Here is a 59,350-nt window from a genome sequence, read left to right on the forward strand (position 1 = left end):
CTACCCAGCAAGGATCTCATTCAGATTTAATGGAGAAATTAAAACCTTTACAGACAAGCAAAAGTTCAGAGAATTCAGCACTACCAAACCAGCTTTACAACAAATGGTAAAGGAACTTCTCTACACAGGAAACACAAGAGAAGGAAAAGACCTACAAAAACAACTCCAAAACAATTAAGAAAATGGTAATAGGAACATATATATCAATAACTACCTTAAATGTAAATGGATTAATAGCTCCAACCAAAAGACATAGGCTGTCTGGATACAAAAACAAGACCCATATATATGCTCTCTACAAAAGAGCAACTTCAGTCCTAGGGACACATACAGACTGAAAGTAAGGGGATGGAAAAAGATATTCCATGCAAATGGAAACCAAAAGAAAGCTGGAGTAGCCATTCTCATATCAGACAAAATAGACTTTAAAAAAAGGACTATTAAAAGGGACAAAGAAGGACACTACATAATGATCAAGGGATCGAAATAGACTTTAAAATAAGGACTATTAAAAGGGACAAAGAAGGACACTACATAATGATCAAGGGATCAATCCAAGAAGAAGATATAACAATTGTGTATATTTATGCACCCAACATAGGAGCACCTCAGTACATAAGCCAAATGCTAACAGCCATAAAAGGGGAAATCAACAGTAACACAATCATAGTAAGGGACTTTAACACCCCATTTTCACCAATGGACAGATCATCCAAAGTGAATAAAAATAAGGAAACACAATATTTAAATGACACATTAAACAAGATGGACTTAAATGATATTTATAGGACATTACACCCACAAACAACAGAATATACTTTCTTTTCAAGTGCTCATGGAACAGTCTCCAGGATAGATCATACCTTGGGACACAAATCAAGCCTTGGTAAATTTAAGAAATTTGAAATAACATCAAGTAACTTTTCCAACCACAATGCTATGAGAGTAGATATCAATTACAGGAAACAAAAACTGTAAAAAATAGAAACGCATGGAGGCTAAAGAATATGCTACTAAACAACCAAGAGATCACTGAAGAACTCAAGGAGGAAATCAAAAAATACTTAGAAACAAATGACAATGAAAACACAACGACCCAAAACCTATGGAATGCAGCAAAAGCAGTTATAAAGGGGAAGTTTATAGCAATAGAGTCCTCCCTCAAGAAACAAGAAACATCTCAAATAAAAAATCTAACCTTATGCCTAAAGCAATCAGATAAGAACAAAAAAACCCCCAAAGTTAGCAGAAGGAAAGACATCATAAATATCAGATCAGAAATAAATGAAAAAGAAATGAAGGAAATGATAACAAAGATTAATAAAACTAAAAGCTGGTTCTTTGAGAAGATAAACAAAATTGATAAACGATGAGCCAGACTTATCAAGAAAAAAATGGAGAAGACTCAAATCAATATAATTAGAAATGAAAACAGAGAAGTAACAACTGACACTGCAGAAATACAAAGGATAATGAGAGCTTACTACAAGAAACTATATACTAATAAAATGAACAACCTGGAAGAAATGGACAAATTCTTAGAAAAGCACAACCTTCCAAGACTGAACCAGGAAGACATAAAAAATATAAACAGACCAATCACAAGCACTAAATTTTAATCTGTGATTAAAAATCTTCAACAAACAGAAGGCCAGGACCAGATGGCTTCACAGGTGAATTCTATCAAACATTCAGAGAAGAGCTAACACCTATCTTTTTCAAACTCTTCCAAAATATAGCAGAGGGAGGAACACTCCCTAACTCATTCTATGAGGCCACCATCACCCTGATCAGCTCAATGCTTTGTGACTGCCAAAGGGGTGGGACAGGGAGCGAGACATAAGAAGGAGGGGATATGGTTATATATGTATATGTGTAGCTGATTCACTTTGTTGTACGGCAGAAACGAACTCAATATTGTAAAGCAATTATACTCCAATGAAGATGTTAAAAGAAAAAGAATATAGCAAGTATCTTGGCTGAACGTTTAAGACCCTAAATTCTCCAACTTTGTCACTGTAGTCCCATGGGATCACCAGTATGCTGGTTTCTTTTTTCCAAAGAGTAGTCCACTGCCTTAGCCACACCAAGATTTTCAATTCTGTGCCATAATGAGATTTTTCAAATTTCACAGATAAGAGGCAGCTGGAGATTCTTTGCTTCTAAAGGTTTTCTCCTTTCTGAAATGGTATTCCATATAGTTCTTTTTGCTTCTGTAGCTCTCTGATGCCTTAAAAAATTTATATTTTCTGGTTGTTTCCAGTGATATTATTGTCCTATTTCAAACTATACCATCCCATTTAAAAGAAGAAACTCATTCGTCTATTTTTAGTATCCATAGCAGTACCTCCTGAAGGGTATTTTTTATCTTTTGGCAATCTGGTTTAGGAGGAAGAAACCTACAGGTCTTTCTGAGAGAATCTTGGAAGGTGGTTTCTATCAGATATTATCCACCTGACCTGCATGGAAATAAGGATACAGCCACTTACTACTAATGATCAATGTTGATCATTCTGCATATTCTACATTAATACATTTACTTGAGAACCTGCATAGTACTAATATCAATAACTAACCTCAAAGCTGATGTAATATTTGGTGTTGCCTCTGAAGCTAGGTGATAAATCAATTTTAAATTTCATGCCTTCTATTTAAGTACACTGTTTTCCTGTCTTTAGCCAATCATTCTCTGATAATCCATACTAAGCCTACTCCTTCATTCTCCATTGTTTACCCATTTTCTTTCTTAAGCTCTGCAGATATGCACAGCACACATATTTGTCTTTATGTACCCTGTGCCCATGCTTATTGCATTTATTTCACAACATAGAACAGTAACTTTTAATGTCCTATATTTCATATATAAGACCCCTGATATTCTAATCATCACCACTACTCTATTCTTATAGTTCCCCACCCCTACTCCAAAATCATATAATATATGCCTACAGTGTTAAAGGCACTGTGACGAACATTATAATTTATATAGAACAGCTAATACATAGTTTATGACATTGACTATTAAAAAATTGTAAAGAGATAATAACTGAATAAAAGTAACAATAATGAATAAAGTAAGGCATATGTCAAAAGAAAGGTATGTGGTTTTAAGCAGAATTGAAAGAAGGAAGAAAACACATTTAATTTGGGAATCAGAAAAGGCTCCATGGAAGTAATATTATTTAGGCTGGACCTTGAAGGTTGTATAATCTTGTGGTCAGAAGTAAGCAGGATGAAAGCATTCCAACTGGAAAGTTTACATCTTTATCATCTTACTGTACTTGCTTTTTCATCTCTTTTCATTGACATTCATTTCATTGCATTGAGGCATTAGTTTAAAATGCCTCAGATTTTCAGATCGCTTCATTTAAACTTGTTAAAGCTTAGAGTTGTTTTTTTAAGCACGGGGAGTTTAGTAAAATTTGGAAGTCACATAGGTGTTATGTATGGGGCTAGAAGAAAGGAGAACTAACATTTATTGAAGACATATTATGTTTTAAAACCTCACATGCTTCCTTGTATTTCCCTATCTTCAATCCTGTGAGGTTAAACTCCTACTTCTATTTTTAAAACGAGGATAATTGAGGCCCAGTGGAGTTGAATAATTTGATCAAAGACTACTGATGTCAGGGTTGTGATTTTAATCCATCTGCTTTTTGCTAAACACATGCACTTTGGCCACATGATGCTGTTTCCTTACTACAGTTTGGTACATAAGTCTTGAAAAGCTGGTTTGAGTTATATTGCGTAGGAAGTTAAATGTCAATCTTTTAGAAGTCAAAACCATAATAGAGGTTTAAATGAAGTGATCTGAGGATTCAGAAGATTGGCATTTCAAACCAGTCAAGGAAAAGTGATGAAAAGTAAGTGCAGGATAGAGTTGGTAAAAATGCAAAACACTGAATGCTATCATAGTTGACACAATGTTCTGAAAAGGGAAGTCAAGAAGAATAACAGTCCCAAGAACATATTCAAAATGTGTCCTCCAGCAAAATGTAGATAAAACTGTCCTTGGAAATTTTTTTGATTCATTTTCTGAATTAAAAAAATAATATAATTTTAATTTAATGGTAATCAATTGCTTTACAATTTTGCTGATTTTTCATGTGTTTTACACGAGTAATAAATCTCTCTGTAGAAAAAATCTAAACATACAGAAATCAAAATGAAAAGCAATTGCAGTAGTCTGAATTTCTAACCTCCAAGAATAATCACAATTGCCAAAATTTTTGTGTATATTCTTTCAGGCTTGTGATGAAAATATATTTATGAAGTATGTTTTCTACACACATGCGTACACACACGTACACAAAATATGGAATTATGCTATAATGGTATTTGACCATTTAAAAACATTTATAATGAAAATGTTGAATGCTTGCAAAAGTAAAGATTATTATGAACCCCACCCCCTGTACCTTCGCCTTGCTTCAGCAATTATCTACATATGACAAATCTTCTTTCGTTTTCATATCCACTTACTACCTCCCCCTTAGGATTATTTTAAAACAAATCTCAGATACTGTAAAACATTATAAAAATCTACAAAATATATTTACAGTAGATAAAGTGCTTGTTTTTTAAATAATACCTCAATGAAATGATAATTTTTAACACAATTAATAATAGTTCCTTAATATCATCAACTAATCAGGGACTGTTTGACTTTCTCCAATAGTCTAAAAAAGTGTCTTTTAGAATTTATTTGTTTAGATCAGGATCTAAATTCCAAACAGTGCATAACAAAGATATATTTTTATAGTATAACATTATTTTTACCTTTAAAATCAGATTTATTGAATTGTCATTTATATGCAATAAAATGCACCCAAGAGCAGAGATTGGTGAGTTTTGATAAATGTGGATGCCTGTTTAATCAGCCCCACAAAGAGGCATTAGGATGCTTCCATTACTCAACAAAATTCCATCATGCCCCTTTGCAGATAACCCTCATTATGTCCTGCTAGTGGAAACACTGATTGGCTTTCTGTCACTATAGAATATTTTTCTTATCTTAGAATTTCATATAAATTGAATCACATAGTATGCACTCCTTTACTTTTGGATATTTTTTTCCTAAAATATATTTTTGAGATTATTTCACATTGTTGAGTATATCGTGTGTTTACTCTTTTCTTGCTAAATGGTTTCTCACTGTATGGTTATACCACAATTTGTTTTCCATTATCAATTGATAGATATTTAGCTGTTTCCAAATAACTTTGACAATTATAAAGTTGTTCTGAACACAGTACTGCAAGTGACTTTGTGCACTATGCTTTCATTTTTCCTGGATAAATACCTAGGAATAGAATTGCCAAGTCATACAGAAAGTGATTTTTTACTTTATAAATAACTGCCAGTTTTACACAATGGCGGTACCATATTACATTACCATGTAATGTATATGAGTGTTCCTGTTGCTCTACATCCTTACTAACACTTGATATTATCAGGCTTTTTAAGTTTAACAATGATATTAGGTGTGTAATTTTATCTCATTTCAGTTTGAATTTGCATTTCCATAATGACTAATGATGTTCTATAACTTTTTATGTGCTTACTGTCTATTTATGTATGCTATCTTGTTTAAATATTTTCCAATTAAAAAAACCTGTGGATTTGTTTTAAATTATTTAGTTGAATGACTTCTTTATATATTTCGTTTAAAAGTTCTTTGACAGATATAGGTAGATAGATAGATAGATCTAGATCTGTACTCTCCCAGTCTTTGGTTTGCATTTTCATTTTCTTAACAATGTATTTCAAGGAACTCTGTTTTTTTTAATTTTGATTATATCAAATGTATAAGTGTTCTTTTTTATTTTGTTTTGGTTAGATTTTTCTTTAATCCCCATATGGAGATATCCTTGACTCCCCAGATGTTGCAACGTTTTTCTCCTATGTTATCTTCCAGAAGTTTTACAATTTCAGATGTCAAATTTAATTTTCTAATTCATTTAGAGATAAATTTTGTGTATGATATGAGGTAAAAGTCAAGTTTTTTTTCCCCATAAAGATTTCCAATCATTTTAAATTTATTGAGGATACTGTCCTTTATCTACTGAATCACATTGACACCTCTGTCAAATATCAATTGATCACATAAGTGTGAGTGTATTTTGATGTATCTTCTATTCCATTCACATATATGATTTCCTTTGTGCTCTCTTGATGATGGTAACCACCCTTACCTCTGGCAACTACCAGAGGCAAGGGTACTACCTTAGTAGTAGGTAGTACAAGGTACAAGATTGTACTACCAACTATAATCTGTTCTCTGTATCTATGAATTCAGTTTTTGTTTTTTGGTTTTGTTTTTCTTTTTTTGATTCCACATGTATGTGAGATCTAATTTTTGAATAACAACTGAAGATTCTTATTTATATACATTATTTAATAGATGTTGCCAAAAGGACTAGATTCCTCACACCTAAACTATTTAGCTACTTTTCCAAATTATTGCTACTAAAGCTAAATATTCCCTTGATATTTTTCTGGTCACTTTGATTTTCTAGTTGGGAAATATTTTGATCCATTCGATATGCCATTTTTGACGATGTACATTTTGTTATTTGTATAACTTTAAATTTTATATTATCCTATTTTATGTCATTTTCTTCTGGTGCATGTTCCACTTTCTTCTGAATGTTATAGCTTTTCAAGATATTTATATATAGTAAAGAAATTCCTGTTAAATACTCTGTTTTATATACTTTCCTGGATATTCTCATATTTGTTTTCACAGAGGTTTAGAATAATTTTGATCATTTTGTTAAGGTAAAAAAATCACATTGCCCAAAATTTATATATTATTTCAGTAAGCACTGACATAGTTACAATATTGAACCTACTCTTTCAATTGCATTCTTTCTAAAAATAAAGAGCTGGAGGTTAATGTCTGTACTTTGTATTAAGAACAAATGAATGGTAAATGGGAGCGTTTCCATAATCTTTCTTTCAGATATTTCATCATTTGTGTATAGGAATGCAAGAGATTTCTTTGCATTAATCTTGTATCCTGCTACTTTACCAAATTCACTGATTAGCTCTAGTAGTTTTCTGGTAGCACATTTAGGATTCTCTGTGTATAGTATCATGTCACCTGCAAACAGTGACAATTTTACTTCTTCTTTTCCAATTTGGATTCATTTTATTTATTTTTCTTCTCTGATTGCTGTGGCTAAAACTTCCAAAACTATGTTGAATAATAGTGGTGAGACTGGACAACCTTGTCTCGTTTCTGATCTTAGAGGAAATGGTTTCAGTGGAAATAAAAACAAAAATAAACAAATGGGACCTAATGAAACTTCAAAGCTTTTGCAGAGCAAAGGAAAATATACAAGACAAAAAGTTAACGCTCAGAATGGGAGAAAATATTGGCAAATGAGGTAACTGACAAAGGATTAATTTCCAAATTTTACAAGCAGCTCAATATCAAAAAATGTACAAGCCAATACAAAAATGGGCAGAAGACCTAAATAGACATTTCTCCAAAGAAGATATACAGATTGCCAGCAAACACATGAAAGGATGGTCAACATCACTAATCATTAGAAAAATGCAAATCAAAACTACAATGAGATATCACCTCACACTGGTCAGAATAGCCACCATCAAAATTCTACAAACAATAAATGCTGGAGAGGGTGTGAAGAAAATGGAATCCTCTTGCACTTTTGTTGGGAATGTAAATTGATACAGCCACTATGGAGAACAGTATGGAGGTTCCTTAAAAAAATACAAATAGAATTACCATATGACCCAGCAATCCCACTATTGGGCATATACCCTGAGAAAACCATAATTCAAAAAGTGTCATGTACTACAATGTTCATTACAGCTCTGTTTACAATAGCCAGGACATGGAAGAAACCTAAGTGTCCATTGACAGATGAATGGATAAAGAAGATATGGCACATATATACAATGGAATATTACTCAGCCATGAAAAGAAACGAAATTGAGTTATTTGTAGTGAGATTGATAGACCTAGAATCTGTCTTACAGAGTGAAGTAAGTCAGAAAGAGAAAAACAAATACTGTATGCTAACACATATATATGGAATCTAAAAAAATAAAAAAGGCTCTGAAGAACCTAGGGGTACACAGGAATAAAGAGGCTGATGTAGAGAATGGACTTGAGGACACAAGGAGGGGGAATGGTAAGCTGGGACGAAGTGAGAGAGTGACATGGACATATACACACTACCAAATGTAAAACAAATAGCTAGTGGGAAGCAGCCAGATAGCACAGGGAGATCAGCTCGTTGCTTTGTGACCATCTAGAGCAGTGAGATAGGGAGGGTAGGAGGGAGGTGCAAGAGGGAGGAGATATGGGGACATAAGTATACGTGAAGCTGATTCACTTTGCTATAAAGCAGAAACTAACACACAATTATAAAGCAATTATACTCCAATAAAGGTGTTAAGAAAAAGAAAGAGAAGAAATGAAACAAGGCTTTTTTGTAAGTGAATTTGGCTTGTGTATTCTTTAAAAACTGTGGAAGGTAATGAAGTGTGGATGGAAGTGCAGCTGCATAATAATGTACAGGAAGAAAATGAAATTAAAACCCATTAAGGCTGGGAGCACCAAGGTGTCCATGGACCACACACCATTTAAAACAATAAATGACAATAGAAACCAGGATGCAGAGCAAATCCTATTTATCTGTCACTAGCAGAAGAATATTGAATTATGTGGTGTGTTTCTTTAGCATGTTTTAAGTATGTTGGTGAAAAAATTGGTTCATAATTTTTGTTTAGAAATGTATACCCATTCTTCAAAAACAATTTTTCCCAGAGTTCCAAGTGGGAAAGAAAATGAGTGATCTCGGATTATATGTAAAAATAATATGTAAAGTGCTTAGAGCACAGATTATTCAGCATCACACCAGGAGAAGAACTTTTAAATCATTTTGATGATATCTTTTTTTTTTTTAACATTTTTATTGGGGTATAATTGCTTTACAATGGTGTGTTAGTTTCTGCTTTATAACAAAGTGAATCAGCTATAGATATACATATGTTCCCATATGTCTTCCCTCTTGCGTCTCCCTCCCTCCCACTCTCCCCATCCCACCCCTCCAGGCTGTCACAAAGCCCCGAGCTAATATCCCTGTGCCTTGGGGCTGCTTCCCCCTAGCTATCTACCTTACTACGTTTGTTAGTGTGTATATGTCCATGACTCTCTCTCTCCCTGTCAAAACTCACCCTTCCCCCTCCTCATATCCTCAAGTCCGTTCTCCAGTAGGTCTGCGATCTTGATGATATCTTGAAATATTACAATGCAAGTCTAAAATGTAAATCATATGCTTAATAAAGGAATACGCATTTTGTTTGTAAATTCCACCAATTTTCATAGCAATCTTACTGATTTAGAATTCTTACAATGTAGGTTTCTAAAAGCATACTCTATAAAGGTAAAATTGTATGATTCTGACCCCCAAAATCTATTTATATATACATTTTGTATTAGGAACAAACTAAATGAGGCTTGGCTAGGGAATTTTATATCTATCTAAATCTATCTATCTATCTATCTATCTACCTGTCTATCTTTCTATCTATCTATGTATCCATCATCTATCTGTCTATTGAGAGAAAAACTTATGCAACTGCTTATACACATTACTTACATGTTAAATCCAAAGGTCAGATGGAAGCCTCTAAGTTGCAGACATAACCTTTGATTTCCCACTTCATCCATTTTCTCTAGATTATGTCCGATCAGTCATTTGGGACAGTGTCAATTTGGAGGCAGACGCTTATTGACATATTGAAAAGAATATCTGAAAAATATGTGAAGGGAAAGGAAAATTTTATAAGCCTGAAGTAATAATAAGAAAAAGGGTGTTGACATTGTAATGATTATTTTTAAAAATCTGAGAAGTACTTTAAGAAAAAAGAATGTAGAAGAATCTATAGAGATCACTAAGAAGAGAAATTTTCAGAAAAAATTTTGGAAATAAAAATATTCTTCAATTTAAACTCTTTAATACAGTGTTTGCTATTTCTATTATTAATTGAAAATATCTGATATATATGTGAACAAATAAACATAATTTACTAACTTGAAGGAGCAAAAAATCTATTAACCCTATTCAATATCTCAAAAATCCTTACTCAAATAATCACACATATAATGTTTGGCATGAAGTTGACTCATCTCTCATATCAAACCTGCATACCAGCCTGGGATTCTTCTACTGTGGTTGCCCTAGTCAATCTGTTTTGATTATTTTTGCCTTGGTAACTTATACTACAAATAATGTGATGTGCTTGAGATGTTCATTGACATAGACATGGAGTAGGCTCCCACCATCTTCCCTGAAATATATGAAATAGGATATATCAATTTTTATTTTCTAACACTGAAGGCAATCTATAGTGCTTAACAAAATCTAATATGAAATGAGCCTTTCATGAACTGGTCCTGAAAATGTGAGTTATTGCAAGATTCAACAAGAAGCAAATCCATGGTTTAGAAAAATTATAAGAACCTGTCTTACTCAGACTATAGAACCAAACCATAGAGAGAAGTTCAAAATGATAATGTAGGGAGACTGTGATCTCACCTCCTTCCATGAACGCACTGAATCCAAAACTTGCATATAGAGCATATTCTCTTAAAAAAGATCTGAAGGCTGATTGTGTAGATGCTGCACATAAAGGTACCACATAGAAATGGGTAGGAAAAACAGACACAATATCCATGGGAACCACAGCCCTGACTCTGCAGTAAGAAGGGATATTGCTGAGGAACCTGAGTGCAGACTTGCTTATCCTGAGACACAGCAAAAGAACCCAGCAGTTTAAAGGGCACCTATATTATATGGGAAGAAAATCTTTTTAATAACACTAGAGACTTGCCAATCAGGCTGGGGACTTCTGGAACCCTCTTTGGAGTCAGAGTCTTTGGTGAGCAGCATGGATTGAGTTCCTCATGGGCTCCCCACAGCCCATACCTGCTCCAGCTCCATCTACCACACCAGGGCAGCCTCAGGTACAGTGTTTCTCAGAAACTACCTCTGGCTCATGCCTGCTCCAGCTTAAGCTGGCCTGCCAAAGCTGCCAGGCATAAGCAATATACACAGTGGATGTTCCCACACAAGGGAACTCTTTCAATACCAGGAAAAGTAGATGTTTCACCTAACTCATAAAAACAAAAACTGAAAGTAAAACAAAATGAGGAGATAGAAGAATATGTTTCAAAAGGAAGAGCAGAAAAAATCCAGAAAAAAATCCCTAATAACATAAAGATAAGTAATTTACCTAATAAAGTGTTCAAAGAAATGGTCATAAGAATGATCACCAGGCTTCCCTTGTGGTGCAGTGGTTGAGAGTCCTCCTGCCGATGCAGGGGGCATGAGTTCGTGCCTCAGTCCAGGAAGTTCCCACATGCCATGGAGCGGCTGGGCCTGTGAGCCATGGCCACTGAGCCTGGGCATCTGGAGCCTGTGCTCCACAACGGGAGAGGTCACAATAGTGAGAGGCCCACATACCACAAAAAAAAAAAAGAATGCTCACCAAACATGGGAGAAGAATGGAGGTACTGAGAAGAAATTCAACAAACTCTTAAAATATATAAGAACCAATCAGACCTGAGTACTATAATAACTGAAATAAAAAATACACTAGAGGGAATCAATATTAAATTAGATGATACAGAAGAACAGATAAGTAATCTGGAAGATAGAATAATAAATATAACCCAATCAGAACAGCAAGAAGGAAGAATTATTTTTAATGAGGAGATCTTAAGAGACCTCTAAGACAACATCAAATGTACTAACATTTGTATTATAAGGGTCCCAGATAGAGAAGAGAGAGAGAGGGAGAGAAAACTTATTTGAAGAAATAATCGCTGCAAAATTCTCTAACCTGAGGAAGGAAACAGACATACAGGTACAGGAAGCACAGACATTCCCAAACAAGATAAGCCCAAAGAAATTCACACTAAGACATATAATTAAAATAGTAGAAATTAATGATAGAGAGAACCAAAGTCAACAAGAGAAAAACAACTAGTTACATACAAAGGAAACCCTGTAAGACTATAAGCTGATTTTTCAGCAGAAAATTTATAGGCCAGAAGGAATTGGCAACATATATTTAAAGTGTTGAAAAAAAAACTTACAACCTATAATATTCTATCTGGCAAAGTTATCATTCAGAATTAAAGGAAAAATAGTTTCCCAGACAATAAAATCTAAAGAAGTTCATCACCACTAAACTAGCTGTACAATAAATGTAAAGAAGGTCCTTTTAAGTGGAAAAGAAAAGGCCATAACTAGAAACAAGAAAATATATGAAAAGAAAAATCTCATCAGTAAAGGCAAATATATAGTATAGGCACAGTGAACCAATCACTTAAAAGCTAGTATGAAGGTTTAAAAACAAGAAATTGTACAATCAACTATAACAACAGTAATTAGTTAAGGGATATACATAATAAAGAGGTATAAACTGTGACATCAAAAACAAAACTTGCCTGAGGGGAGTAAAAATGTAGTACTTTTAGAATGGCTTCAAACCTAAGCACCTATAGTTTAAAATAGACAGCTATACATGCAGGTCGATATATATGAACCTCATGGTGACCACAAACCACAAACCTACAATGGATATACAAAAAACTAAAGAGAAAGGAATCCAAACATAACACTAAAGGAATCTACCAAACCACATGGGAAGAAACGAAAAGAAGGCAGGAACAGATAAAAACAACCAGAAAACAATTAACAAAATGTAAATAAGTACATACCCACCAATAACTACTATGATGTAAGTGGACTAAATGCTCAAATCAAAAGACATAGAGTAATAGACATTCTGACAGGTGTGAGGTGATATCTCACTGTGATTTCAACTTGCATCTTCCTGATGATTAGTCACATGTGTCTGTTGGCCATCTGCATGTCCTCTTAGGAAAAATGTCTATTCAGGTCTTCTGCCCATTTTAAAATCAAGTTGTTGTTTTTTGTTTGATTGTTTTGTTTTGTTTTGTTTTTGATATTGAGTTTTATGAGTTGTTTATATAGTTTGGATATTAACCCCTTATTGGCCATATCACTTGCAAATATTTTCTCCAATTCTGTAGGTTGTATTTTCATTTTGTTGATGGTTTCCTTTGCTATACAAAAGCTTTTAAGTTTAAATAGGCCCCATTTGTTTACTTTTGTTATTATTTCCTTTGTTTAGTAGATGGATCCAAAAAAATATTACTATGATTTATGTCAAAGAGTGTTCTGTTTTTGCCTATACAAAAGCTTTTTTGCTATACAAAAGCTTTTAAGTTTAATTAGGCCCCATTTGTTTACTTTTGTTTTTATTTCCATTTCTCTAGGAGGTGGATCCTATATCAAAGATAAGGTACATGTAGAAGTATGAGATTAGATCACTCTATAACACCATACACACAAATAAGCTCAAAATGGATTAAAGACCTAAATGTAAGGCCAGAAACTACCAAACTCTTAGAGGAAAACATAGGCAGAACACTCTATGACATAAATCACAGCAAGATCCTTTTTGACCCACCTCCTAGAGAAATGGAAAGAAAAACAAAAATAAACAAATGGGACCTAATGAAACTTCAAAGCTTTTGCACAGCAAAGGAACCCTTAAACAAGACCAAAAGACAACCCTCAGAATGGGAGAAAATATTTGCAAATGAAGCAACTGACAAAGGATTAATTTCCAAAATTTACAAGCAGTTAATTCAGCTCAATAACAAAAAAACAAACAACCTAATCCGAAAGTCGGCAGAAGACATAGACATTTCTCCAAAGAAGATATACAGACTTCCAACAAACACATGAAAGAATGCTCAACATCATTAATTATTAGAGAAATGCAAATAAAAACTACAGTGTGATATCTCGCACCAGTAAGAATGGCCATCATCAAAAAATCTAGAAACAATAAATGCTGGAGTGGTTGTGGAGTAAAGGGAGCACTGCTGCACTGCTCATGGGAATGTGAATTGGTTCAGCCACTATGAAGAACAATATGGAGGTTCCTTAAAAAACTACAAATAGAAAGCTTTGTAGTATTGTCTGAAGTCAGGGAGCCTGATTCCTCCAGCTCCACTTTTCGTTCTCAAGATTTCTTTGGTTATTCGGGGTCTTTTGTATTTCCCTATAAATTGTGACATTTTTTGTTCTAGTTCTGTGAAAATTGCCAGTGGTAGTTTGATAGGGATTTCATTGGATCTGTAGATTGCTTTGGGTAGTAGAGTCATTTTCACAATGCTGATTTTTCCAATCTAAGAACATGGTATATCTCTCCATCTATTTATATCATCCTTAATTTCTTTCATCAGTATTTTATAATGTTCTGCATACAGGTTTTTGTCTCCTTAGGTAGGGTTATTCCTACATATTTTGTTATTTTTGTTGCAATGGTAAATGGGAGTGTTAATTTCACTTTCAGATTTTTCATCATTAGTGTATTGGAATGCCAGAGATTCCTGTGCATTAATTTTGAATCCTGCTACATTACAAAATTCATTGATTAGCTCTAGTAGTTTTCTGGTAGCATCTTTAGGATTCTCTATGTATAGTCTCATGTCATCTGCAAACAGTGACAGCTTTACTTCTTCTTTTCCGATTTGGATTCATTTTGTTTCCTTTTCTTCTCTGATTGCTGTGGTTAAAACTTCCAAAACTATGTTGAATAAGAGTGGTGAGAGTGGGCAACCTTGTCTTGTTCCTGATCTTAGTGGGAATGATTTCAGTTTCTCACTACTGAGGACGATGTTGACTGTGGGTTTCTCATATATGGCCCTTATTATGTTGAGGAAAGTTCCCTCTATGCCTGCTTTCTGCAGGGTTTTTATGATAAATGGGTGTTGAATTTTGTCGAAAGTTTTCTCTGCATATATTGAGATGATCTCATCGGTTTTCTTCTTCAATTTGTTAATATGGTGTATCACATTGATAGATTTGCGTATATTTAAGAATCCTTGCATTCCAGGAATAAAGCCCACTTGATCATTGTGTATGATCCTTTTAATGTGCTGTTGGATTCTGTTTGCTAGTATTTTGTTGAGGATTTTTGCATCTATGTTCATCAGTGATATTGGCCTGTAGTTTTCTTTCTTTGTGACATCCTTGTCTGGTTTTGGTATCAAGGTGATGGTTGCCTCGTAGAAGGAGTTTGTCACTGTTTCTCCCTCTGCTATATTTTGGAAGAGTTTGAGAAGGATAGGTGCTAGCTCTTCTCTAAATGTTTGATAGAATACGTCTGTGAAGCCATAGGGTCCTGGGCTTTTGTTTGTTGGAAGATTTTTAAGCACAGTTTCTGATCTCTTCATATTTTCTATTTCTTCCTGATTCGGTCTTGGCAGGTTGTGCATTTCTAAGAATTTGTGCATTTCTTCCAGGTTGTCCATTTTATTCGCATAGAGTTGCTTGTAGTAATCTCTCATAATCTTCTGTATTTCTGCAGTGTCAGTTGTTAACTTCTTTTTCATTTCTAATTCTATTGATTTGAGTCTTCTCCCTTTTTTTCTTGATGAGTCTCGCTAATGGTTTATCAATTTTGTTTATCTTCTCAAAGAGCCAGCATTTAATTTTATTGATCTTTTCTGTCATTTCCTTCATTTCTTTTTCATTTATTTCTGATTTGATCTTTATGATTTCTTTCCTTATGCTAACTTCGGCTTTCTTTTTTTTTTTTTTCTTCTTCTTTCTCTAATTGCTTTAGGTGCGAGGTTAGGTTGTTTATTCGAGATGTTTTCTCCTTCTTAAGGTAGGATTTTATTGCTATGAACTTCCCACTTAGAACTGCTTTTGCTTCATCCCATAGGTTTTGCACCATTGTGTCTCCATTTTAATTTGTTTCTAGGTATTTTTTGATTTCCTCTTTGATTTCTTCAGTGATCACTTAGTTATTAAGTCGTGTATAGTTTAGCCTCCATGTGTTTGTGTTTTTCACAGACCTTTTCCTGTAATTGATATCTAGTTTCACAGTGTTGTGGTCGGAGAAGATACTTGATATAATTTCAGTTTTCTTAAATTTACCAAAGCTTGATTTTTGACCCAAGTTATGATCTACCCTGGAGAATATTCCATGAGCACTTGAGAAAAATGTGTATTCTATTGTTTTTGCATGGAATGTCCTATAAATCTCAATTAAGTCCGTCTTGCTTAATGTATCATTTAAAGTTTGTGTTTCCTCATTTATATTCATTTTGGATGATCTGTCCATTGGTGAAAGTGGGGTGTTAAAGTTCCCTACTCTGAATGTGTTACTGTCGATTTCCTCTTTTATGGCTCTTAATATTTGCCTTATGTATTGTGGTGCTCCTATCTTCGGTGCATAAATATTTACAATTGTTACATCTTCTTGGATCGATCCCTTGATAATTATGTAGTGTCCTTCTTTACCTGTTCTAATAGTCTTTATTGTAAAGTCTACTTTGTCTGATATGAGAATTGCTACTCCAGGTTTCTTTTGGTTTCCATTTGCATCAAATAACTTTTTCCATCCCCTTACTTTCAGTCTGTATGTGTCTGTAGGTCTGAAGTAGTTCTCTCGTAGACAGCATAAATATGGGTCTTGTTTTTGTATCCATTCAGCCAGTCTGTGTCTTTTGGTGGGAGCACTTAGTCCATTCACATTTAAGGTAATTATCGATATGTATGTTTCTATTCCCATTTTCTTAATTGTTTTGGGTTTGTTATTGTAGGCCTTTTCCTTCTCTTGTGTTTCTTACCTAGAGAAGTTAGGGTGTTAAAGTTCCCTACTCTGAATGTGTTACTGTCGATTTCCTCTTTTATGGCTCTTAATATTTGCCTTATGTATTGTGGTGCTCCTATCTTCGGTGCATAAATATTTACAATTGTTACATCTTCTTGGATCGATCCCTTGATAATTATGTAGTGTCCTTCTTTACCTGTTCTAATAGTCTTTATTGTAAAGTCTACTTTGTCTGATATGAGAATTGCTACTCCAGGTTTCTTTTGGTTTTCATTTGCATGGAATATCTTTTTCCATCCCCTTACTTTCAGTCTGTATGTGTCTGTAGGTCTGAAGTAGTTCTCTCGTAGACAGCATAAATATGGGTCTTGTTTTTGTATCCATTCAGCCAGTCTGTGTCTTTTGGTGGGAGCACTTAGTCCATTCACATTTAAGGTAATTATCGATATGTATGTTTCTATTCCCATTTTCTTAATTGTTTTGGGTTTGTTATTGTAGGCCTTTTCCTTCTCTTGTGTTTCTTACCTAGAGAAGTTCCTTTAGCATTTGTTGTAAAGCTGGTTTTGTGGTGCTGAACTCTCTCAGCTTTTGCTTATCTGTAAAGGTTTTAATTTCTCCATCAAATGTGAATGAGATCCTTGCTGGGTAGAGTAATCTTGGTTGTAGGTTTTTCCCTTTCATCACTTTAAATATGTCCTGCCAGTCCCTTCTGGCTTGCAGGGTTTCTGCTGAAAGGTCAGCTGTTAACCTTATGGGGATTCCTTTGTGTGCTATTTGTTGTTTTTTGCTTGCTGCTTTTAATCTGTTTTCTTTGTATTTAATTATTGACAGTTTGATGAATGTGTCTTGGTGTTTTTCTCCTTGGCTTTATCCTGTATGGGATTCACTGTGCTTCCTGGACTTGATTAACTATTTCCTTTCCCATATTAGGGAAGTTTTCAACTGTAATCTCTTCAACTATTTTCTCAGTCCCTTTCTTTTTCTCTTCTTCTTCTTGGTACCCTATAATTCGAATGTTGGTGCATTTAAGTTTGTCACAGAGATCTCTGAGACTGTCCTCAATTCTTTTCATTCTTCTTTTGTTATTCTGCTGTGCAGTAGTTATTTCCACTATTTTATCTTCCAGGTCACTTCTCCGTTCTTCTGCCTCTGTTATTCTGCTATTGATCCCTTCTAGAGTATTTTTAATTTTATTTATTGTGTTGTTCATCATTGCTTGTTTCCCCTTTAGTCCTTCTAGGTCCTTGTTAAATGTTTCTTGCATTTTGTCTATTCTATTTCCAAGGTTTTGGATCACCTTTGCTATCATTTTTCTGAATTCTTTTTCAGGTAGACTGCCTATTTCTTCTTAATTTGTTAGGTCTGCTGGGTTTTTATCTTGCTCCTTCATCTGCTGTGTGTTTTTCTGCTTCTCATTTTGCTTATCTTACTGTGTTTGGGGTCTCGTTTTTGCAGGCTGCAAGTCCATAGTTCCCGTTGTTTTTGGTGTCTGTCTCCAGTGGCTAAAGTTGGTTCAGTGGGTTGTGTAGGCTTCCTTGTGGAGGCGACTAGTGCCTGTGTTCTGGTGGATGAGGCTGGATCTTGTCTTTCTGGTGGGCAGGTCCACGTCTGGTGGTGTGTTTTGAGGTGTCTTTGCCCTTATTATGATTTTAGGCAGCCTCTCTTCTAATGGTTGGGGTTGTGGTCCTCTCTTGCTAGTCGTTTGGCGTAGGATGTCTAGCATTGTAACTTGCTGGTCGTTGAGTGAAGCTGGGTGTTGGTGTTGAGATGGAGATCTCTGGGAGATTTTTGCCATTTGATATTACGTGGAGCTGGGAGGTCTCTTGTGGACCAGTGTCCTGAAGTTGGCTCTCCCACCTCAGAGGCACAGCACTGACTCCTGGCTGCAGCACCAAGAGCCTTTTTTCCACATGGCTTAGAATAAAAGGGAGAAAAAGTAGAAAGAAAGAGGATAAACTAAAATAAAATAAAGTTTTTTAAATAAAAATAACAAATAATTATTAAGAAAAAATATTTTAAAAGTTAAACACAAACAAACAAACAAAAAAAACGGATGGGGCTTCCCTGGTGGCGCAGTGGTTGAGAGTCCGCCTACCAATGCAGGGGACACGGGTTCGTGCCCCGGTCTGGGAGGATCCCACATGCCGCGGAGCCACTGGGCCCATGAGCCGTGGCTGCTGAGCCTGCGTGTCCGGAGCCTGTGCAGATTTAATCTGCTGCTCCTGAGGCTGCTGGGAGAAATATCCCTTTCTCTACTTTGTTCGCACAGCTCCTGGGGCACAGCTTTTGATTTGGCCCTGCCTCTGCATGTCGGTTACCGGAGAGCATCTGTTCTTCACTCAGACCAGACGGGGTTAAATGAGCAGTTGATTCGGGGTCTCTGGCTCACTCAGGCTGGGGGGAGGGAGGGGCATGGAGCACAGGGCTAGCTTGTGGCAGCAGAGGCCAGCTGCACTTTGCACCAGCCTGAGGCATGCCGTGCATTCTCCTGGGGAAATTGTCCCTGGATCCCAGGACCCTGGCAGTTGTGGGTTGCACAGGCTCGCTGGAAGACAGGTGTGGATAGTGACCTGTGCTTCCACACAGGCTTCTTGGTGGCGGAAGCAGCAGCCTTAGTGTCTTGTACCCATCTCTGTTGTCCGCACTGACAGCCACAGCTTGCGCCCATCTCTGGAGCTCCTTTAAGCAGTGCTCTTAATCCCCTCTCCTCTCGCACCAAGAAACAAAGAGGGACGAAAACGTCTCTTGCCTATTCGGCAGCTCCAGACCTTTCCCTGGATTTCCTCCCTGCTAGCCGTTGTGTACTAACGCCTTCAGGCTGTGTTCATGCTGCCTGTCCTCTCCCTGTGATCCGACCAAAGCCAGAGCCTCAGTTCCCAGCCCACGCCCACCCCGGAGAGTGAGCAGACAAGCCTCTCGGGCTGTTGAGTGCTGGTCGGCACCGATCCTCTGTGCGGGAATCTCTCCGCTTTGCCCTCTGCACCCCTGTTGCTGCAATCTCCTCTGAGGCTCCAAAACACCCCCCCTCTGCCACCCACAGTCTCCAACTGCGAGGGGGCTTCCTAGTGTGTGGAAACATTTCCTCCTTCACAGCTTCCTCCCACTGGTGCAGATCTCTGTTTTTTCTTTTGCCCTGCCCAGGTACATGGGGAGTTTCTTGCCTTTTGGGAGGTCTGAGGTCTTCTGCCAGCATTCAGTAAGTTTTCTGTAGGGGTTGTTCCATGTGTAGATGTTTTCTGATGTATCTGTGGGGAGGTAGGTGATCTCCGTGTCTTACTCTTCCACCTTTCCCTCCCTCCCTCCTATTTCATTCTTTTTAATGTCTGAGTAATATTCCATTGTATATGCATAACACACCTTCTTTATCCATTGCTCTGTCGAAGGACATTTAAGATACTTACATATCATGACTATTGTAAATAGTGATAAAATGAACATTAAGGTGCATGTGTATTTTCGAATTATGCTTTTCTCCAGGTATATGCCTAGGAATGGAATTGCTGGATCATATGATAGCTCTATTTTTATTTTTTTTAAAGAATCTTCATATTGTTCTCCATAGTGTTTGCACCAATTTACAGTCCCAATATCAGTGTAAGAGGGTTCCTTTTTCTCCACACCCTCTCCAGCATTTATTACTTGTAGACTTTTTGATGATGGCCATTATGACTGGATCAGGTGATACCTCATTGTAGTTTTGATTTGCATTTCTCTGATAATTAGCAATGTTGAGCAACTTCTCATGTGCCTGTTGGCCATCTCTGTGTCTTTGGAGAAATGCCTATTTAGATCTTCCACCCATTTTTGATTGGTTTGTTTGTTTCTTTGGTTTTTTTTTTTTTGTTTGTTTGTTTCTTTTTTTGGTATTGTACTGCATGAGCCGTTTGTATATTTTGGAGGTTAATTCCTTGTTGGTTGCTTCATTTGCAAACATATTCTCCCATTCTGTGGTTTGCCTTTTCATTTTATTTATGGTTTCCTTTGGTGTGCAAAGGATTTTAAGTTTACTTAGGTCCCATTTGTTTATCTTCATTTTTATTTTCATTACTCTAATAAGTGGATACAAAAACATCTTGCTGCAATGTATGTCAAAGAGCGTTCTGCCTATCTTTTCCTCTAAGAGTTTTAGAGTAACTGGTCTTACATTTAGATACTTAATCCATTTTGAGTTTACTGTTGTATATGGTGTTAGAGAATATTCTAATTTCATTCTTTTTCATGTATCTGTCCAATTTCCCCAGCACCACTTGTTGAAGAGACTGTCATCTCTCTGCTGTATATATTCTTGCATCCTTTGTTGTAAATTAATTAACCATAGATTCCTGGGTTTATTTCTGGGCTTTCTAACCTCTTCCATTGATCAATATTTCTGTATTTGTGGCAGTACTATACTGTTTTGATTACTCTAGCTTTGTATTGTATATAATAGTATAGCTAGAAGTCAGAGAGCCTGATTCCTCCAGCTTCGTTTTTCTTTCTCAGGACTGATTTGGCTATTTGGGATTTTTTTATGTTTCCATACAAATTTAAAGATTTTTTTATTCTAGTTCTGAGAAAATGTAAGGCCTGTGTTTCCTTACTGATCTACTGTCTGGATGATCTGTCCATTGATGTAAGTGGTGTATTAATGTCCCCCACTATTAATGTGTTACTGTTGATTTCTCCTTTTATGGCTGTTAGTATTTGCCTTATATATTGAAGTGCTCCTATGTTGGGTACATATATGTTTACGATTGTCATATCTTCTTGGTTTGATTCCTTGATCATTATGTAGTGTCCTTCTTTGTCTCTTATAACACTTTATTTTGAAGTTTAGTTTGTCTGATATAAGTATTTTTACTCCAGCTTGCTTTTGATTTCCATTTGCATGAAATACCTTTCTCCATGTGCTCACTTTCAGTCTGTGTGTGTCCCTAGATCTGAAGTAGTCTCTTGAAGACAGTATATATACCAGTCTTTTTTGTATCCATTCAGTCAGTCTATGTCTTTTGGTTGGAGCATTTAGTCCATTTACATTTAAGTCAATTATCAGTATGCATGTTCTTATTGCCATTTTTTTAAGTGTTTAGGATTTGATTTTGTAGGGCTTTTTTCCTCCTTTCCTCTTTTGTTCTCTTCTCTTGTGATTTGATGACTATCTTTAGAGTTGTGTTTGAATTGCTTTTTCTTTTTTGTATGTGTATCTATTGTAGATTTTTGGTTTGTGGTTACCATGAGGTTTTTATATAGCAGTCTGTATATATCCAAGATTGTTTTAAGTTGATGGTCTCTTAATTTCAAATGCATTTCCAATATCCTGCATTTGTACTCTCCTCTTTTTATGATTGCTGATTTTGATATGATATTTCAGTGTGGATAATTTCCTACTTTTACTGTATGTTTGCCTTTACTGGTGAGCATTCCCATTCATAATTTTCCTGTTTCTAGTTGTGGGGTTTTCTTTTCTGCCTAGAGATTTCCTTTAGCATTTGTTGTAAAGCTGGTTTTCTGGTGCTGAATTCTCTTAGATTTTGCTTGTCTATAAAGCTTTAGATTTCTCTGTCAAAACTGAATGAAAGCCTTGCTGTGTAGAGTATTCTTGGTTGTAGGTTTTTCCCTTTCATCACTTTAAATATATCGTACCACTTCCTTCTGGCCTACAGAGTTTCTTCTGAAAAATTAGCTGATAACTGTATGGATTTCCCTTGTTTGTTATTTTTCCCTTGTTGTTTTTAATATCTTCTCTTTGTCTTCAATTTTTGTGAATTTGATTACTGTGTGTCTTGTCATGTTTCTTCTTAGGTTTAGCCTATATGGAACTCTGTACTTCCTGGAAGTGAGTGTTTCCTTTCCCATATTAGGAATTTTTGTCTATTACCTCCTCAAATATTTTCTCAGGCCCTTTCTCCCTCTTCTCCTTCTGGGACCCCTATAATGTGAATGTTGGTGTGTTTAATGTTATTCCAGAGGTCTCTTAGACCATCATTTCTTTTCATGCTTTTTTCTTTATTCTCTTCTGCAGCAGTGATTTCCACTGCTCTGTCTTCCAGATCACTTATTTGCTCTTCTGCATTGTTAATCTCTGTTCTTTAAATCTTCTAGCTCTTTGTTAAATATTTCTTGCATCTTATCAGTCTGCATCTCCATTCTTTTTCTGAGATCTTGGATAATCTTTACTATTATTACTCTGAATTATTTTTCAGGCAGATTTCTTGTCTCTGCTTCACTTAGTTGTTTTTCTGGGGTTTTATCTTGTTCCTTCATCTGAGATATATTTCTCTGTCATCTCATTTTGTCTAACTTTCTGTGTTTGTGGTCTCCGTTTCTCAGGCTACAGCTTTGTAGTTCCTCTTGCTTCTGGTGTCTGCCTCTGGCAGGTGAGATTGGTCCAGGAGCTTGTGCAGACTTCCTGGTGGGAGGAACTAGTGCCTGCTCACAGATGAGTGGAGCTGGGTCTTGTCCCTCTGATGGTCAGCGCCATGTCAAGGAGTATGTTTAGAGGTGGCTGTGCCCTCAGAACAACTTTAAGCAGCCTGTCTTCTGGGATAAGTAGGAGCAGACCCATTCCTGAGCAATATTATTCACAGAGTTTTTAGCTCCAGAAGAGTAGCATAAGCAAATAGTGCGATCCAAAATCATATTTTTAACTGAGCTGTCTTATTTCTCTTACTCCCCTTTCCATTCTTGTGCCATGAGTGATGAAGTCTTTTGTCTCTGACAAAGGAGTTTCATGTCTTCTGCCAGTATCTGATTTTAAGACCTTACCTAATGGCACAGTAATACAGAAAGCATGGATGACAGAGGTAGATCCATGCTGCACTCCAGCCTGCTTTTCCCTCCATGGTTTCTCTCTGCCCCTTTAAATGATTTTTATCTACTACATATACCTCTCAGAATTCTCTAATGAGAAATTACCATAAATGCAAAAATTTCTCCTTTAAAGCTAAAATGTATTACCTCAGTATCTTTCTTCACAAGTGGGCAAAAAAAAGCTCATTTACTTTTTTTAATTTTTCAAATTGTACTTGTAAATATATGTGTCTTAAAATTTACAATGGTTTAAAGGGGTATAAGAAATTAAACAACACTGTTAAACTAAAATACTTATAAAAAGAAATTCTAAGCAGCTTGGATATATGCCTTTGATGATTTTACACTGTTCACTCTTGTGAGCACTAATCTAAGGCTCTATTTGAGACTAAGCTACAAATATGTTGCTTCCCATAACTGTTTACAATTGGGCTTTGCTCTGTGCTACATCCCTTCTTATGTACTCTTACTACACTGGTGTTTTAATTCTCAGAAGTATACATGAAGGCAGAAATGTATAGACCTTTCAATTTACTAAATTACTGTACTCAGCCTCAGTATATAAGTGAGGGTATTGATGCATAGAAACTTATTGATGTAGCAAAAATATTTTCCCCCTGTATGTGCTGAACATTTGAAACTACTCCAAATTACAGTTAAATAGAAAAACAAAGAAATGCAAAAAAAATGATCGAGTCCCAACACTACTTCATCTTCAGTGCTGCACCTCTAAACCCAGTTCCCATTATGCTCTAAAATCCGAGTGGTTTATAGAAAAATTTATAGTTAAAAATAGTGAAGGTAACTTGGCATTTTCTCTCTTTCTCCTCATAAATCACTGTAAAAAATGAGAAGAGTGAGAAACAGAAGGAAAAGAAAAACTTTTTCTACAATGGTACTAAGAGATACCTCAAGCTCCAAATGACATAACAAGAGAAAGACTGCCCAAATAATGGTGGTCAAGTAGAACTGAGGGGCTACAAGGAGACAGACTACCTGTGGCTCAGTAAAACCTGGCAAGTAAGTGGTATAGCCTGAAATACAAAACCAGTGATGACTTGTTTGATACAACAGAAAAAGTGTTCAAGTGTACTAGCTGAAGCTTTCTTAGACTCCATTAAGCATAAAGTCTTAAGAAGCTATGGAGATGAGGCTGAATCAGAATTAATGTAAACTTGTAACATTTAGAAGAAATTAACTATCAGTTGGTCAGGGAAAAAATAAAGACTCCACCTGTCCTGATTCTAGTTTCCTGAGTCTAAAAAAAACACACTCTCATAATAGCCTTTTGACATTAGGAGAATATCTGACAGTTTAGAACATCTTTTTATTCCCTTCCTCATATAAGTTTCCTAAATAGAGCCATTCCACGAATAATGCAACACATAAAGAGTTGAATAAAATAAGTACGTAATGATCAAATACATTGCCATTAATTGTAAAGAAAATACTTTTCTAAGTTAGGAGCACATACAGATATAAAAGAACACACTGAGGATCTTCAAGATGGCAGATGAGTAAGACGTGGAGATCCCCTTCTCATAAATACATCAAAAATACATCTACATGTGGAACAACTCATACAGAACACCAACTGAATGCTGGCAGAAAACGTCATACTTCCCAAAAGGCAAGAAAATCCACACATACCTGAGTAGGGAAAAAGAAAAAAAAAAAACAGAGACAAAAAATAGGGATGGAACTGCACCGCTGAGAGGAAGATGTGAAGGAGGGAAAGATTCCACACACTAAGAATCCCCTTCACTTGTGGAAATGAGGGGTGGGTGGGGAGAAAGCTTTGGAGCAAAGGAGGAGAGTGCAGCAACAGAGGTGCAGAGGGCAAAGTGGAGAGATTCCCACACAGAAGATTGGTACCAACCAGCACTCACCAGCCTGAGAGGCTTCCCTGCTCTCCCACCAGGGTGCGTGGGGGCTTGGAGCTGAATCTCAAGCTTTGAAGGTCAGACCAGAGGGAAAGGACTGGGGTTGGCTTCATGAAGACAGCCTGAGGGGGCCTAGCACACCACAGCTAGACTGCAGGGAACCCGGGAAAAAGTCTGGAAATTCCAAAGAGTCAAGAGACCATTGTTTTGGGGTGCATGAGGAAAGATTCAGAACACCACCTAAACGAGCTTCAGAGCCCAGCGCGATACGCAGCTGTCAGTGTAGACTCCAGAGACAGGCATGAAATGTTAAAGCTGCTGTTGCAGCCACAAATAATCCTGTGTGCAAGCATAGGTCACTATCCACACCACCCCTCCCAGGAGCCTCTGCAGCTCACCACTTCCAGGGTCCTGGGAAAAAGGGACAAAATCCCCTCAAGAATACATGGCATGCTTCAGGCAGTTGCAATGTCATGATGGCTTCCGCCGCCTCAGGCTCACCCTGGATTCCATACCCATCCGTGCCCCTGGCCTGAGTGAGCTAGAGCTCCCTAATCAGCGGCTCCTTCAACCCTCTCCTGTCTGGGCAAAGAACAGACACCACAGGGTGACCTACATGCTGTGGCACGGTCAGATCCAAAGCTGAACCCCGGGAGCTGTGCGAACAAGGAAGAGAAAGGGAAATTTCTCTGTGCAGCCTCAGGAGAAGTGGATTAAGTCCCCACAGTCAACTTGATGTACCCTGCATTGGTGGAATACCTGAATAAACAACGAATCATCCCAAGCTGAGGTAGTGGAATTTAGGAGCAACTGTAGACTTGGGGTTTGCTGCCTGCCACTGAATAGATTCTGATTTTTATGTTTATCTTAGTATAGGTTTTAGTGCTTGCTATCATTGTTGGATTTCTTTATTGGGTTGGTTGCTCTCTTCTTTTTTATTTATTACTTTTTAATTTTTTAATTTAATAATATTTTAAAATTTCTTATTTTAATAAATTTATTTTACTTTATTTATGTTTTCTTTCTTTTTTTATCTCTCTTTTCTTCTGAGCCGTGTGGCTGATGGGATCTTGGTGTGCTGACTCAGTGCCAGGCCTGAGCCTCTGAGTTGGGAGAGCCAAGTTCAAGACATTGGATCACCAGAGACCTTCTGGCCACAGGTAATATCAATCAGGAATGGTTCTCCCAGAGACCTCCGTCTCAATGCTAAGACCCAGCGTCACTCAACAGTCAGCAAACTCCAGTGCTGGAAACCCCATACCAAACAACTAGCAAGAAAGGAACACAACCCCACCCATAAGCAGACAGGCTACCTAAAACCATAAGTTCAGAGACACCCCAAAACACACCACTGGACGCAGCCCTGCTTACAAGAAAGAAAAAATCAAGCTTCATCCTCCAGAACACAGGCACCAGCCTCCTCCAACAAGAAGCTTACACATCCCTCTGAACCAACCTTATCCACTGGGGGCAGACATCAAAAACAATGGGAACTACTAACCTGCAGCTTGTGTAAAGGAGACCACAAACACAATAAGTTAAGATAAATGAGAAGACAGAGAAATATGCAGCACATGAAGGAGCAAAATAAAAACACACCAGACCAAATGAAGAGGAAATAACCAGTCTACCTGAAAAACAATTCAGAGTAATGATAGTAAACATGATCAAAACTCTTGGAAATAAAATGGAGGAAATATAAGAAACGTTTAAAAAGGACCTAGAAGAACTAAAGAGCAAGCAAACAATGGTGAACAACATAATAAATGAAACTTAAAATTCTCTAGAAAGAATCAATAGCAGAATAACTAAGGCAGAAGATGGATAAGTGACCTGGAAGATAAAATAGAGGAAATAACTACTGCAGAGCAGAATAAAGAAAAAAGAATGAAATGAACTGAGGACAGTCTCAGAGACCTTGGGGACAATATTAAATGCACTAACTTTCTAATTACAAGGGTCCAAGAAGAAGAAGAGAAAAAGAAAGGGACTGAGAAAACATTTGAAGAGATTATGGTTGAAAAATTCCCCAGTGTGGGAAAGAAAATAGTCAGTCAAGTCCAGGAAGCACAGAGAGTCCCATACAGGAAAAATCCAAGGAGAAACTTGCCAAGACACATATGAATCAAGCTATCAAATATTAAATACAAAGAAAAAATATTAAAAGCAGCAAAGGAAAAGCAACAAATAATGTAAAAGGGAATTCCCATAAGGTTAACAGCAGATATTAGAGCAGAAACACTGCAAGCCAGAAGGATGTGCCAGGACTTATTTAAAATGATGAAATGGAAAAACCTACAACCAAAATTACTGTACCCAGCAAAGATCTCCTTCACATTTGATGGAGAAATTAAAACATTTACAGACAAGCAAAAGCTAAGAGAATTCAGCACCACAAAAGCAGTTTTACAACAAATGCTAAAGGAAGTTCTCTAGGCAGGAAACACAAGAAAAGGAACAGACTTACAATAACAAATGCAAAATAATTAAGAAAATAGTAATAGGAACAAACGTATTGATAATTACCTTAAATGCAAATGGATGAAATGTTCCAATCAAAAGACATAAACTTGCTGAATGGATACAAAAAAAAAAAAAAAAAAAAAAAAACCTTAAAATGTGCTGTCTATAAAAAAACTACATAATGTTCAAAGGATCAATCCAAGAAGCAGATATAACAATTGTAAATATCTCTGCACCCAAAAAAGGAACACCTCAATACATAAAGCAAATGGTAGCAGCCTAAAAAGGGGAAATTGAGAGTAACACAATCATAGTAGGGGACTTTAACACACCACTTTCACTAATGGACAGATCATCCAAAATGAAAATAAGGAAGCACAACCTTTAAATGACACATTGAACAAGATGGACATAATTGATATTTACAGGATATTCCATCCAAAAACAAGAGAATACTCTTTCTTTTCAAGTGCTCATGAACATTCTTTGGGATATATCACATCTTGGGACACAAATCAAGCCTCGGTAAGTTTATGAAAATTAAAATCCTATCATGTACCTTCTCCGACCACAACACTAGGAGAGTAGATATCAATTATGGGAAATATAACTGTAAAAAATAAAAACACATGGATGCTAAACAATACACTACTAAATAACCAAGAAATTACTGAAGAGATCAAAGAGGAAATAAAATAATACCTGGAAACAAATGACAATGAAAACAAGATAATCTAAAACCTATGGGAGGGCTTCCCTGGTGGCGCAGTGGTTGAGAGTCCACCTGCTGATGCAGGGGACACGGGTTCGTGTCCTGGTCTGGGAAGATCCCACATGCCGTGGAGTGGCTAGGCCCGTGAGCCATGGCCACTGAGCCTGCGCGTCCGGAGCCTGTGCTTCACAACAGGAGAGGCCACAACAGTGAGAGGCCCGTGTACTGCAAAAAAAAAAAAAAACAAACAACAACAAAAAAAAACCCTATGGGATTCAGCAAAAGCAGTTCTAAGAGGGAATTTTATAGCAATATAATCCTACCTCAAGAAACAAGAATAATCTCAAATAACCAACCTAACCTTACACCTAAGCAATTAGAGAAAGAAGAGCAAACAAAACCCAAAGTTAGCAGATGGAAAGAAATCATAAAAATTAGATCAGAAATATATGAAAAAGAAATGAAGGATACAGTAACAAAGATCAATAAAACTAAAACCTGGTTCTTTGAGACTTGATAAACCATGAGCCAGACTCATCAAGAAAAAAATGAAGAAGACTCAGATCAACAGAATTAGAAATGAAAAAGGAGAAGCAACAATGGACACTGCCGAATTACAAAGGATCATGACAGATTACTACAAACAACTATATGGCAATAAAATGGACCAACTGGAAGAAAAGGGCAAATTCTTAGAAAAGCACAACCTTCCGAGACTGAATCAGGAAGACATAGAAAATATGAACAGACCAATCACATGCACTGAAATTGAAAATGTGGTTAAAAATCTTCCAACAAACAAAAGCCCAGGACCAGATGTCTTCTCAGGAGAATTCTATCAAAAATTTAGAGAAGAGCTAACACCTATCCTTCTCAAAACCTTCTAAATTACAGCAGAGGGAGGAACACTCCCAAACTAATTCTACGAGGCCACCATCACCCTGATAGCGAAACTAGACAAAGATGTCACAAAGGAAGAAAGCTACAGGCCAATATCACATATAAACATAGATGTCAAAATCCTCAACAAAATAATAGCAAACAGAATCCAACAGCACATTAAAAGGATCATACACCATGATCAAGTGGTGTCTAACCCAGGAATGCAAGGATTCTACAATATACACAAATCAATCAATGTGATACACCATATTAACAAACTGAATGATACAAAACATATGTTAATCTCAGTAGATGCAGAAAAAGCTTTTGACAACATTCAACACTCATTTATGATAAAAACCCTCAGAAAGTAGGCATAGAGGGAACTTACATCAACATAATAATGGCCATATATGACAAAGCTACAGCCAACATTTTTCTCAATGGTGAAAAACAGAAACCATTTTCACTAAGATCAGGAGCAAGACAAGGTTACTCACCCTCACCACTATTATTCAACATAGTTTTGGAAGTTTTAGCCACACCAAGCAGAGAAGAAAAGGAAATAAAAGGAATCCAAATTGAAAAAGAAGAAGTAAAACTGTCACTGTTTGTAGAGGATATGATACTATACATAGAGAAACCTAACGATGCTACCAGAAAACTACTAGAGCTTATCAATGAATTTGGTAAAGTAGCAGGATACAAAATAAATGCACAGAAATGTCTTACGTTCCTACACAGTAATGATGAAAATTCTGAAAGAGATAAAGGAAACACTCCCATTTACCATTGCATAACCTTCCTAAGGAGACAAAAGACCTGTATGCAGAAAACTATAAGACACTGATTAAATAAATTATATGTCATCCAAACAGATGGAGAGATATACCATGTTCTTGCATTAGAAGAATCAACATTGTGAAAATGACTATACTACCCAAAGCAATCTATAGGTACAAATCAATCCCTGTCAAACTACCAAGGGCATTTTTCACAGAACTAGAAGAAATAAATTTAAAATTTGTATGGAAACACAGTAGACCCCAAATAGCCAAAGCAATCTTGAGAAAGAAAAACGGAGTTGGAGGAATCAGGCTCCCTGACTTCAGACTATATTACTAAGCTTCAGTAATCAAGACAGTGTGGTACTGGCACAAAACAGAAATATAGATCAATGGAACAGAATAGGAAGCCCAGAGATAAACCCACACACATATGGTCACCTTATAATTGATAAAGGAGGCAAGAATATACAATGGAGTTCAGACAGCCTCTTCAATAATTGGTGCTTCGAAAACTGAACAGCTACATGCAAAAGAATGAAATTAGAACACTTCTTAACACCATACACAAAAATAAACTCAAAATGCATCAAAGACCTAAATGTAAGGCCAGACACTATAAACGTCTTAGAGGAAAACATAGCCAGAACACGCTTTGACATAAATCACAGCAAGGTCCTTTTTGACCCACCTCCTAAAGAAAGGGAAATGAAAACAAAAATAAACCAATTGGACCTAATGAAACTTTTAAGCTTTTCCACACAAAGTAAACCATAAACAAGATGAAAAGACAACCCTCAGAATGAGAGAACATATTTGCAAATGAAGCAACTGACAAAGGATTAATCTCCAAAACATACAAGCAGCTCATGCACCTCAATATCAAAAACACAAACAACCTAATCCAAAAACGGGCCAAAGACCTAAATAGAAATTTCTTCAAAGAAAATATACAGATTGACAACAAACATATTAAAGCATGGTCAGCATCACTAATCATTAGAGAAATGCAAATCAAAACTACAATGAGTTATCACCTCACACTACTAAGAATGGCCATCATTAAAAAGTCTACAAACAATAAATGCTGGAGACGGTGTGGAGAAAATGGTATCCTCTTGCACTGTTGGTTGGAATATATATTTATACAGCCACTATGGAGAACAGTCTGCAGGTTCCTTAAAAAGTTAAAAATAGAACTATCATATGACCAAGCAATCCCACTACTGGGCATATACCCTGAGAAAACCGTAATTCAAAAAGAGTCATGTGCCACAATGTTCATTGCAGCTCTATTTACAATAGTCAGGACATGGAAGCAACCGAAGTGTCCATCAACAGATGCATGGTTAAAAATATGTGGCACATATGTACAGTGGAATATTACTTAGCCATAAAAAGAAACAAAATTGAGTTATTTGTAGTGAGGTGGATGGACCTAGAGACTGTCATATAGAGTGAAGTAAGTCAGAAGGAGAAAAACAAATACTGTATGCTAACAGATATATACAGAATCTAAAAAAAATATTTCTGAAGAACCTAGGGGCAGGCAGGAGAGTAATAAAGACGTATATGTAGAGAATGGACTTGAGCACACAGCGAGAAGGATGGATAATTTGGGAGGAAGTGAGAGAGTGGCATTGACATATATACACTACCAAATGCAAAATAGATAGCTAGTGGGAAGTAGCTGCATAGAACAGGGAGATCAGCTCCATCCTTTGTGACCACTTATAGGGGTGGGATAGGGAGGGTAGGAGGGAGATTCAAGAGGGAGTGGATATGTGGATATATGTATATGTATAGCCGATTCCCTTTGTTATATTGTGGAAACTAACACAACAGCTTAAGGCAATTATACTCCAATAAAGATGTTAAAAAAAGAATAAAATAACACACTTAGGTGGCTTCCATATCTTAGCAACTGTGAATAATGCTACTCTGAACATTGGGATTCATGTATCTTTTCAAATTAGTGTGTTTTTTCGAGTTTTGTGGTTTTATTAACACAAACACAATGTGCACCATGAGATGTCTATTCATTTTCTTCACTGTTCAGCCTGTTATTGGGATTGGTGACTCTGATGGACAGCTGGGGTGCTCTTTCTGCAATGGTTTTGTGGTTCTTGGATAAGATATTGTGAATAATTTCAGCACAGTAAGATTTGTTGCACATCAACAGCACTTCATGCTCCTTGATGCTGTGGACCAGGAACTTCCAGAAGCTGCTGGGCAGCATGTGTTTGTTTTCTTGTTGCTCCCATAACTGATGTTGGGCATCAAGATCTGGCCCTTGAATCTGCTTCACACTCTGTTGTCAATGCCTCTCGCTTTCTGCTGGTTCCACTTTATTTTGATATATCAGTCTGACTGGTGCTGGATGAACTTCTTGGTCCTCCTTTTGATGATCTTGGGCTTCACGAGGGATCTGAGAGCAGCCATGATGCTGAGTAGAAGATGGCTTCCACCCCCGTAGGGAGTTCCAAGGAAGAGAGGGGCTCAAATTAGTGTTTTTGTTTCTTTCAGATATAAACCAGAGTGTGATTGCTGGGTGATATGGCAGTTCTATTTATAATTTTTTGAGAAACCTCTGTACTGTTTTACACAGTGGTTATACCAACTTACATTCCCAGCAACAGTGTACAAATGTTCCCTTTTCTCCACATATTCTCCAACATTTGTTATTTGTGTTCTTTTTGATAATAGCCATTCTGGCAGGTGTGATGTGATATCTCATTGTGGTTTTGATTTGCATTTCCCTGATGATTAATGATGTTGAGCATATTTTCATCTGCCTGTTGAACATCTTCATGTTCTCTTTACAAATATATTTATTCAGGTCTTCTTATTATTAGTCAGGTTGTTTGTTCTTTTGATGTTGAGTTATATGCACTGTTCAGATATTTTGGTTATTAACCCCTTATCAGTCACATTACTTGCAAATATTTTCTTCCATTCGGCAGGTTATCTTTTTATTTTGTTGTTATATTCCTTTGCTGTGCAAAAGATTTTATGATTTATTAGGTTCCATTTGTTTGTTTTTGCTTTTATTTCCTTTTTTTAGAAGATAAATTCAAAAATATTTCTATAATTTATGTCAAAGACTGTCAGCAACTGATCATACACAATGATCAAGTGGGCTTTATCCCAGGGATACAAGAATTTTCAATATCCACAAATCAATTAATGTGATATATCACATTAACAAATTGAAGAATAAAAATCATATGATCATTTCAATAGATGCAGGAAAAGCTTTTGACAAAATTCAACATCTATTCATAATTAAAATCTCTCCAGAAAGTGGGCATAGAGTGAACATACTTCAACACAATAAAGGTCAAATATGACAAACTCACAGCTAACATTATACTCAACAGTGAAAAGCTGAAAGCATTTTCTCTAAGATCAAGAACAAGAAAATTATCTTAAGAAATTAGAACAGAATTGGAGGAATCATGCTCCCTGACTTCAGACTATACTACAAAGCTACAGTAATTAAAACAGTGTGGTACTGGCACAGAAACAGACACGTAGATCAGTAGAACAGAATAGACAGCCCAGAAATAAACCCATGTTCCCATGGTCAATTAATCTATGACAAAGGAGCCAAGAATATACAATGGAAAAAATACAGTCTTTTCAATAAGTGGTGCTGGGAAAACTGGATAGTTACATGTAAAAGAATGAAATTAGAACATTCTCTAATGCCATATACAACAATAAACTCAAAATTGATTAAAATTCTAAATGTAAGGCTGGAAACCATAAAACTAGAGGAAAACATAGGCCGAACACTCTTTGGTTTCTTCAGATTTAGTGGCTAGGAAAGGCCTCTTTGAGGTGATATCTAAGCTGAGATATGAAGAAAAAAGATCTAGCTGTAGTAGCATTGGAGATAAAGAATGGAAGGTTGTTGGTACATTCTAAGCAGAAGTAAACAACTAACACCAAGTCCTTCATTTATTCAAATAATAAAACAAGGCCAGTGTGGCTGGACCATGGTGAGTGAAGGTGAGAATGATATGAGATCAGTTCATGGACTTGGGCAGAGAAAAGATCATAGAGGACATTGTAAACCAAAAGAAAGTCTTTGGTTTCTATTTTGTTTCACAGCAAGTCCTTAGAAACAATTGATCTAGAGAGTTATGTGGATACAGGACAGACATGGGCATTCCTGTTGTACTGACAGACAGTTTTTGGGAGAAGAGGTAAAATGCTGTATCCCACTTTCATGTGAGAAAGAAGTTTAAAACTCAATACAAAAACAAAAAAAAAAAAGAAAAAAAACCTCAATACTGTTCACAGAATAGAACCTGAGATAGACAAATGTGACAGAGATAGAAAAGAGTTCCCCCACACAAGTGACCCTACCTACAACCTAACCTCTTAAATATATTCCCCACATTGCTGACAGAGTAAAGTTTCTAAAATACTAATCTGAACATATCATTTCTCTACTTTAGTTTCTTTTTTGCTTTAATGATTTTCAAGGTCCATAATGATCTTTCTGGAGCATGCCTTTCTAGCATCTGTTCTCAATCTCCTACTCCCTTTTCACTCCAGGTGCCCTGGCCTACTTTCAATTTCCTGTTTTCTTAGACGCTGATGACCCATAGTATATCACTTCCTTTGCTTGAAACACTTTTCAGTACTCCCTCCCTTAATTCAGCACAGATAAAAGCTTTCTCTGACCACTCCTGTTACCAAGGATGATAGTCACTATATTTAACAAGTAGTGTGGCACAAGCAGCAACCAATCAGAATAGATGCTGGTTACAGATGCTGGTTATACAGAACATATTTTTAAAGCTATTAGAATATGGCAGACACATGATAAATACTATATCATTATTTGCTGTTGTTATTATGTAAAGAAAAGACAAGTGAACATATCTGATTGCTATGAGCTTGTGGGCAGTTTTGTCTTGAATTTTTTGTTATATTAACATAATATTCATTTTACAATATAAATTAATAGCTGAATCATATAAATGTGTCATGACTTTTGTGGGGAGTGTGAATGGGTTGAGAAGAGATGTGACCTAACCAGAACTGAAGGTCAGTATCACTGGCTAGTGAGAGGGAGTGTTGTATTAGATTATGGGATTTGAGCTGTCAAATGATGAGTTTGGATTTGATCCAGTAGACAGCAGGATACCTTTGTAGGAATGTGGACAAAAAGGATTACAAATTGTAAGTGGTGCTTGAAAGAGATAAATTTGGCAGTGGTATGAAGAGTGGATTAGAGGACAAAAATACTTGAGACAAGAAATTTAGTTTGGAGATTGTTGTGGTCTTGCAAATAATCCAGAGTAGTGGAAGCCAGAATAGAAATAAAGGGCTAAATCTGATTGCTATTACAAACCACGCTTCCATACTAGAGAATGAGAACTGAAAAAAAGTTCAAAGGTAAGTAAGGGTGCAGTTAACCAAATAGGATGTGCAATTTTTACATGTCCATCTCTACTAAATTGTTAAGCACTCAGAAGCCTTATTTTCCTTGCCCAGAGCCAAATAATTGTATAGAGAATGAGGTTAAAATTAACAGGAAAGAGCTGACATAATCATCTAAACAAAGCTACAAGGATCATCATCGAGGAAAGAAGTATAGTTTTCCATATGAATATCTATAGGATAGAGTGTAATAACCTTTGATCACACATACACAAAGCAGTAATATCTACAAGATACATGTTGTGCTTTAGATGAGTTCTGTAGGTGAGAAGGTGAACCTGTGTTTCATAAGAACTAGAAATATATCATTTTTTGATAAGTACTGTAGACTCCTGAATATTGTTAGAACTAATCTTTAAAAATGTTATGTGCTAGTTGTAAAACCCTAAGTGCTTTGGGTTAATAACTCCAACCAGGTTTCCAGTTTTATAAGTTGATAGTTTCTCTGGAAAGACAGGTGCTGGAATTTCTCAATGCCAAATGAAATTGTCTAAGCCAGTGTATATACATTACCTAAACCATATGCCATTAGGCATATCCCTAAATATATCTGTATGTTCTAAATGAAGTTTACTCAGCCACCAGGAAGCAGAAGCCTGTTTAAAAATGTTGGGATGTTCAGATAATGTCACCAAATGAATACATAAAATAGTCTATTTGGACAAGGTTCATAAAGGAGTGAACAAACTTAGTGAACCAATCCTTCAAAATTTGTCAAGGCTAAAAGATAGATTGACACATGGTGGACTTGTTTACAAAGTTACCAGAATCTCAGCTGCCAGCATTCCTTAGATTTGAGGTGGTTTAAATTTAATCTCAGTTGCAAATAAATAAATAAATACATTAATTAATTAATTAATTAGAGGCAACTTGAGGAGTATTTGGCTTCTCCATGAGTTTATCAAATACTGGATGTTTATTGTCTATTCCTTTTTTTCAATTTTTTAAATTATTTTTTTTTGGAGTATGTTTGATTTACAATGTTGTGTTAGTTTCTGCTGTACAGCAAAGTGAATCAGTTATACATATACATATATCCACTCTTTTTTAGATTCTTTTCCCATATAGGTCATTACAGAGTATTGAGTAGAGTTCCCTGTGCTATACAGTAGGTTCTTATTAGTTATCTATTTTATATACAGTAACGTGTATATGTCAATCCAGTTTCCAATTTATCCCTCCCCCCCACATTTTCCCCCCCAGTAACCATAAGTTTCTTTTCTACATCTGTGACTCTATTTCTGTTTTGTAAATGAGTTCATTTGTACCTTTCTTTTAGATTCCACATATAAGCGATATCATATGATATTTGTTGTTCTCTGTCTGACTTACTTCACTCAGTATGACAATCTCTAGGTCCATCCATGTCACAGCAAATGGCATTATTTCATTCGTTTTTATGGCTGAGTAGTATTACGTTGTACTGTTGATGGGTATTTTGGTTGCTTTCATGGTCTGGCTATTGTAACTAGTGCAGTGATGAACATTGGGGTGCATGTATATCTTTTTTTTTTTCAGGAAGAAAGTGATTTTTTAACACCTTTATTGGAGTATAATTGCTTTACAATGGTGTGTTAGTGTCTGCTTTATCACAAAGTGAATCAGTTATACATATACATATGTCCCCATACCTCTTGAGTACCAAAATGTTCATTGCAGCTCTATTCACAATAGCCCAGAGATGAAAACCACCTAAGTGCCCGTCATCGGATGAATGGATAAAGAAGATGTGGCACATATATACAATGGAATATTACTCAGCCATAAAAAGAAACGAAATTGAGCTATTTGTAATGAGGTCGATGGACCTAGAGTCTGTCATACAGAGTGAAGTATGTATATTCCTTTTTGTGTTCCTTTTAAAAGCTGATTTTCTTCCTAGTAAGTACTTTCGGCCAGTTGGTGGTTAAATGATGCCACTGTGTATGTGTTGTTTTACATTTTCTTTGGGAAACAACTTGGGAATGAAGCAATATAATTATCAGCCATTATATCTTGATGAATATTCTATTTCTAAACAATCTGTGTTTCCTTCCAGGCCCCCTGTGTTTAACAGTGAACATTGGCAGTAACCAGGAAACAGTGCTCTTTGATATACTTAAACATTCTGAATGAAGTGTTTTTCTTTATTTTTAAGGCCTGGAAAGACATTTTCATATGGTGGAATTAAGCGTCTGAAATATGTGTCTGGATTTAGCATTGGCAGTTCAGTTTTACCCCCATTGTAGGCATTTCTATGCTTCTGGGAAGGATTCCAGAATTACCAATTATGTTAAAATATGTTTTACTAAGATACAGTGAGGCATATACTACAGAATCCCATGATGTGTATTAAATCCTTGTCCTCTTTCCTTCTAAGTGCTTCTTCAAATAAATCAACTTTAATGTCTAAAAGCTGGAAAGTGAGAAAACAGATTTTCCAGGTTTGGGGTGGTGACATGGCCTCCTTGCTTATGATGGCAAGGCATCAGGACAGTGAAGTGTTGTCTTGATGAGGTTTGATTACTGGTCAGACTAGAAAGCTCAACAGATTCTTCTTCCACAGGAAAAAACAAAACCAAAAATCAACACATAAACTCATTATATTAGAAATGTTTGACATGAAGTAACAAATGATTGGCACCTACATGTTGAAGTCGACCTTTGGAAAGGAAATGAGAGGAGATATGGGCCGTGAATATTCATATGAAAAAGAAAAGCATCTGAAATTTTAAATGAAAAGTCAAATGTCATTTTGAGTGGAATTTTTTAAGTCTGTTAATATTCTGAAGATATTTCTTGAACTGATGGTAAAACCTATAAAAAGTAGGATGAGAAGTCATTTATAATAAGTGGGTGTCTAAGGACTGTGTTTTTATGCGACTGAATTTGTTCCAAGGCATATGAAACAGAGAGAGAAGTTCAAGCTAGAATCAAATAATAAAAAGAACAATGGCCATTGATCTATCCTTCCAAATAGACAAAGGCAATACAAAGAATCACATCCCAGTGCCAAGAATTCCAGGGAACTAATATCCTATAAAAGCTGAAAACTTATATTTTACTGTGGGAGGAAATATTCTAAGTTTTTACCTTGGAATTTGCATTTCAACTTTAAATGATGTAAAATAATCTGTATAGAAATAAATAGGAACCAATTGTCTTGGTTTAAGTTTTTGATTTAGAAAATAATTTTCCAATCATGGGAAGAAAGCATAGTGCATAATGAAATATAAAATTAAGGTTTGCTTTTAATCAGAAGCTCACCTTTTCCTTTTGTTTTTATTTGCCTTAAAATATTCAAAAGGGGAGGGGGAGAAAGAAGACAGTAAAAGTGCTAGTAAACTGTAATTCAGTGTTGTTGCAGTACCACATTTATTATTCTAAAATTCTTGTATTATTTTATTAAGCTACCATGTTTGTTGAATTTAGGTGGAAATGTGTAAAACAAATATTGAGGGAGAAAAAAGAAGATTTATGTTAATTAGTGATGTTTGAAATTTAAATTAGATTGATCTGAAAGCCCTGGTAACTTTAGCCATTGTTGCCTACACTTAGAGTTTTACTTACACTACTGAGATAAAACTGCATTTATTAATTTACACATAATGCATTCAAAAGGAACCATAAAAATGTGATATTCCTTTCCTCTCCATAGTGTTCCATTTGTGAACATTGTTTGGTGTGCACAGTAGGTGGAATATGCCACAAGAGAAATATAAAATTTTGGTCAAGTGTTTCTGTGATGCTGACTCTGAGGCATCTAACCATAGGAACACTACTTGATAATCCATCTTTACAAAAATTTTATTAGAAGAGAACAGGAACAAACTCCATATCCAGGTTCCCTGTAATTGGAATTTCATTAGGTATGGAACATAAAAGTGCTAGCTGAGAGACTTCAGTTTCTACTGGTAAGGTAACCAACTGTACCAGTTTTCCTGTGACCAAGTGTTTTCCCTGGGGATGTGGGACTTTCAGTGCTACAACCAGGAAAGATCTTGGAAAAAAAAGATATGGTTGGTGTGGCAGGCTGAATTCTAAGATGATCCTTAAGACTTCAATGTACACACCCTATATGATTCCCACTCCTTGAGTATAGGCGGGAACTGTGAATGGGATATCACTCTCACGATTAGATTACTAACTAGTTGATTTTTAATACTTAATCACAAGGGAGATCATCATGGGTGGGTGTGGCCTGATCAGGTTGACCATTATAAAAGGGACTGAACCATTCCTGTAAAGAGAGTTCTGCTGACCTTGAAGAAGCCAACCACCATGAGTTCTACAGCCACAGCCCCAAATAACTGAACTCTTGAGATTGGAGGAAGAACTTGAGCCCCAGATGAGATCACAGCTGCAGCTAACACCTTGATTTCATCCTGGTGAGACCTTGAGCAGATGATCTAACTAACCTGTTCCTCCATATCTGACCTGTGGAACCTGTTGTTTCAAGCCACTAAATTTGTGGTAATTTGTTACACAACAATAGAAAGCTAATAGTATTGGGTTTTTTCTGCTCCAGAATGAAATAAATTTTATGAACTTGTCGCCAGTTCTTGGACCTAAAAGTGTCATTTTTCTTGAGTCATAACCTGATTGGCTGTAAGAATCATATGCTTGAAGAAAATGTGACAGAGTCGATTTCCATGTGTAGGCAACCAACTGTAAGAGGAGGATGTAGAATGAGTGGAGGATGCTGGGATGGAAGTAGATGGGAATGGTCTCTCAGCACTCAAGGAATGAGTGGCCTTTCATGTGGAGAGTGATGCTCAACTAGAATATACAGCAGGGAGGGGTAGCAAAATGAGGCACATTTTTATTAAGCAGTGTAAAGAGCAGTGATTTTCAAACCCTGATTAGCAACCAGTCAATGGGTTGTAAAATCAATTCAGTAGGTTGCAACCAGCAATGCAAAATGTTATAGACTAGACTAGAATAGAAAATAAACAAATGCTTGCAGGTAGTAAGCATAAATATTATTTTGTGAATTTTTGTTTCAGTTTTATATCTATCTACTGAGTTATAATGTAAAATAAGTCTCTTACTGGAGAGTTAAAACAATTTTGGAAAACACTGATATAGTGTAATGGCTTAGAACAGGGCTTCTCAACTCTGGCTGCACATTAGAATAATTTGGGGAAGTTAGTTTTGTTTTATGATTGATACCTCGGCCCAACCACAAATTTAATTGAAATCTCTGGGAATTGGACCAGTTATATATATATATATATATATATATATTTAAAGTGATTTTGATTGCAGTGGAATTTGAGAACTACTAGATTAGAGCATGGGATTTTGTATACTTTGGTAAAGTGCATACTCTTTAAAATGCCCCAGTTTCCACATTTGTAAAATCGGGTAAATATAGTGCCTACCTCATAGAGGTGTTATAGAGTGAAATGGAGAACATAGCCCAATTTGTAGCACAGAGTAACAGTGCAGTAAGCAAGTACTTGTGTTTAATCTATACAGTGATTTTAGAACCATTACAGATTGGTTGGGAAGACAGCATAGGACCACACATACATAGTTTCAGATTCAAGTTCTCCGTACTCCAGGACTTTAGATAATGGGGCTCAGGACCTGTATAGATGAATCCAGGACTATGCCCTCTGTGGAAGTAACAGTGTTTCCAACACAGAGGTTCTGCTCAATATGGAAAACCAAAGATGAGGTCAAGAACTGAGTGCCACCCAGCAGGTCTGTGACCTTCCCCCACCTCACCACCCCCCCAACCAGGGTTGGGAGCTCCTCATCCTCCCTTTTCTCCATCCAAGACTTCCTCAGTGAAGTACCAAGGTCCCCAAAGCCAATGAACATTGTGCCCCTGTCCTCACTTTGGCAGCCAGCTCCGCTGGTGACCCAACATTCCACCCTGAGGCTCGATCAAGGTGAACATGCAGTCTGCCCTGACCACCCACCATTAATGCAGGGAAATATCAGCATTGTCTCTTTGTCTCCCTGTGTGTTAGAGTCTGGATATTTTTGCCTTTCTGTGAAGGTTTTGGCTCACTGGAGAAATAATATATGATTTTTTTTTAATTTCCACAATATCAAAAGAGGTTTTGTCAAAGCAGGAAACCTCATGTTCTGTTCTGTTTTGTTTTATATGCTCTTTTACAAAATAAACTGAGCAGGTGTCTTGGGGACATTTTCATGGGGGAAAAAGAACCCCATGAATGCCATCTGAGAAAATAATGATATATAAAATTAAGATACAGAAACTTGTCAGAAGCATGGCTCCAGTTCCCTAAGGTAATATTGTACATTAAAATTGCATTGTCCTCACATGACGGAGCTCTGCTAGATCTGGAAAAATAGTGAAAATTTTCCCGTACTCCAAAGTTTTTATCTTTGGGACCTGCCTTAACTTTCTGAAATAATTTATACTGACAATCAATGCAGTTTGCCCTTTTAATTCTTGAACAAAATAAAGAACTGCAAACATCCATATTCTCATCTGGGGAAAAAGTGACTCCTGTTTTCAGGTACTCCATAAAGCTCATATCCTGAGTGCTTCTTAGTTCCCAAATCACCTACTAGGCACAGTATAGACTTTAACTCACTTGATTCTTACAATAAGCAAGTGAGGAAGGCATTGTTATTTCCATTTTGGAGATGAAAAAATGAGGCTCAGAGTGATGACAAAATTTGTATAAGATCACAGAGGCAGTGAGTTGCAGAGCTGAGACATTGTATTAGTGAGAGTACGCTAGAGAAACAGAGCCAATAATATGTGCTTATTAATAGAAAGAGATTTATTATAAGGAATTGGCTCAGATAATTATGATGGCTGGCTAGTCCAAGTCTGCATTGTGGACCAGCAGGCTTGAGACTCAGGAGAGCTAATGATGCAGATGAAGTCCAAAGACAGGCTGCTGGATAATTCTCCCTTGCTCTGGGAGGGTTTGCTTTTTTTTGTTCTATTCAGGCCTTCAACTGATTAAATGAGGCCCATCCACATTATGAAGGATTATGTGCATACTCAAAGGCCACTGATCTAAATGTTACTCTCATCCAGAAACACCCTCCAGGTTCACACATAAAAATAACCAGCACAGATATGAACCCAGGAAGTCTGATGACAGAGCTTTTCGTATTTTTGAGCATTTAACATGCAAATGTCTATTATTAAGTATTTCCTATGTGTTATTTAAGCTTCATAACAATCTTATGAGGTCAGTACTATTATTTGTTTGTTTGTTTGCGGTACGCGGGCCCCTCACTGTTGTGGCCTCTCCCGTTGTGGAGCACAAGCTCCAGACGTGCAGGCTCAGCGGCCATGGCTCACGGGCATAGCCGCTCCATGGCCTGTGGGATCTTCCTGGACCCAGGCACGATCCCGTGTCCCCTGCATCAGCAGGCGGACTCTCAACCACTGCGCCACCAGGAAAGCCCACTCAGTACTATTATTATCCTTATTTTACAAATAAAGAGAGTGAGGCTTAGAGAGACTAAGAAATTTGCATATAGTTACACAGCAAGTAAATGTTAAAACTGGAATTTGAATGCAGGTTTTCTAAATAAAAATGGTGTTCTTCCTCTTTTACCATACTGCCTCCAAGGTAGTTTGAAGTGATTGGAATATTTTTTAAGAAGTAGTTGAGTAAATACCAGTTATATAAACAATCTATAGGTGGTTTTATTAAAATTCAATTATATATATATTATAACTGCTTTCCTTTGAGAAACCCCATGCTCTTTGTTGCACTGTGGAGATACCAATAAAAAGTTAATATATCGTGACCATGTATGTATGTATGTAGATACCAATAAAAAGTGAATATATAGTGGCCATGTATATATGTATGTATCTAAAGGTTTTACATGTGCTATGATTGTCCTCATTTTACAGATAAAAGAGAATTGAGACATAGAGATGTGAGTGGCAGAGCCGGAACTTAAACCCAGGCAGTCTGATTCTGGAGCCTGGTCTTTTCACCTCTACAATATGCTCCCTCTGTTAGTGGCACACAATTTTGCAGAATTACTACTAATAGTAAGCATGAAAAGTCAGGACACAGTATTTCCAGTACACCTGTGAAAGTTATAGAGCCATAAAAAAAAGAAAAATAAAAACAGGGAGGCTTCAAAAATGTAACTAAGGAGGTAAGAGAGAAAGTAGGGAAAGAAGAAAGCTGATAAGGAGTGTTATAGCAAATGAGGTGAGGAGAGCTTCATAGTTTTCTTTATTTTTGTAAATTGAAGGGTTTTTTGTTTGTTTTGTTGTTGTTCTTTTTTCTTTTTCTTTTTTTACAAAGGTATGCTACCCATAAAATTTTGCATATTTGGAGAACTATTATTAATGAGACTGTAAAAGTATTCCTTCCATAGGAAAAGTCATTAAGCTTTACAAGGGAGTACATTTCTTCTTTTACCCCTTTCCTCACCCAAGAAAGCAGCAATATTTCTTTTTCATTATTTTATCTCTAATTACAGAGGTAATTGCTAAAACTTAATATTTTGCATTGGCTCTAGGTGTATTTTATCCTAGGTATCCTGCAGAGGATATCTCTACAGGGTGTCCTTTAGTTAGGACACATATGAGGGAGACATATGCTATGGTTTAAGTTATGAACTGTTCCATAAATTCTAATGCAAATTACAGTAATCACAGAGGATTTACTATAGAAGTAACTAACTCTAGCAGAGGTCTAAGCTAAAGAAGAACCCCTATTTCTTTTCTGCCATATTGAGCAGTTAGCTCTCTTCATGGGATATTGGTACCTGTCCTTTTTCTTTGGCAAAACAGAGAGTATCTGGTAATAAACAGGCTCCCACAGTCTGAATTCATGGCTTCACCCTTGTTTCCAGCTCCCTCTATGGGCTTCTCAGCAAGCTGTTTCTCACATCTGGCACTATTGCCTCAAGCATTTGTACCACACTACTGGAGGCTACTAATTACTCTTAAGATTTGACCCTTGAAGGCTGAGGGAAAAGGGACAGGTAATTGAATTCCTCCCATGCTCCCAAATCTAGTGCAAAGTTCTCATACATTATTTTAGAAAAGCATGTCTAGTTGATCAACCAACACAATCTCAACTACTACTCGTATCTTCCACACCATTTTAAGAAATATATAAATATATTATTAACTATACAAAATAACAGTGGTTGCAAGCCCAGGATCATAATGAAATTTACTGAAGTCTAAGTAATAGACAAGCCTAATACAAAGGAAAATTTTAGTTCATATTCTCATTCTCTTTGTCTATATACTGTGGACTCATAAAATTTGTGTAACATTTGAAAATATTTGAACAGTTACAGAAGATTTGGCCAGCCACTAGAGAGGTATGTATATTAAAGGGAAATCACCTGTGAGAGAAAGAGACACACTGATAGAAGCAGAACTCCAGTGTCACGAAGAGAAAGATAAGATGAAAAAAAGTTAAAAATTAATTCCAAAGAGACCAAAGACCATAGCTCACTCCTTCCTATCCTCCTCCACCATTCCTAAATGTATTGTCTGGGAAATCACACTATGTTTGATTTTGAAAACATAGAAAGTGAAAGTGAGAACAATTGAGAACCTTCTAAGAGCTCCCAACACTCTTAAAAGTAAAGTTTATATTTCTGATACAATCAGAGTCAAAAACACTGCAGTATTCTATACAGCTGGATGAAGGAGAAACATGGCGGTTTCATTACACACATCCTGCATGAAAAATAAACCCATTAATTAAGACATTAGAGAAATTATTTCACAGCCTGTGTGGAGGCCACATACTGTAGTGCTGTCAAAAATGATAATTTTTATTCTTTTACCAAAAGGGAGATAGGTTAAATTCAACATAAAATTGGAAGTTTATGCTTGGTTGAAAATACATCTATTTGTGAGAATGTCACTGAGCTCTGATGAACACACAAAAAACAATCTTTTCTGTAGAGTATTTACTCGGCTGGGGAATGAAAGGCTGGAATCTGGGCTAGGTTACAAAAATGAACACCTGAGACTCCACTTCAGGAAAACTTTAATCTTCTCGAGATTTCAGGGAGATAAAGATATTAGTAAGTGGCCAGATGCTGGTATTGAAAGCCAGATTGCCTTCGCTATCCAAGTAATCTGTCTTTATTTAAATAGCTGGCAAATACTTTTCTAACAACTATCAGGGCACTTCTGGAAGCGTTTATGAGTGACACATTTTATTCATCAAGAACTTAGTGGATGTTACTGCGATTGCCAAACTAAGATTATACACAGAAAACCACAATGAAGGAGAGGGAATTTTTTTCCTCTGTAAACATTTTCTTTTCTCTTCTTCCTTTTTTTTTTCTCGCACGGCTTTCTTTTGTTGTGGTAATGAAAAACTCAACATGCCTTGTAAAAAGAGCTGTGAAGGGGATTGGGGATTAGTTCTCATAAAGAAGAAAATAGTGTAGAGAATCCTACAGGTGACAAAATAAGTAATGAGACAAGTTAGTCTGCATTATTACTCCTTCTTCAAAATCCTTCAACTGTATATTGTGCACACAATTTTAAATCTAGTTTAGAGGAAACAGACAATCCCTTTTATTTGAAAAAATAACTTTTGAATGGTATATGTATTCTTTGCTGAGTAGAGACTCACATATTTCTGGAGTTTTGGAAGAAGAAACAATATGATTGACCAATTAGTCCAAAATAATTGGATCCTAGAATATTGTTTAAAATTTTGTTCTAATGTAAAGGAAATATTTGAGAAATATTGAGAATAGTACTATGAATTGTTAAATAATTGGTCATTTGGCCAAAGTCCTTTATATACCAGTTGCTACAGGGATGTGTGGGCATTTCTGATAGTAGTAATGGATGTCTTAGATTTTAAATACAATTCTTCACTACACAGAAACAGGGTTCCTTAGAGAAATGGCTGATTCCAGGATTGGGTCACTGAAAGTACTAATGAGCCTAGAACATTTAGCTATATAAGAAAGTATGGAAATGCTCAAAAATTAATGGGAACTTGTCTAAAAGACACAGGAGCCAAGTTGAAGGATCTTCTAATGTCCAATGTATTAAAGCAATAAAATGAATAATTAAAACAATGGAATGTAACTTGTGAATAGAGGATATATCTTGGAGTCCACATTGATAAATGTGAATAATTTAATAAAAATAAATGGGAAAAAAGAAAACTTTTTCTTAATATAGTATTCTAATTGATAAATGAAAAATAATTGATGGAACTGGAAAACTGTCATTTGGTATGCAATAATTGCCATAGACAAGGATCATCAGTGGATGCTGAAATTAGTAGACAAAAATATGCATACTATAGGGATGTTTATACAAGATAGTTACTTATTAAAGGAAGATGGAGTAATTTTACAGTGAATAGATCTGACAGACACCACCTTAACTAAGTAATCAAAGTTAAAAGTACCATAATATGATATATCAATATCATATACCTTCTGATATGATGCACTGAAAAGGGCAGTTTTCAGTTCTGGGGTGTTATTGTCAAAAACATGTAACCTGGCTATAAACATAAGGGGATATTAGACAAACTGAATAAATATTTTATAAAATAGCTAGTCAGTATTCTTCAAAAATGTCAAAGTCATTGTTATAGGCTGAATTTTGACCCCCCCCGGCAAAGTTCATTGTTGAAGTTCTAACCCCTAGTACCTTAGAATTTGACTATGTTTGGAGATAGGACCTGTACAGAGGTAATTAAGGGAAAATTAAATCTTATGAGTGGGCTTTAATTTAAATGATTGGTGTTCTTAAAAGAAAAGATTATGACACAGAGAGGGCACAGAAGGAAGACTACGTGAGGACACTGGAGGAGGATGGTAATCTACAAGCCTAGGAGAGATATCTCAGAAGAAAGCAACCCTGATAACACCTTGATCTCAGACTTCTAGGCTCCAGAACTGTGAGAAAATATTTCTCTTATATAAGCCACCATCTCTGTTGTATTTTTTTATGGCAGCCCTAGCAAATTAATATAGTCATGAAACACAAAATTAGATTGAGAAATTGTCCTATATTGGAGAATACTAAAAAGACATGAACTAAATGCAATGTGAAATACTGGATTGGATCCTGGAAAATTAAAAGGATATTAGTGGCCCAATTGGCGATATTTAAATGAAGTCTGTGGATTAATTAAAGGTATTGTATTGTATCAGCATTAATGTCTTGATTTGGATAAGTGTATTAAGGTTATGTAAGATGGTAAAGTTTGGGGAAGATGGGTGGAGAGTATACAAGGATCCTTGTACCATTTTGCAAATTTTACAAATCTGAAAATATTATAAAATTAAAAGTTAAAAATTGTTTAATAAGAAGTATATTCTAAAAGCAGGATATTACTTTCACATATTGCTTGAAAGATGTTTGTTGGAAGAATTTATTTTTGTGATTTTGGACACTTGAGTTTTGTCATGATTCTGAGAAGGAAATAATTACCTGTTTTCCTTTTTCACTTCCTCCTTGAAGTGTCTATATTTTCCAGAACTGAATGAGTATTTTGTAATACCTCTACAGAAGAAGAATCTCCATGTCTCACATTTCATTGTACATTTCATTAAATTCATTTAAGCTGCTTTAGTTGATGTCCAGGAAGTACAGTCACATAAGTACAAGTTTATTATAAAATAATTTATAATTAATGAGTATTAAGTATGCTTTCGCACCGTTTAATTCAGTAAATATTTATTGAGCGTTTAATATGTGCAAGACCTTGTGGACAGAGAGAAAAACAAAAGATAATTCTTGCCCTACAGGAATTTACAATCTAGGCGGAGAGAGAGAGAAGAGAATGGAGGGAAGATAAATTAACTTCTACTGCATATCTACGAAGGGAACCTATTTTGGATAGACACTATTAACTTCAATTTTACAAGTATGGAAACTAAAATTCAGGGAAATCTTTCTGGTGGTAATAAAATATTAGTTGACACCTAAAGGAAGAGATAGAATTGGAGACACTGTTAAAGGAGAAACTGTGTTCTAGGAAAAGCATTTACAATGACTTGGGGGGCACTGAGATCATGCTGTATTTAAAGAACTTAAGAATTCCTGTATGGCTTTAAGTATGGAATGTTTGTAGGTTAGTGGCAGGATATGAACCTTCTTCAGTAGGCAGCATCTTGTAGCAGGGCATTGCATACTGTTCTAAGAATTAAACTTTGTCCTAATATAACAGAAAGAGGAATCCATGAGTTCATGCTGATCTTAAAGAGGTGGATGATTAATAAATACATATTAAGAAAGGTGGGGAAGTACTTTCTTAGAGAAGAATGCTTACTAATAAATGTGAAGGACATGGTAGTGTTGGGAGGGGATCAGAAATCATCATTGTATAACCACCATCATAACTATTGTTTCAGGCAAAAATCATCAGTGATTGTGAAATCTGGGGAGGAGAGGTGAGAGATTGATGAGGATCAGGGTAATGGCATGACATCAACATGTCTTTGCAAAGAGATATTATTCGTTATAAGGGAAAAGCTAGTAACTATATAATGGAGAAACCTGACAACACCTTGACCAGGTGACCAAAATTAATATCATCAGTAAATCACAGATTGTCATTGTATGCCTCCAATTGTGACACACTGAGAACATGAGGACAGAGCATTATGTACTATTGTGGCTGTGGATACAGAAGATAGATGATACATAGATAGATAGATAGATAGATAGATAGATAGATAGATAGATAGATAGATAGAGATAGATAGATAGGTAATGGAAGGAAGGAGAGAGGGTACACATGAATCAAAAATTTTAATTTGGAAAATCTAGGTAAAATCTATTTGGGAGTTCTCTGTACTATCCTTGATACATTTTTGGTAATTTTGGAATTATTTCAAAATAAAATAAATGTGTATAAGAGAGTAGATCTTAAATGTTCTCACCACAAAAATAGAAATGGTAATTATGTGCCACGATGGAAGTGTTGGCTGATGCTGTGGTGGTAATCATTTTGCAATATATAAGTGTATCAAATCAACAAGTTCTGCACCTTAAACTTACATAATGTTATATGTCAATTATATCTCAATAAAACTAAAACAAAATTTGCACATGGGAGACACAACTAACCCTGAACCATAGCTCCCTCAATGAAGAACTGTTTATTTTAGAATAAATTATTTAGAAAGGGAAAGTTTATAAAGCACAGAAACAACTCTTCTTTCCCTTCTCTCTCTAATTATATTTGTTGAAAGCAATGTTTAGTATAAGTAACTTATTAATATTATTAATTAACTTTCATTATTCTTAAGTTTTTATATAAATTTTGCATGATCATTTTTTATTTTTCCTTATAACACTCCTGTGATTGAGATGTATACTTTTCTTCATCTTGCTGTTGATACAAATCCAGGTGCAAAAAACCGGTTTTCTTGGATATTCAAATGTAAAATTAATGTTTCTATTAATTTCACATTTTGTCATAATTAATTATGTTTTTGACTCCCTGATTTTGTAGGAGTGAACTGAATGCAGTTCCTTATTTTAATATTTTTTTCATGTATTTATGTTTGGAGTCATTTGTGATGACATCCTATAAGTAAACTGTCACATTTCATTTCAAACATGGATAGTGGTCTAGAATCCAGCAGGCATACTTGGCTTCATTCTCAATATAGTTTATATATGAAATTCTAAACCTGTTTTTTCATTATGTATCTTTGGCTCTTCTCCAAATAGTTCATTGAACCATTCATCTATCTCTGTTGTTAGAGTATCAATTTAATATGAGATAGTGATTAATATTGTACATTGGGGAACAAGACTCAGAATTAAGAAGGGAAAAGTGTAAGCAGCAGAGAATGTTACAAACAAATGGTTACATAAGAAGGCATATGAACTTGAACCTTAGATACACTAATTTGTTTTGTGGTCCCGGCACTTGCAACATTCCAATATAATCTGCCAAAGAGTGTTGTATGTTAACATTACATTTGTTTCTCCTTCCTACTTTACCTGAGACCACAAGCTGCTACTCAACACATTTCTCTGGATCAGAATAAAACTCATAAAATAAAAAGATTCCAGTCTTTCTATTCACTCTCTATACTCACAGTCCTCTTTAGCCAATTTTTTCTCTCAAATAATTCATTCTGCCTGGAATTTTGGGAAATATATGATCCTTTTTTGCATATCTAGAGAGTAGGTTTCAACTCTGCTTCATCCTAAAATGCCTTTGCTTCCAGCCTGAATCTAAAAAAAACCTATCTGAATGAGTGGCCTTTCTGAATATTCATTGGCTACTTTGACACGTTCCTAGTTTCCTGAAACTTCTGTGATTTTATTCCTTATTAATATCTCTGAGATTTTTTTCTACCACGCAGAGGGGGAAATGGTGCATAATTTTAGATTCCTGAGTTTTTCTTTTCACCTTCCCTTTTAGTTTAAACTTGTCTAGTATGGTAGTAAACACTTCCCCTTTCTCCAAGGAGTCATTAAGAAACTCGAAGTTTCCATGATTAAAGCAGTAATCTTCCCTACCATCTCTCTTAAGATGGTAGGTTGTTATAACACACTCAGTCAGAAGATATTATCTACTGTGGTTTTTACGGATTCTAGCCACCTGCATTACCCTCCTGCTTCCTTTTGTTTTCTCATGCCATTCATTGCTCTAATCATCTCCTCTTTTTCCTGTTTGCACACTTTTATTTATTTATTTATTTACATCTTTATTGGAGTGTAATTGCTTTACAATGGTATTGTATCAAGATTGTAGAGCTCTTTCCTTACCCCCCAAAAGATTTGGAGACTTTCTATTTATCCCCCTTGAGAATCTTTTTGGTCCTACTTGGGAAGTGGATTAATCCAGCTGTCAATTCACGTAAATGCTGTAGCTTCACAGTACTTAGTTTCTGTTGCAAAAAAAAGTGACTCAGCCATATGCATACACATGTCGCCATAGGCCCTCCCTCTTGAGCCTCCCTCCCATCCTCCCTATCCCACCCCTCTAGGTCATCACAAAGCACCAAGCCGATCTCCCTGTGCTATGCTGCTGCTTCCCACCAGCCAATTATTTTACATTTGGTAGTGTATATATGTCGATGTACTCTCACTTTGCCCCAGCTTTGCCCTCCCACCCCATGTCCTCAGGTCCATTCTCTACATCTACCTCTTTATTCCTGCCCTGCAACTAGGTTCATCAGTACCATTTTTTTTTTGGACGCCATGTATATGTGTTAGCATATAGTATTTGTTTTTCTCTTTCTGACTTACCTCACTCTGTATGACAAACTCTAGGTCCATCCCCCTAACTACAAATAACTCAATTTCATTTCTTTTTTTGGCTGAGTAATGTTCCATTGTATATATGTGCCACATCTTCTTTATCCATTCATCTGTTGATGGACACTTAGGTTGGTTCCATGTCCTGGCTATTGTAAATAGTGCTGCAATGAACATTGTGGTACATGACTCTTTTTGAATTATGGTTTTCTCAGGGTATATGCCCAGCAGTGGAATTGCTGGGTCATATGGCAGTTCTACTTTTAGTTTTTTAACAAACCTCCATACTGTTCTCCATACTGGCTGTATCAATTTACATTCCTACCAACAGTGCAGGAGGGTTCCCTTTTCACCACACATTTTCCAGCATTTATTGTTTCTAGATTTTTTGATAATTTTTTGATATTTTTGATAATAATTTTTTGTAACTGGCGTGACTTGATACCTCATTTTGACTTGCTTTTCTGTAATAATTGTACTTTTGACTTGCCTTTCTCTAATAATTAGTGATGTTGAGCATCTTTTCATGTGGCTCTTGGCCATCTGTGTGTCTTCCTTGGCGAAATGTCTATTTAGGACTTCCACTCATTTTTTAACTAGATTGTTTTTTTGATATTGAGCTTCATGAGCTGTTTGTATATTTTTGAGATTAATCCTTTGTTGTTTCATTTGCAAATATTTTCTCCTATTCTGAGGATTGTCTTTTTGTCTTGTTTTTGGTTTCCTTTGCTGTGCAAAATGTTTTAAGTTTAATTGAGTCCCATTTGTTTATAAAGGCCATGTATGACAAGCTCACAGCAAGCATCATACTCAATGGTGAAAACTGAAAGCATTTCCACTAAGATCAGGAGCAAAGCAAGGATTTCCACTCTCGCCACTCTTATTCAACATAGTTTTGGAAGTCCTAGTCACAGCAATCAGAGAAGCAAAATAAATAAATTAATATAAATTGGAAAAGAAGAAGTAAATCTGTCACTGTTTGCTGATGACATGATAGTATACATAGAAAATCCTAAAGATGCCACGAGCAAGCTACTAGAACTAATTAATGAATTTGATAAGGTTGCAGGATACAAAATTAATGCACAGAAACATCTGGCATTCTTATACACCAACAATGAAAAATCAGGAAGAGAAATTAAGGAAATATTCCCATTTACCATTGCAACAAAAAGAATAAAATAACTAGGAATAAATCTGCTTAAGTAAGCAAAAGCCTTGTACTCAGAAAACTATAAAGCAGTGATGAAAGAAATCAAAGATGACATAAACAGATGGAGAAATATACCATGCTCTTGGATTAGAAGAATCACTATTGTGAAAATGACTGTACTACCCAAGGCAATCTACAGTTTCAATGCAATCCCTATCAAATTACCAATGGCATTCTTCACAGAATTAGAACAAAAACTTTTACAATTTTTATAGAAACACAAAAGACCCCGAATAGCCAAAGCAATCTTGAGAAAGAAAAACGGAGTTGGAGGAATCAGGCTCCCAGACTTCAAACTATACCACAAAGCTATAGTAATCAAGACATTATGGTACTGGCACAAAAACAGAGATATGGGTCAATCGTACAGGATAAAATGCCCAGAGAAACCCACGTGCATATGGGCATCTAATTTATGGCAAACGAGGCAAGAACATACAATGGAGAAAAGACAGCCTCTTCAATAAGTGGTGCTGGGAAAACTGGACAGCTACACGTAAAAGAATGAAATTAGAACACTCCCTAATGCCATACAGAATAATAAACTCCAAATGGAGTATAGACTTAAATGTAAGATCAGACACTATAAAACTCTTAGAATAAAACATAGGAAAAACACTCTTTGACATAAATCACAGCAAGATCTTTTTGACCCACCTCCTACAGTAATGGAAATAAAACAAAAGTCTCAGGTATTTTCATCATGGGATACAGCTTTATTTTGTATAGTACTTGTCATACAAGGCAAATCAGGAGGAACTGTGAAGAACAACATAATACAAAGCAGCACATCATCTCAACCTAGTCCTTCTGAAACTATAGATTTGTCACCTCATAATCTAAAGGGATTAGGGACATGAATGAAAGACATTAAATGAAAGCAGCATGATTTTAGCACATCCAAAAAAAGGTTACTGTGGTAGGAAGCAAAGAAGCCTGTACCTTAGCATCTTTACTGTGCAACAAGACCTCATGCTCTTTGCTGCCCTAAGTTAAATTACAGGCTTGCAGATGAAATGTGAAATTATTGAATGTGGCCATCTGCCCTAGCACTTTAGTGAAACGCAGTGAAATTTGTGCCAGTGGCTTGACAATTGGAATATTCAACTCTCAGGGCCTCCTGCAGTTTCACTTGCATACACTTTTGCTACCTCATCTGAATATCCAAATTTCCAGTTGTTTCACAAAGCAGTATGGGATTTTTCAGCCTGAAGTATCTGTGGCTCAGCAACTTGGTGTTAACTTGCAGCTCAACAGACCAGCCTGTGACAGGTGCAGCTGAGAGCCCTGGGGGCCTGCCAACTCTGCCCCTGTGTATACATGCTGCAGCTGATTCGGTCGACCCAAATTTCTGTGAATGCGATATTGACGTAGAGTGTGTAGGCATAAAACATGTCCACGGTAGGTACTGATATCTGAAATCCAGAGAAGTCCTATTCCTTCAGCATTAGAAAGGCAACAGCCAATGAATTTAAATCAGGAAGAAAAGAAAAAGCCATAGTAGTATCATAATGACTCCAATGCTTTTGTGCCTAGATTGAAGCATCCAGTAATTTGTGACTTTGCCATGATGTTGTTATCTTAATATCCTGGGAGAAAGTACCATAGAGAAATTCCATAAATTTGCCTGGTTAGGCTGAATACCAACAAAGAAATGTATATTATTACATTAGAAAAAAAAAACTTATTTTTTCCTCACGTTTTTACTCTGAGGTGAGATTTTGATGGCATTACAGTAACTAATTTGTTATCTTTACTGTACAAGAGGTGAACAGATTAAACAAGGTAGCTTGCTATCTACCAGATAAGAGAGAAATGTATTTTCATCTTTCCTGATTATTATCTGTGCAGGTAATTATACTTCTTCTTTACACAAAATTGAAGTAAAGGTTGATTTCAGTTCACTCTTCTCAGTGGTAAAATTATCAATTTAGTTCTCAACTAATTATTTTCTGTAGTATAGCACTGTTTCAGATCCCTGTCACAGTCCATTTAGCAAACACAAAATAGCTCTGAATTAGAGTTATCACAGCCTGGGACTTTTATACTATTAATATGTAGGGGAAAAATCTTTAGAAGGATGTTATCCAAGCTGAAAATGAATACTTTTCTAAGAATCCAATTGGTTTTTGTTTTTTCTTCATCTAGTTCTAAAATCTCTTGCCCGTTTAAAATCTCTGTTATTGGTAGTTTTTCTTCTATTTAATTTAAGGATGTTTAATTCATTCAAGTCCAACACAACCTTTTCTTACCAAACAGTGAAGTTGAACAATTTATCATTTCTCTGGGTGTGTGCTGCATAGTTTTTCAAGTTTATAGGTGTTAGATGGTTATTTTTGGAAACTGGAAAACTTCTGCTGATACTGCACTGTAGAAATATGCACATAGTTTAAAAAAGTTTTAATCATGGAGAATTATTGAACTCTCTTTGAAGAGAAACTCTACATTCCATTCTAATTATGTACATAAGGCAGGGGACCCATTATAAAAGAATCTTTGCTTTACAAATGGAGCCAATACCACTGAAGTTCCCTTAAGAGATACATTTTGATGGTGCACTGTGAATATTATTTTGATGGCAAATTTTAGCATACATATTCTTTTTAGCACAAGATCACCTTGCAATACTAGATACCACTACACTCCTGTGAAACTACAAGATTAGACAATAAGATGAATTTAAAGAGAGTTGACTTTGGAAATACAACTGCTGTATCTTGATTTTAGTGGACACCCCTGATACGAATTATTACTTCATCATGATACTGCTGATTGTTTTATTTAATGGTTCATATTGCTTTGTTTCTAGTAGTTGCTCAAAAATTTAGCTAAAATTAATGTTTTATACTCTGTTTGCTCTGTGAGTGGTGTACCGTTATTGTTTTTGTTTGTTTTGTTTTGCATAATTGGGCCACGGCTCTATTTAGCTGCAATGAAAGATGGAAGGTGAAATGATCTTTTTTTTTTTTCTGTTTCCTTTTAAAGTTTTTTTTTTTTTAATTTTTATTGGGATATAGTTGCTTTACAATGTTGTGTTAGTTTCTACTCTATAGCGAAGTGAATCAGCCCTATGTACACACATATCTCCTCTTTTTTGGATTTCCTTCCCATTTAGGTCACAACAGAGCACTAAGTATGGTTCCCTGTGTTATACAGTAGGTTCTCATTAGTTATCTATTTTATACATAGTCATGTATATATATATCAATCTCAATATCCCAATTCATCCATCCCTCCTTCCCCCAATGTCCTCAAGTCCATTCTCTATGTCTGTGTCTCTATTCCTGCCCTGCAAATAGATTCATCTGCATCATTTTTCTAGATTCCACATATATGTTAATATACGATATTTGTTTTTCTCTTTCTGACTTACTTCACTCTGTATGACAGTCTCTAGATCCATCCACATCTCTGCAAATGACCCAATTTCGTTCCTTTTTATAGCTGAGCAATATACCATTGTATATATGTACCACATCTGATCTTAACTTTCTTTAGATTTCTACCGTTCATGGTAGCCAATATACATGTTTCCATTCCATTCTCATTCTCTAAACTTTTAAAGTCTGTTTCACCATACTCTCTACCCCACCTTCTTATTACTGCTAGAAATAGTCGTTTGCTTTCTCTACCTCTGCTTTCCTTTATCCAAAGACTATGTTTATCAAAAAATGTTGCTACTATGACTTTTAAAGTACTTATTAAAAAAGAAACATTTAATGTTTTTTATTATAAAGATAAGTAAACAGTAAAGAATTCAAGCACTACAAAAGACGTACAGTATCCATATATCTCACTTCCTCCTCTGACTCATAGTCATTTGATCCTGAGAAGCAAATGCTGACTCCAGTCCTTTATATATTATCCCAGAGATACTCCATAATAAATGACTATATATGGATAACAGTATCTCATCTTTTTTATTGAGGCAAAATCCATATAACATAAAATTAACCATTTAAAAGTGAGCAATTCAGTGGCATTTAGTATACTCACAATGTTATACAAGCACTTTAACTAATTCAATATCACTTTCATCATCCCAAAAGAAAACTCCATACCCATTAAACAGTTACTACACATTCTCATCTCTCCCTCATCTCAGGCAACTACCTATCTGTTTTGTCTCTATAAATTTATCTCTTCTGTATATTTCCATATAAATGGAATCATACAATGTATATTCTTTCATGTATGGCTTCTTTCAATTGGCATAATGTTTACAAAGTTCATCCACATTGTAGCATGTGTCAGTAATTCATTGCTCTTTATGACTAAATATTATTCCGTTGCATGTATATACTACAATTTGCTTATCCATTCATCCATTGATGGATAGGTTGTCTTCACTATTTTGCTTTTGTTCATAGTGCTACTATGAATATTTGTGTACAAGTATTTGTTTGAGTACCTGTTTTCAATTCTTTTGGGTATATAGTTGTTCGTGAAATATTTGGGTTATATGGTAATGCTATGTTTATCTTTTTGTGGAACTGCCAAAATGTTTTCCACAACAGCTGAACAATTTTACATTCCCACCAGCAGTATACAAGGGTTCCAATTTCTCACCAGTATATGTGATTTTTCTTGTTTTTAATTAAAAAAATTGTTTAGCCATCCTTGTAGATGTGAAGTAGTATCTCATTTTGGTTTAGATTTATATTTCCTAATGATTAATGATGTTGCATATTTTTCCACGTGCTTATTGCCCATTTGTATATCTTTTTTGAAGAAAAGTCTATTCATGTATTTTTCCTATTTTTAAACTGAGTTATTTGCCTTTTTGTTGTTGAGTTGTAATTGTCTTTTATGTATATTTTGGATACTAGAACGTTATCAGATATGTGATTTGGAAATATTTTCTTCTATTCTATGGACTGTCTTTTCACTTTCTTGATAGTATACTTTGATGCACGAATGTGTTTACTTTTGATGAAACCAAATTTTCTACCTTTTCTTTGTTTCTCATAATTTTAGTGTTATATCTAAGAATCCACTAACAAATCTAAGGTCATAAAATTTACCCCTAAATTATCTTCTAAGAGTATTATAATTTTAGCTCTGATATTTAAGTCATTTATCTCTTTTGAGTTATTTTTGTATATGTTATGAGATACATGTCCAAATTCATTCTTTTATTTATGGGTATTCAGTTGTCTTAGCACTATTTGTTGAAAAGACCATTCTTTCCTCATTGAATGGTCTTAGCACCCTTGCTGAGAATCAATTGACCAGAGATGTATGGTTTTATTTCTGGACTGTCAATTCTGTTCCAGTGATCTATGCATCTATCCTTACACATGCACAACACTTTTGATTATTGTGTCTGTATAGTTAAGTTTTCAAATCAGAAAGTGTAAGTCCTCCAAATTTGTTTTTCTTTTGCAGTATTGTTTTGGCTATTTGGGGACCTTGCAATTCCATATGAATTTGAGGATAGGTTTTTCCATTTCTGCTAAAATAGACAATGAAATTTTGATAAAGGTTGCATTGAATCTGAAGATTGTATTGGGTAGTATTGACATCTTAACAATATCAAGTTTTCTAATTTATGATATGGGATACTTCCCTCCTCTCATTCATTTAGTTCTTCTTTGATTTATTTCAGCAATGTTTTGTAATTTTCAATGAATATGGCTCCAGCCCCTTTGGTTAAATTTATTTATAGGTGTTTAATTCTTTTGGATAGTATTGTAAATAAAATTGTTTTCTTAATTTCCTTTTTGGAAAGTTCACTGCTGGTTATAGAAATAGAATGGATTTTTATGTGTTGATCTTGTAACTTTGCATAATTTGTTATTATGTCTAGTAGTTTGTGTGTGTGTGTGTGTGTGTGTGTGTGTGTGTATGAGTATGTGTTCTTTTAGATTTTCTATATATAGGAGTATGCCTTCTGTGAATAAAGATAGTTTTACTTTATACTTTCCAGTTTGGATGACTTTTATTTTCTTTTCTTGCCTAATTGCTCTTGCTAGAATTTCCCGTACCATGTTGAATAGAAGTGCTGAAAGTGGACATTCTTGTTTTGCTCCTAGTCTTACTGGAAAAGCCTTTAGTCTTTAACCATTGAGCACAACATTACTTGTTGGTTTTCATAAATGTCCTTTATCATGTTCAGTAAGTTCCATTCTCTTCCTAATTTAATGTTTGTTTTTATCATGAAATGGTGTTGCATTTAAAATATTCTTTGGGGCTTCCCTGGTGGCGGGGTGGTTGAAAGTCCACCTGCTGATGCAGGGGATATGGGCTCATGCCCCGGTCCAGGAAGATCCCACATGC

General features: G+C 35.8%; 1 pseudogene; it reads right to left on the minus strand.

The window, feature by feature from the left end:
* Window positions 1–32,256: 32,256 nt before the first annotated feature.
* LOC112400372 (60S ribosomal protein L32 pseudogene) lies at window positions 32,257–32,663 on the minus strand (annotated as a pseudogene).
* Window positions 32,664–59,350: the final 26,687 nt, after the last annotated feature.

The sequence above is a fragment of the Neophocaena asiaeorientalis genome, unplaced genomic scaffold, assembly GCF_003031525.2.
Source record: "Neophocaena asiaeorientalis asiaeorientalis breed wild unplaced genomic scaffold, Neophocaena_asiaeorientalis_V1.1 scaffold12, whole genome shotgun sequence".
Taxonomy (NCBI): Eukaryota; Metazoa; Chordata; class Mammalia; order Artiodactyla; family Phocoenidae; genus Neophocaena; species Neophocaena asiaeorientalis.